At 37.5% G+C, this 69138-nt stretch overlaps 1 protein-coding gene across 1 annotated transcript; it reads left to right on the forward strand.

Moving 5' to 3' along the window:
- The first annotated feature begins 20296 nt into the window (after positions 1-20296).
- On the forward strand, positions 20297-21088 carry LOC140141684 (tripartite motif containing 13-like). The gene has a single exon (XM_072163596.1). The coding sequence runs from the start codon at positions 20297-20299 to the stop codon at positions 21086-21088; it is 792 nt and encodes a 263-aa protein (XP_072019697.1).
- The last annotated feature ends 48050 nt before the right edge of the window (positions 21089-69138 follow it).

Raw genomic sequence — 69138 nt, forward strand, 5'->3', positions numbered from 1 at the left:
GGCAGCATATCCATTTTAACAGAGATCAGATGATAACAGTGCATCGCAGTACGGTCAATGACAATAACCGTTCAAAAATTGGTATGATCCCCCCTATAGGTAAAGCATTGATCCCTTGTTCTCTAATTCAAAGACAATGCATGCGTAACATGAATTTACCAAAAGCCGAATCCGGATTCGGCCGTCTGCCGAATTCATAACGATATATGCAGAAAGGGTGAGAGAAATGGTAGTCTTGTTTGTACTCTTATCATTTATAATTAGGTTTTTTTGTGTGTGTAATGCAGTATTTCAAACAACAGGTATAAACCGTAAATACATGAATGAATACCTACCCACGTTTGCACGTCCTAGTATTTCAAATTGTAGACAAAATTCATTGACCAATTTGTCGTATCTCAACCGAGCGAACTGTGTAATTTTTGGATCGTCTAGTTCAATTGTCACAGTAGCATTTGACGTAGTGTTGCCCATGTAAAAGACCTTTGTGTGTGGAAATACAGGATAATTATTAGTGGTCTAGTCATTTGTAGCTATTCATACATTATTAGGCAGCGAGAGCCAATCAGAGCAAACGTTAGAAAAGTGTCAGGAGTGCATTGACTTTGTATAATGCACGGGCACTATAATGAAATACAGAGATTAAAAAAGACTAGTTCGCGTCTGAAATTCTGAAACCTAAACAGAAAATGACGTACTGCGCAGGTCGGCAACAAATCACGGCGCGCCTTTACCCTGACGTCAGACGCGAGTTGGTCTTTTTATCTCTGTCTTTCATTATAACAACTAGGAGTTATTTATGTGGATCCAAATTAGTTGCCATTTTGATAGAAATTTGACATGGACATGTTTGAGCACCAAATAGGTCTTACATTCCATATTTGGCAATGTTCTGGGATTGAGTATAATTTTAATTTTTACATTTGCAGAAGTGAAAGTCTATGACTGGTAATATGCTAGTTCCGATGTCACACATAATTGAGATTTTAATAAACAATAACAGAGTAAGAACAAAACTGTAACTCTTACGGCCAAATTTTAAAAGAAAGACAGTAGTATCAATGTTCTGCGAACTTGAACCCTAGAACTACGAAGGGGGGGCGTGTTTTTTCCCATAATAAAACATGCGAGTGTTTATACGCTCAAGCGACCTAAGCTAATCGTAGATCCACCCTTTGCGCTCATTTTAGTGATAGCATTTTAGCGCCGCAACTTACTCAGGGGTAGGACCTGCCATCAAAAATGATCAGGGAGGTTGGTGAGGCCCACAATTTTTTCATTTCGCTCTTGTAAAATCATTAATTATCAAAGTTGCCTATACTTTTGTATATAGCCAGAATTTCCCAAATTTGCATGGGTGCCCTCACATTATGACGCCATAGCATCATTATGTTGGGAATGTTTGCACTTATTTTGATATCACTGGATAGAAGATACCCATAGCTATACATTGGTACCACATATAAAGGCATATGACGTTTATAATTGAAAATTAGAGGCCTGTAACAACCCTCTCTTCGTAGTCTGTGTTACAAAATATGGCTCAGTAGTTCTAGGGTTAAGTGGGCCAAGACTTAACACTCAAATTTCCCAACACGCTAGAATAATTTCTTAACACGCTAGAATGTCCCAAATTTGCATGGGCGCCCTCACATTATGACGCCATAGCATCATTATGTTGGGAATGTTTGAACTTTTTTGATATCACTGGATAGAAGATACCCATAGCTATATATTGGTACCACATATAAAGGCATATGATGTTTATAATTGAAAATTAAGGGGATTGTACCAACCCCCTCCCCTTCTTAGTAGTCCGTGTTACAAAATATGGCTCAGTAGTTCTAGAGGTACTGTGCTGAGTGCTAGCCATGCGCTTCAATGGAAAAAGTTCAAGTTTTGAAATTATTTTCTGAAAATATCAAGAGCTATCTTAAGAATTACTGAATCAACACTAGGCTTGTTTGTACTCATTTTAATGCATTTTTCATGCTGATTCCAAATATGGTCATGAATATTCACATTTCTGAAATTTTTGAATTTAAAATTTTTTTTGAAACTTGTTGTCTGCAGTCGACACCCGCGTGAAGAGACTTAATACTCAAATCATGACAATAGCTTACCTTATTATTGTTCCAGGAATATATTATACCACTCTCGGAAAATGCCAGAGTAAATTCCGTCATACTAGCTTCAGTAATGCCTTCTTTATAATGCAATTGTAGCTGTATTCCTGTGATCTCCATTGGAACCAGAAGATCCACTGCGATCCAGCTATATGCAATGATACAAAGAAAACAGGTTCAGTTTAACTGGGCCATATGGAAGAACAGGGGAATACTTAAAATTTTCCCCTGAATATGGACCCAGTATAAAGAAGAAATAAACAAACAAACAAACAAACAAACAAGATATGTGGGATAGGCTTTTACTTTTTCCTGAAGAAATCAGAGCTACTCTAAACTTGGGTGGAGAGAGACATTAAATTGAATGATGGGTAATTAAATTTGCTTGTATTTCATCTCTTACCTACTTTCTTCTGAAAGTGATCAACCATTAAAATGTCGGCGTCTAATTTTGCATTCCTCTCGCACAGTAAGCCTGTCATTATTTCAATTACGTATTATGTGTAAATTTTATGTCAATATTTTTTTGTGGATTTACACTGTTTAGCTACGTCCTGATCGATGTACCAATTACCCAAAATGTGACGACCATAGGGCCCAAATTTGTGGCGCTGTTGTGATTCTGATTATGTTATCCAATCAGAAGTCGTCTCTGTACAGCCATCTCTGTGCGGCCATTTTGTATTATAGTCTCCTACGCCGCCAGTGAGCGGAATCAAACCAGCGGAGGAGACTAGTATGTTTTTGTCCTCCAAGTTTCTATTGGTATGTAAGAGTATCGCATTATATTTATCTCGGCTTACATGAATAACTTGATCGGTGGTTCGCCACTACTCCTGTACTGTAGACTCTTCTAACAAAATATTGCCGGTACCAATTTATATATTTGGGTGGAGAGAGACAAGAGAGGTATGGCTTGTCTCAAGGCTTTAACACTTGGCGTCTAGTCCAGAATTCCAAGTATAACCTGTTAAACGGTTCGCCACTACTCCTCTCGTACAGCGCATCTGTTCACTGTTCGAAACTGGCCTTCAGAATTCCGGTTTCCTTTCTCAATCTCAGGAAGTAAGGGCTAAAAACAAAATTGAACAGTTGTGTTTGGGAATGGCCTTCTCTCCTTTCTCCTTTTCCTTGCTATTTTCTTCCATTTCTTACTTTGTTTATCAAAGCTGTCTGCGCCAGCATGCATCTTATTAGCCTACACTGGCTATCCAGGCTTGTCAGTGTGCATTTATTGTATGAGCTTGGAACGGTCCATGGATTTCCCATGGATTAGCATGTGTCCCTCACGGACCAACCTGGTTAAACAAACAAACAATTGCCGGTACCCATTCATCTATTATCTCAAAAGCAGTAATATTTTAATTACTTACTGATAGGCGGAATTAGAGTTAGCCGCACACCAAGCCTCCGGACCGTTTAAACGTGCCTTCCATGGAGCCTGGCTGGGAGACGAGCTGGAAGTAGCAGATAACTGGCTGTCCGTAATTGATCCATCTGCCATACCAAGTGGGTGGGGTTCTAAGAGTAAATAATATAAATTATAAAACAAATATTGCAGTTGGAATTTGTCAAGCTCTTTTAATTAGAATTCAAACAAGTACATCAATGAAAATTCACCACAGGAAGACACACTGCCTGAATCAGATTTGCCTGAATACATCTCTGAATTCCACCATAAAAACATCAAGATAAGTGACAAATTACACTAATCATCGCTGTGGACGACGTGGATAAGGCCTATTATGGTCATGATGGTTCATTAGTATTCATCGATTAAGTCGGATTGATTTTGCGGATCCTCTAAGATGGTCTAGTTGTTTTACATGTTGTTTTTATATGTTCAACTTTTTTGTACGTAACCAATAAAATGATGTATACCGTGAGAAAGGATTAGATAATGATCCTATCTGGGTCAACCTCCTGACCCCCTCCGGAACCAATGGGGTGCCACAACATCTTCTTGTTTGACGTCATCGGAGTTGTCTCAACGACATCACTAGCAAAAAGACATCTTCAGAGCAATAACATCCGCTGAAGATGCCGGCTGACCCGGTAAAGGCCCCCCGGTGAGTGTACCAAATTTGAGTAGCATAGAAGTTTAATTTTGCTTTCTATTTACCTTTAGGAGTATTAATTATTCAAAATAATATTACCTTCCAGGATGTAGCCGAATATTACAATTCTCATGCAAATCTTGTTCACCCAATCTAGGGTGTGAAATCGGAGGGACTCGGCTTCAAAAACTCGCTCGAACAACACGATATTTTCTTCATTAGCAGACAGTTCGTTGCCGTCAAACACCTTGTGAATATCAAAACATTTACTAATCATCATCATCATCATCATCATCATCTATACATTATTGTCAACAGTAACATCTTTAACATCATCTCATCAACATCAATTATAGCATCTATCATCATTAACACCATCATTATAGTCATCATTATCTTTATCATTGTCATCATCAACTAAGGATAGTAGTGTGATAGGATAGTATGCCGTTTAATTATTACGATCGAATCAATATAGTCGAACGCGTACGCGATGTTCATAACACTGTATGTACATGGTGTACGGGAAGGTCATAGCACATCAATAGGACCAACCTCATTGGCGACAGTGATTTTCTTGGTTTCGTCTCATCTGTTTAAAATCCTATCTGACAGTAAAATTAACATTTTGTGGAAAAGAAATACAATTCTATTTCTTATGGAAATGTTACAATATGGCTCCAGGTTTTACCTTAGTTGTTGTGGTCCCTGGGATGGTATAATATTGCCAATAATCCTCTTCCTCATCAGCTGCATAAGATATAGCGAATTTAGTTACTCTCGATGTACCGTTTGAAATGCCAAGTGTCACTACTGCTACTATGGTAACGCGGCTTGGAAATGTCACCTAGAAATGGCAGAGATGGAAAGCATATTTTAGTAAAACAAGAATGTCTTTAAAAAAGACAAAGTTCGCGGATCACGTGTATAATAACTTATTCATGCACTCTCAGTCGTATAATAGGCGCGCATTTCCATTTTAGGCGGAACAATAGGACACATTGAGCTGAGGCATCTGACAAATAATGGTGGTCGAGCATTAAGTATTGTACTATTCCAGTTGAAAGCGGTGCATCCACTATATGGAAGATATGACTTCAGTCTTCCACACAAGGAGTTTAGTTTTGAAATAAAGTCACCCATTCAGGTCAAGTCTTCCATAGAGGGTGTATGAATTTCACCTGGAATCGCCCATTACCTGAATATATTGATTTGTATTTGTCTTTGTTGAACACCATCCAGTGAAATTCCCAATAACTGGACAATCCCCAACGTCGTGAAATGGTCCTGTTGAAAATTCTTCTGCTGATGCATAACATAAAAATGCTTCTTCTGGCTCATGATCTTCTTCGTATTGCGAAACTTTCAAATTATCCACTGAGATTGGTAAGATTCCAACTGTTTATTAAAAAGAGATGTGGATTTGAATTGATTTTAATATTAGTAAACACGAATTTATGACAACTCTGAACGGATCATGACAAGTAAGCGTACTTCCTATAGTAAATACCTGAGATGCTGAGTATACGACGTACATACATATACAGCAAGGCTTTTATTACCCGCTATTTCATTAAGACCACAGCGGTAGGCCCTTCTCTACGGTTTTGATCCTCGATCTGCAAACGGTTTGCAACTCTTTCATCACCCGGTTTGTTTAGGTGCCGAATGAGATATAAAATTAGGGACACGTCGATATTTCTTACATTGAAACATTTCCTGTACCATCGGTCAGACGACAGGGTATTCACACAAGTTTAAATATTTACGTGTAACACCTGAAAACGTGTATTGGTTGAGTACTGATTGTAAGCTTATGAACACATTTACGTGTAACACCTGTAATGCATATTGAATGAGTAATGACTGTAAGCTTACCTGATTCTGGAGCCATCTTCTGCTCACATTTCACATCGTAACAGAACTGATAATATTCTGCCTGCATTGTTTGATCGACAGACTCGTATGACCACCCGCTTGAAGATCCCAAACTCTGCTTAGATGAGTCTGTATCACTGAAAGAAGAATGGCCTGAGGATTGACCTGTGTCGTGTGATAATGACTGAGGTGATGAAGAGTCATGTGACGAGTCATGTGAAGAGCCCCAATCGTCATCATATCCCAAAACCAATGAGTCTATATCATTAGCAGAAGTTTGATCGGAAGAGTCTGACCACGACGTTGAACCATCTAACGAGTCATATGATGACCCAGAACCGTCATCAGATGCCGAATCTGATGAGTCGATGTCACTTGTAGAAGTTCGATCTGATGAATCTGACCACGATGTTGAACCATGTGACGAGTCATATGATGACCCAGAACCGTCATCAGATACCGAATCTGATGAGTCTGTGTCACTCGTAGAAATGTGATCAAAAGAGTCTGACCACGACGTTGAAGTATGTGACAAGTCATGTGAAGACCCGAAACCATCATCAGTTGCCGAAACTGATGAGTCTATATCACTTGTAGAAGATTGATCTAAAGAGTCTGACCACGACGTTGAACCATGTGACGAGTCATGTGATGACCCAGAACCGTCATCAGATACCGAATCTGATGAGTCTGTGTCACTCGTAGAAATGTGATCAAAAGAGTCTGACCACGACGTTGAAGTATGTGACAAGTCATGTGAAGACCCGAAACCATCATCAGTTGCCGAAACTGATGAGTCTGTGTCACTCGTAGAAGTTTGATCTGTTGAGTCTGACCACGATATCGAACCATGTGAAGCGTCCAGAGAAGACACAGAACCGTCATCAGATGCCGAAACTGTTGAGTCTGTGTCACTCGTAGAAGTTTGATCTGTTGAGTCTGACCATGATATCGAACCATGTGAAGCGTCCAGAGAAGACACAGAACCGTCATCAGATGCCGAAACTGTTGAGTCTGTGTCACTCGTAGAAGTTTGATCTGTTGAGTCTGACCACGATGTCGTACCATGCGTATCGACATGTGAAGACCCAGTACCTGCCGAAACTGATGAGTCTGTGTCACTCGTAGAAGTTTGATCTGTTGAGTCTGACCACGAGGTTGAACCATGTGACGAGTCATATGATGACCCAGAACCATCATCAGTTGCCGAAACTGATGAGTCTGTGTCACTCGTAGAAGTTTGATCTGTTGAGTCTGACCACGAGGTTGAACCATGTGACGAGTCATATGATGACCCAGAACCATCATCAGATGCCAAAACTGATGAGTCTGTGTCACTCGTAGAAGTTTGATCTGCTGAGTCTGACCACGAGGTTGAACCATATGACGAGTCATATGATGACCCAGAACCATCATCAGATGCCGAAACGGATGTGTCTGTGTCACTTGTAGAGGTTTGATCTGCTGAGTCTGACCACGAGGTTGAACCATGTGACGAGTCATATGATGACCCAGAACCATCATCAGATGCCAAAACTGATGAGTCTGTGTCACTCGTAGAAGTTTGATCTGCTGAGTCTGACCACGAGGTTGAACCATGTGACGAGTCATATGATGACCCAGAACCATCATCAGATGCCAAAACTGATGAGTCTGTGTCACTCGTAGAAGTTTGATCTGTTGAGTCTCCCCACGATGTCGAACCATGTGAATCGACATGTGAAGACCCAGAACCATCATCAGATGCCGAAACTGATGAGCCTGTGGCACTCGTAGAAGTTTGATCTGTTGAGTCTGACCATGATATCGACCAATGTGAAGCGTCCAGTGAAGACCCGGAACCGTCATCAGATGCCGAAACTGATGAGTCTATATCACTTGTAGAAGATTGATCTGAAGAGTCTGACCAAGATGTCGAACCATGCGAATCGACATGTGAAGACCCAGAACCATCATCAGATGCCGAAACTGACGAGTCTGCGTCAGTCGTAGAAGTTTGATCTGTTGAGTCTGACCACGATGTCGACCCATGTGAAGCGTCATGTGAAGACCCAGAACCATCATCAGATGCCGAAACTGACGAGTCTGCGTCAGTCGTAGAAGTTTGATCTGTTGAGTCTGACCATGATGTCGACCCATGTGAAGCGTCATGTGAAGACCCAGAACCATCATCAGATGCCGAAACTGATGAGTCTGTATGACTCGTAGAAGTTTGATCTGTTAAGTCTGACCACGATGTCGAACCTTGTGACGCGTCATGTGAAGACCCAGAACCATCATCAGATGCCGAAACTGATGAGTTTGTGTCACTCGTAGAAGTTTGATCTGTTGAGTCTGACCACGATGTCGAACCATGTGAATCGACATGAGAAGACCCAGAACCATCATCAGATGCCGAAACTGATGTGTCTGTGTCACTTGTAAAAGTTTGATCGAATGAGTCTGACCACGACCAGTGTGACGAGTTATAAGATGACCACCACCAAGGCGTATTTTGAGGTGAATAAATTGGCTGTAAAATCGATGCCAAATCCGTGCATAAATGTGCGCTACAGTTTCGCATGTTAGGTACTTGTAAAGCAGGATTTGAACATGCACATTCCGGATGAGATCCAATGGCTGTAAAACACGGTTCGTGATTTGTATCTAATCAGAATAAAGAAATGAAAGCAAATTGTAAGGAAAGAAAAATAATATTTCCCCTAGAACAAATCTTTACAACTCTTTGGGTAGCAGTAATCTTAGTTTCAGTGGGGATAATTTCGCTCGCTTTTAGGGTCGTTATTATCGAACATACATCTATCTACAATGTAAATATTTCCATTTGGCTTGACCAAAACCAATTGAATTTTTTACTCACTACAATATTTCTTCATGAGAAAATCATGAGGACTGGGACGAATCCAAGATCCTTGGGCGGGAACATAACAAAAAGTTTAGAGAAGTGCGGGAAGCTATTGAAATCAGGAGAAGAGGGAACAGTGCAAGAGAAGAGACATATTTCCCAAGTCACGTCTATGATCCTCTTTCTCTTTTAAAGACTGGAAAAGACACTAAGAAGTATCGGAAACCAGTTTTCCGGGAAAGTGGATCAGATGGCCATATGAAGTCCTCCGATGTGAAGGACGAAATATTGTAGTGAGTAAAAAATTCACTTGGATTTGTCAAAAGCAAAATGGAAATATTTATTTTAATCAACAAACCTAATGAATCTATTCATCATACGTCTGTCTGTTCTTGATCCCATTAACTTATTTAAACGTGCCGGGTTCGAATCCTTTCACTCACCTATGTCACATTTTAGGTCAACATCTTCATAATGAGTACAGTCGTGATTAGTAATATACGAACAGTCCTGTAGCCTACTTTCATTCCCAACACAAAACACTTCATCCATATGTATTTCATCGCTCGAACCATAATTCCTTTCATAACTGGCTACTGGTCCAAATCCAAGTTGATGACAAGCAACGTTACCGTCTACCGTATCAAACCTATCATCGCATACCTAGACGTAAATGCAAGATTTAAAAAAGTAGTTACTCTATAGATCTGTTTAAAAGTGATTGGTCGAAAATGAAAACAAAGTGCGTCCAAAAGGATTTAGGATTTCGACAGACAGTCGAATCCGTATTATGGTAAATTCTTGGTACGCATGAATTATTTTTTAATTAGCGAACAATGTATCAACCCGTTACCTATAGAGGGCAGCATATAATTTTTAAAAGTAATCATCGTCGACTGTACTGCGCTGCAACGTTAGCTAACCTATGCCGGCATCTTTTACTTATCACGTTGTTTTCACGCTGGTCACCAAAATTCATATGCTGGCCTGCCCCTATATGTAAAGCGTTGATCCTTTGTTCGCTTATTCAAAAAATATTTCATGGGTAACATGAATTTTATACCAAAAGACGATTTCATAACGTTATGATTAAATTGATTTTAACTCCCTGAGTTCTACCTGCCGATCTAACATTGCCTCTGATTGGTCAATTACATGATATATTCACTTTAATCAATAATCAGAATGGAGCGTTGCAAATAATTCACCCCAATTTTGTTTGCGTGGTGAAATTATTTTAACAATGTTGCTGATTGGTCCAATTGATAATGAAAACTTCTTTTTGACCAATCGGCAGGTAGTTCTCATGGGGTTAACATCACATCCATACCGTGCCCCACGCGTCATCTTGATATACTTCTAATCCACCGTAAGCATAAAGGTCGTCATCCACAAGCCTCACACCCGATGGTTGGTCTATAGAAAGAACAGAGAAGAAGGAGACTACTGCTTGAAACATTGTCATGAAATTGTTGGACGGTCACTTATTGTGTATTAAACTGGTCTGTAACTTGTATTTACTAGTATTAAGTTTCTATCTTTGGTGTATGTAGTGTAAGATAAACATCTCAAAAAAAGTAATTAACCCCGATTGTTCAAAAAGGAGCTATTGTATTACAAATCTGCGAAATGCGTTGGAAGCAGAATTTATTTGATATGATAGCCCATAAAATCAATTTAATGAAGCGAGGTCCAGATTTGTAAGTTGCACTTACATACAATACAAAAACACTCAGATATCATTACACAGATTTCCTTCCATTATACTGAAAACAAAATCAACTTTCAAATCTTGGGTTACATTGATTTAAATGTACACTGTGACGTCAAAATTTAGTCAATTGCTACCTCTACAAATGAGGTGTCAAAATGTGCAGCAATATATTCTGCTTCCATTTTACAGATTTGTAATACAATCGCCCGTTTTTGAATAATGGTCATTATTTAAGGGGTTAGTTACTTTTTTTGAGATGTTTACTTTTTCAGTATTTTTTAATTTTTTATTTGTTATGGTACTTTGAACTTTGCAGGGAAAGGGGAAAGTTGGTTTAATTTTTTAGTGGTAGTGGAGAATGTAAAGTCCCGAAGACATATCTGTCAATCATTTGGCTATGATTGTCTCATGATCGCTCTCGTTAACCAATCAGTCTTTACTACATCTGGTACTTGGCATACAGTATTTGGCTATTCCACAGGGCTATTCCAGTTGAAAGCCATACGCCCCTATTGGAGACATGTCCTTAAACTCCCATATAGGGGTATAGACTTCAAATGGCTCACCAGTTCAGGTAACCCCATTTGCAATTCACACTCCCTGTGTGGAATGTCTTGTCTTGTCTTCCATAGGGGGTGTATGGATTTCAACCGGAATATGTTATTTACATACCTGTTCGTCCCCAAATCTGAACACCGTCTATTTCTACTATGTTACTCCCACTAGAGTCAACATCGAGGCGAATTTGATTCGATTTGAAATCAACATACTACAAAGGGGTTAAGAACAAAATGTGTTAATAATTAAAAAATTAAAAACTTTTCGTAGTCGTACAATAGTAATAAACCTGTACAATGTTATGGAGATAAAGAATGTAAATTATTGGATTATCGAGAACCATAATAGGATCCCTCGCCTGGAGCCATGCAAGGGAAGTACAACAACAGTTCAAAGTTGCATATCGTTGTTCGAAGTGGCCATATATATGTAAGCTTAAACAGTAATAGCTCAGTTACGAATAGTACTAAACATGGTATTGTTTCGGGCGGGTTTCTTCGAAATATTTTGTACAGGGATGTATCACGCGGACCTTTGATTGCTGCTTTTCTCTTACACCAACTTTTTGCTGTTTTTTGCAACACATCAGTATACCAATTTTTCACAAAAAGCACGTTGTGTGCTTTTAGGGCAATTTTGTCCCCTGATCTCCACACAAAACTACCCATCGATACCCAAATCGCTGAAAAGGTATCCCAAACCCGTGGCACATCCCCGTACACCTTCAACCAGTAAAAACATACCCCGGGTTTTGTTAACCACCTGAGCACTACCTGCCGATCTAACATTGCCTCTGATTGGTCAATTACATGATCTTTTCATTTTAATCACCAATCAGAATGGAGTTTTGCAAATAATTCACCCCATTTTTTTGCGTGGTGAAATTATTCTAACAATGTTGCTGATTGGTCCAATTGATAATGAAAACTCCTTTTTGACCAATAGGCAGGTAGTTCTCATGGGGTGCATACCAATCATCTTACCTCTAACGGTGGAGCAAATATTCGTCCACATGAGTCAGGATCCTTTGTATCAGTCTGCCACAGTACAACATTGGTCTGTGTATTTGGGTTGTAAGCCTGAATTCTGACAACGGCTCCAGTTGCACCTACAAATGTCTCGTAGATATGGACTTGCTCAATATACAGTGCTATGTCGAATGATAACTACGGAACATAAGAAATAATAGTTATAACGAAAGACAAAGATAAAAAGATTTTATCGCGTCTGATGTCATCTGTCAATCAAACTCGAGCACGGTTTGTTTACAAGTGTCGTAATGATGACTTGCTGAACGCGGCGTTATAACCGGACGCCTTATTGTTAATTTTGCACCTTCAAACATACAAACCATCTCAAAAGTTAGGTCTTTATAGTAGGAAACTTTCTTTCGCGAAGGCACCATGTCAACAATGCCTAGAAAAGATGCTTTTTCCTTGTAAAAGTACATAATTTTTCGCCATTTTCTGCCATTCCTTTTCTCCGATCAGCACCAGATAAATCGGCCTTCCTTTTAGGCGCTATTAACCAATCAAGGATCGTAATCGACAGTGATGTCAGACGCGATAAATTCTTTTTATCTCTGTCTTTGATAATAGATGAATGGACAGGACAGGAGAAGTGAGGGAGCAGGTAAAGTATTATTTCCATAAGAGCGAAATGTATTTATTGGTATTTACTGATGGTATAAACTTACTTCTACAAAGACGAAACGTGGTGTTTTGGCATTGCCTGGAATATCTTCTGGGAGACAGGGAAAATGTTGAGGTGGTCCAATCATGCGGTTTGTGTTCCAATAGAATTTATGGTTCCTTTAAAATAACGAGAAGGTAAATACTACTCATTAATGGAGCATTGTACATGTCATTCTACGAGTATCATCATCAGGAAGGTTAGAGTTCATGAGGATGAAGCCAAAAAATTCACCTTGGCCCCCGGTTTCTCCCCAGTCAAAATCCCTATTTTGAGCAAAGTATTTTAGGCAAATTTTCCAATTTTCGCCCCTCCCCCCCCCCGTTATCTTCCAAGTACAATTAACTGATACAATTGCCTTCTCCCACACTTTTTAATAACGTCTTACTCAGAAACGAGAGAACGAGGTCTTCATGACCTACCTCTTTCTACCTACTCGTATTTCTTATGGAAATGTTGCAATATGGCTAAAATGTTTCCATTATCGTATCATTGGATGATTTTGACACAAAATGTTTCAGTTATAAAAGTGGCGAAACTTTGGATACGACTTTGAACGAACATGGCGAAACTTGTTAACTCCGTTTTTAAAAGCACGGGTAAATTGCCTCTGAGCTATAAAAAAAATGTAAACATAAAAACAATATATTTGTTAGCTTCCTTTGTCTACTTACATTAGTACAGTTTCTGCCGTACTTGCATTCACTATCCCGGTTGCCCATGCGCAGTGCACTGTAATAAGTTACAAATAACAACTTTGAAGTATTAGAGATGCAATAAGCCCTATCGCAATTCAACTTCCGGTTTTTGAGAGCAGTTTGGGGACACTTTGACCTCTGACATATCGGTGTAATTGCTGTAATTATTATTTACTAATTTATTATTGTCATAATGTTATCATTAGAAATATTTAAATAATTAATTTATCCAATAATAATGTTTTTGGGGTTGATTTCATTCTTGTAAAACATTTTAGATTATATTTTGTACGCACAAAAACCAATTTTTCTTAATTTTCCCAATAGGTCAGAGGGCAAAGTGGCCCAAAACTACAAAAACTGTCCCACAATGCATTGCAAACTTTCAATGCCGATTTGGCTTATTAGGATCCCCAAGAAACAACATTGGTCGCAGTTCTTTCCGAGTCAGCCTATAGTGTGTCTGGTCTCATGCTATACATTTTCAAACAAATATGTATAAAGAGTTTAAGACTTTCAAAGAATTCATAATTATCACTAAAAATGTCTGGAGGTATCACTGCCTGGTACATGGTTACTGTTAATTTTTGGGGATAAAAGTTGCTGCTCAGAAATATGAGGATTTTTTTCCTTCACTAGTTCCCCACCCGTATACACTGCATATAGCAGGTGAATGGTACGTACCCTTCGTGATTCCGTATGCATCTGTTGTTGTGGCCGATGAAGAAGTGCTGTCTTCAGTAGTTTCTTGCCGGACATAATTTGTCGTTTGTGTGCGTTCCTGGCCATCTGTTGTTGTTGCCGATGAAGAAGTGCTGTAATCGGTAGTATCTTGACGAAAATTATTTTTTGTTTGTGTGCGTTCTTGTTCATCTGTTGTTGTGACCGGTGGAGAAGTGCTGTCTTCAGTAGTTTCTTGCCGAACATTATTTGTCGTTTGTGTGTGGTCCTGTTCATCTGTTGTTGTGGCTGATGAAGAAGTGCTGTCTTCAGTAGTTTCTTGTTCATCTGTTGTTGTGGCCGATGAAGAAGTGCTGTCTTCAGTAGTTTCTTGCCGAACATAATTTGTTGTTTGTGTGCGTTCATCTGTTGTTGTGGCCGGTGAAGAAGTGCTGTCTTCGGTAGTTTCTTGCCGGACATTATGTGTTGTTTGCGTGCGTTCTTGTTCATATATTGTTGTGGCCGATAAAGAAGTGCTGTCTTCAGCAGTTTCTTGTTCATCTGATGTTGTGGCCGATGGAGAAGTGCTGTCTTCGGTAGTTTCTTGCCGGACATTGTTTGTTGTTTGTGTGCGTTCCTGTTCATCTGTTGTTGTAGCCGACGAAGAAGAAATGCTATCTTCGGTAGCTTCATTATTAGTCGTTGCATCTGTGTATCCCTGCCCGTGGGCACTCCCTTCAGGAGATGTGAATAAGATGATTGCTGTAGATGTACTCTCTATAACAAATTAGAAAAATAAATGTAATTAACCTCCGAACTCTTATTCTTATTCTTATTGCTTTGATATGCATTTAAAACAAATAATATAGTACGAAGACTTTTAGACTTTCAACATGTTCAAATGCGTTATAATTTTGACAAAAAGGTTTGGAGGTTCAGAGGTACCGTAAATCTTTGTTCGTAAGTGTTAGATTATCATGATGAACTGGTTAGTTCCTCACATGTATCTACTAGTTATTACAAGACGTACCTTTCGTGATTTCCTGTTCATCTGTTGTTGAGGCCGATGAAGTAGTACTGTCCTCTGTAGTTTCTCGCCAATCATTATAAGTTGTTTGTTCTGTGTGTCCATGACCGTGGGTAGTTCCTTCAGGAGATGTTGCTGTGGGCGATGACGAAGTACTGTCTTCAGTAGTTCCTTGCCAGACATTACTTGTCGTTGCTTCTGTGTGTCCCTGCTCGTGTGTACTACCTACTGGTGATGTGAATGAGGCGTTTGCTGTAGTTGAACTCTCTGTAGAAAGTATAATATAATTTTGAAATAAACAATATGCCTAATTCGATAAGAAGAGAGACTAGAGAAGAGTTTCCTTCTTCTCCTCTCTACTTAGGCCAAAAAACATTGGTCTAAACGTTCGTCTAAACATTCGTCAAAATTGATCAAAATCAAACGGCGGCCTTATTATAAACAATACAAGATATTACTGAAGCTTTTCATTTGGTCTTACACCGAGAAATCTCGGTGTCGCATTAAGTATTGCTGTCATCAAGGGGATTATCACGCTTGTTAAATCCACTACACGCAGCAGGAACAAAGCTACAGCCATTCAGAAACTAGATAAGGTACATGCTTAACCACTAATTAAAGTACCAGCACATGAGTGGGCGACACTTACTACCTCATTCCTTGGGCCACACCGTCTGAATCAGCTTGTCAGAATTGATTTTCATCATAAACCATGCAGTGTGTGATTGGCTGAACATGGACCTATACCAAGGAGTGCTGAAACTTGCCTTTCTTTGCAGGTATTTTATTACTTCCCAGCAAACACAAACGTTTTATAAACGTTTTGCATGGGTTATATTTTGGACTTTCGCTTTGGTAAAAACGTTTTTAAACGTTTTATATGAAAACACACTGCTACAACATTTTTAAAATGTTGTCAAAATGTTACTGCAAATTATTTTTGGCAAAGCTTTTTTTCCAAATGTTTCGTCAATGTTCAAATAGTCAGTAAGTTTTCATAAAATGTTTTTGAAGGTTATGAAAACGTTTTACACCATTTATATAACCCGACATTTAAACGTTTTCTGGCAACCTTTTCTAACCTTGCGAATAATGTCGAAAATGTTTTGTGTTTGCTGGGTTAAATGCAAAATCGGTCATTACATAGAATCTTCCTTATAAAGTTTAAAATGCATTTGATGCATGTAGATAGTGTATTTCATTCATCAACACAGGTGCCTCAATTCAAGCCGAGTCAGCAGATAATTTGATTTCATTTCATTTCATGTTTATTTGACAAATCGACTGACATCACAAAATACAAGATAAATCAAGCAAGGAAACAACAAATCGGACACCTGAATGTCGAGATGTCAGGATGACCCATAAAGTTTGGCTAACAATGCAAACTTAATTCCAATGGGGTCCCACAAACAAAACAAACAGGTGCCCGGAACAAGGAAAAGAACAAATCAACAAAAAACAAGAGGGGCCAAATGTTAACAATGTAAGCAGACTCATGGATCACCCTGGCATTTCTAGCAAGGTGCTTCTCCATGGTGGACTTAAAAGTACATTGATCAGAAATAGATTTAATGTTAGATGGCAAATTATTCCAATCCAAGGTAGCCTGGTAAAAAAGAGTATTTGGCATATGAACAAATCATTGGAAATGTGGAAGTTGAAAGAGATCTAGTTGCATACGTGAATGGATATCAGAAATTTTGGTAAAGAATTGGTTAAAATATGATGGAACAAGAGAGTGGAAGATGTTAAACATGTGGTTGAGCCTTACCTGCTTGGACCTGATTTGAATATCCAGGAGAATCCAGGAGTTTGACAGATTTGATCCTAACCAACATAATTACCAAGTTCACCACATAACTGCAATAAATCTTTTATTCAAAGCAACTGACCTAACCTAAATACCTACCGTAGTCTTGGCAAACACCACAGCTTTTCTGACAGTAAATGAGCATATATCCTGGATTAGCGTTGCATTCACCGATTCCAGCCCAGTCGTCACAATAATCATTGTTATTAACGCAAGCTGCAATAATGATAAACACAAACAAATATAATGTTACTTATCGTCACTAGGCGGGAAAAACCTCATATGTACTTTTGGCCCTTGAACATGGATAAAGCCTTGTAGGTGTAAACTTTATATCGAAGAGGATGCTTTATCCATGTTCAAGGGCCGAAAGTACATGCAGGAAACACCTCATATTTACTTTTGGCCCTTGAAAATGGATAAAGCCTTGTAGGTATAGACTTTATTCTGAATGGTTTGCTTCATCCATGTTCAAGGGTCAAAAGTATATACATTATGAGGTTTTTCCCGCCCAGTGACGTTATGTAAATGTAATAATACCGGTAATCAATATTTGATGACAGCTTTAGAACTTTTGTACCGTTTTGTATTTTTAAGAACAAAAATGGTAAGATGCCCAACAATAAAAATCCATCGCCATATTTTCCATTTGGGTGATAAGAATTTCATCACACTTTATATCATTACAAATGTATTTTGTATCTATTAGGTGAATATGTTTATGTAAAATAAGATTCATATCTGCCCTTTTATCAATAGTCCAGTTACAAAGTGTATGGTTTTCATATTTTGTGATTAAGGCTTGAAAGCAGGTTATAACTCTACTAACGACCTTACTCGACTAAATACCTAGAAAACTTTGGTGGCACAAAAGTACCTTGCTCCAAAAATAGTTATGGCCCCTCAAGATCATATATGGGTCAAGTTTGAAATCATGAGATTTTGTTCAAAACCACATCAAAATACACACGATATGGTACGAAGAATTTTAGACTTTCAAATGCGTCATAACTTCGACAATAATGTTTGGTGGTAAGTCTCTGTTCATAAGTGCTAGATGGTGAACAGGTTCCCCACCCGTATGCACTGCTTATTACAGGGCGTACCTTTCGTGATTTCCTTTTCATCTGTTGTTGTGGCCGATGAAGTAGTACTGTCCACGGTAGTTTCTCGCCAATCATTATTCGTCGTTTGTTCTGTGTGTCCATGACCGTGTGTAGTTCCTTCAGGAGATGTTGCTACAGAAATATCATGTTAAGAACACAGAGTTGAAATTAAATTGCTTCGTATATATTAAGGATACAATGATCATAGGAAAGTGATTCGTAAATATTTTTTTATTGCCAATACGTGGTAAATAATTCATTAGATTTAAGGGCTAATTAGTTTTCTTTCGGGCCAGTTGGAAAAATTCCCAGGCCAGCTGAAATTATTGCCTTAATTCGAGCTCTGAACAAAGGGGAATTATAAGTTGCATGTTTTACACCTTAGGCCATTTAGCAGGGGCGTGTTTAAAACAAGGGGGCATGTGAGGCAGGCTATTGTTCATAGGCGTAGATCCCGGGGGATGGGGGATAAGCCCCCCCCCCTCAATATTTTGCCAGGGGGATGGTCCATACAATCATCCCCAATGCTGACGCCTAATATTTACCCATTTTAGCCCCAAAGTTCAAATTTTTGCGCATTTATACCACTTTCGGCACCATATTTCATCAGTTTAGCTTCAAAATAGCAAATATTTTCGCGCACATTTGTACCATAAACTTATTCTGTGGCCAAAAGGAGCTGGATTCACTATACTACAAGAATTTTTTTTTTAATTTTTTTCCCCGCGCCGAAGATGAGGTTTGTCAGCCAAGGCTCTTGGGATGGCTACACCTAGTATTAGTAGATAAAATATCTGCTTGCATAACTATTACATATTTAACATTTCTAAATTTATGTCATGACATTGGGAAAATCAAACAATGTGATCGATCATTCTAGATTACTGTTTGCTTAGAATGATATCGTTGATATATCTCTGGGGTGCTCAAACTTGTCAAAAATGTCAAAGTTCGAACAAGTTGAATAAAATTGTTTGTTTGTTGAACACACTATTTATCCAAAAATCCTGAAAATATACATGAAAAAAGAGATAAATTAAATGGTGAGAAGCAAACTTCAGTATACTCTCCTTTTATTGAATAAATAGTTCCACCAGTCCCACCTCAAATAACATAAATATATTCTTATCATGGTTACTTGACTATGACCATGATGACAATGAACTTCAATCGCACTTGAGCAAAGACAAAACGTGAACATGAATAACAATAACGAAGATAATTTTTTCAAAATTGAAGGAGAACCATAGATACCCGGGCTGGGTACATATTCATAACGTTAAGATACATATTTTGAGAGTGTGATTTTCCCTTTGACATCGTTTCATGGTTTACAACCCCCCCTTGTTTTCAAAAGATGAAGGCGCAATAATCCTTCATAGATCCATACAATAGGGGGCCTACCCATAATGAGTCGCTTTGAGTTCTATATTGAATCAATTTGACCTTGATCTGATTTCTTGCAACAAGACAAACAATTTGAGGCCAGTTCCATCAAAATCGGAACAAATTTCATTTTTGCCCACAGCGGAGGCAAAATTGGATCTATGACGTCACAATGTTACTCGTTTCGAAAATAACTCCATAACCGTACATCATAGGCCAAAGTGTACTTTATCTGAACCTTATTACCAGTGGATCACGATGATTTTGAACAGGTCTGAGTATTTTTTAACCTAACAAAGTTCAATGACCTTTTTCTACTAGAAGGAGGGTACTGTTAAAATGCCTCCATAGCCTAGATTGCCAAATATGACAACTTTAGCATAATTTGCACGATTGTAGTGTACGTAAACTGAAATCAATTGGACTATATCATTGCTTTGCAACAATTTATTAAGTGTGCATGTAGTTATGTAAAGTTATTTTTTCTTCAATTTGTATTTTTTGATTGAATTAAGTCTCGCTTAAATTACTTTCAACGTGAATCAAAATGATAAACATATCATAATAATATATTGTTTTTATCTGAGGCGATAACGTTTTCTACCGTTGAAGTTTGACCCGTGACTTCAACGACGAGTAAGCCTACGCAACAGAGTTAGGATACGGTAGAATTAAATTCCGTGCCCAACACACCAGAATACTTCTTTCTCGCCTCAGATTTCACGCATTAATAGAAATGGCTACCTCATCTGGATTTGCACAAGCTGTGGAACGTGAAGTTACTTGTCCGATATACTTCAACTTCTTCGTGGATCCGCATGTACCGAAAGAATTGGAATGTCCTCATACATACTGTCAGGTGTGTCTTCAGAACATTGTGACTTTAAATCCTGATCACGATATTACTTGCCCTATGCGGTGTGCTAAGAAAACGCGTGTCCCTGTTGGCGGAGTAGAGAAATTGCGGACAAATTTGAAGGTTCGAAACCTAGCCGAAGAACATCCCGGTTATGTGAAAGGAGCAAAACCTGCAGTGCCAAAATGTGCAAAACATGATGAGAAAATCCACCTGTATTGTACTCATTGTAACACCTTAGCATGTCAAAATTGTGTGATAGTTTATCATACCGGAGCAGGACATGTCATTTTAGATGTAGGCGATACCACAAAAGAGCGAAAAGAAGAATTAAAAACCGTGATTTCTGATACCGAAAAAGAAATCAAGTCCAGCCAAGAATCAAAAACGAAGCTGAAAAAGCTTGAAGCAGAAATTTTGAAAACAAGAGAAGTAGAGAAAAGAGAACTCGCAAAAAGTATGGATAAATTCATAGAAGCAGTCAAGAAAGAGGGTGAAAGATTACAAAGTGAAATACAAAAAGCAGGCGACGCCAAGCTGATTGAAATACAAACAGAGCTTACACGACTAGAGAATCAACTCTGCGAGCTACCATTGATGTCGCGAAACGGACGAGTGACTCTTCTGATCACGCCTACATTACACAGCATGCGGACTTGGTTGAAAGGATGAAGGAGATGAGCGTCAAACAACACGATCCGCTACAAGTTGATTTGAATCCACGCAGAGCATGGTTTGTTAAGACTGCAACTAATGTTGAATTCGGTAAAGTTGTGAAACTTCAGCAAGAATTTGGCAACTTTGAATCGGCTTATAATGTTGCCTCTTCGAAAGATGGATTGTTAGCTGTAAGTGATGCAGATGGCAAGCAAGTGACCATCTACAAGAAGGAAAATAGCAAATATGAAAAGAAGCTATCTCTAGAACTCAACACGGCGAACGCAAATAGGCCGCATGATGTAGTATTCTGTCTTGATGGTAAACTCTGGGTAGCTCGGTGGACTGATATTGAGGTATACTCTCCTACAGGCAAATATAAGAAGACAATCAGTACCATAAAGGTGAATGATACTGCTACTGCAGTACGTGTGTGTAGTTTGGCAATCACCGCCGATGGTAGCAGGATACTGGCAGGCGATATTGAGAGAAATGTCATTACTGTGCATGATTCTACAGGAACCATCATACGAACACTGAAGACGAGCATTAGGCCATGTAAGGTAACTGCCATCCAGGATACGCACTGTGCAGTAAGTGACTGGAAACCTGGTAAATTTATTGTAATAAATATTGAAACCGGGCAGGAATCAATCGGTGTTGATATAGATCGGATAAATGCACTCTGCTATGACAGGTACACGGACTGTGTATTCACTGGAAGAAGAAAGGATGGAGCCACTGGTAATGGTGTGGTAGAGCAGTGCTGCTGGAGGACTGGTAGGAAAATAGCATGTATAGCCCGGGGACTGTATTGGCCTTCTGGGATGAGTTTTACGTCAGATGGTTTGCTCGCAATTGCGGATAAGAAAACTATCAAAATCTACAAGATCACATAAAAATTTTAAAACTTCTGAAACAATACAACTTACAGATTATTTTTTTACAAAGCACCGATTTAGATCGGTGTGTATCCAGTAATGCGTTCTCTAGTCTCAAAGTATAATGTGATATGATCAAGCAAATTGGTTATGATCAAGATATGGATTCGATTCTAACAACTTCACAATTCAGAAAACTCAATTCCAACTCTTGTGGGTACTGAACAATTTTAAAATGCCCTTTAAGATGTATATAAAAGTAATGGCTATATAATGTTTGTGTTCAAACAAATGTCTTGCAGATTCATTTGGTTGGGCAAAAATATCGTCAAATTTGTGTTTATGTTAGCAGAACGAAATTATACGAATATAGACAAGATTTCAATAATTCAGATTTCATAAGGCATTTTAAGTAGAAGTACTTGCTGAATCCAATGGCGGTTAGAGAAGGGTGAGAGGAGACCTGTGAAAGTATGAGATTGTCTCGCACATCATGTTAAAGACAGAAGGTAAAAACTACTGTGGCGGAAATGGATATCGACGAGAGAGGGCCTCCTTCAGTCACGTGGTTTCATTGGCTATATAAGCCGAGTGCAAGAGCACTCTTGGCCAGTTCGCCAGGTCGGCCGGGCCAGTCCGCCCGGGCCGGACCGTCTGTTCGAGTCATTCAGACCAAGTGTGGCCAGTTCGTCTGTAGCCGTGAGTGCAGTGGTTGGCGACTAGATAATTAGCCTCTCGCTCCGAACGCATCCAAACCACCGCTCTCCGCTCCTGATTCCACTCCGATCTTGGACCAGCCCGAAGCCCAATAAAGGTGTTGAGCCAATTGTTCTCATATCTGTGTGTGTCTGAGAGTATTTCATTTGCCAGTGTCAGGTACGATATGGTTCGTACACCCACAACATCCTAAGCCTTACTTTGCCAATCGCTACCATAGATACCGAAGGCCGGTTCCGCTACATTTGGTGGCAGCGGTGGGATTTTTGTGACATTGGACTCGTCGTCGTCGTCGTCGATCTACTCATATCTGAGTATTCGTGACCTTTCTGATGAAGTTTCTCCACTCATGTCGATCTTGTGCTTTGGTGTAACAGCTGTAAATTGACATTTTGGTTAACGAAACAATTCCATCTGTCCACCTGAGTCTCTGTCTTCCTCTGCTTCTCTTCCCCTCAACTTTTCCGAACATTGTCACTTGCTCTTGATTGACTCCTTCTCGCCTGGCAACATGTCCAATATACTGTAACTTCTGTTTCCTCACTGAGTTGATGAGTGAGACTTTCTCTCCTATTTCATGCCGAACACTCTCATTTGTCCTTTTGGCGGTCCATGGGATGCATAGAAGTTTTCTCCAGCACCACATCTCAAACGCTTCAATCCTTCTTTGATCTGCCGCATTGATCACCCACGTTTCACACGCATATGTTGCGATCGGGAAAATCAAAGAGGAGACAAGTCTAATCTTTGTTGACTTGCTGATGCTTCTGTCCTTCCATAACTTGTGCATGGTGCACATTGATGTTTTTGCCATTGCTATGCGACGTCTGATCTCAGTAGAGCATCCGCCTTGGTTTGAAATCATGGATCCAAGGAAGTTGAACTGTTTGATAACCTCAATTGCTTGGTTTCCTGCATGCATAGTGGTGTTCTCTTCTTGTTGGTTGATGACCATCACCTTGGTTTTGCTTACATTTAGAAAAAGCCCAAAGTTTTCACTCTCCATTCTCACTCTTTCAATCAGGTCCTCAAGTTCACAAGCACTGTCTGCTAGTAGGGTAGTGTCGTCTGCATACCGTAAGTTGTTGATGGTTCTGCCTCCGACAGATATTCCAATGCTGCAACTCTCAAGGGCCATTCGCATAATATACTCTGCATATGCATTAAACAGATGAGGAGACAAAATGCATCCTTGTCTCACCCCTTGCTCGATTTTGAACCAGGTACTGTCACCACATGTTGTTCTAACAATTGATTCCTGATCGTCATAGAGTGTCCTAAGCAGTTCTACCACATGTTTTGGGAAGCCCATTGATACTAAGGTGTCCCACAGTTTTTGATGTTGAACAGTATCAAATGCTTTTGAATAGTCGATGAAGCACATGTAGATTGGACGGTTGAATTCAATAGCTTTCTCTGTAATATTTCTGATGTTTGCTATTTGGTCTCTTGTGCCTCTGCCTTCCACAAAACCGGCCTGCTCTGGGGGAATCTCACGACGCATGTGTTGTTTGATCCTCTCAACCGTAATGTACAGCATGATCTTACTTGCATGGGAGATTAGAGAGATGGTCCTGTTGTTTTTGCATTCTCTTGTGTCACCCTTTTGGGGAGTGGTAGGAATATTGATCTGGTCCAGTCTATCGGCCAGCTCTTGTCTTTCCATAGAAGATTGCATAATTTGTGCATCACATCCACTCCTTCGTCTCCGGTTTCTTTGATCAATTCAGCTGGGATATCATCATATCCTGGTGCTTTACCTGTCCTCATTTTCTTCATTGCCATCACCACTTCTGATCTCAGTATGTCAGGTTCATCTTCATCAACCTCAATTGGTTCTGTTTCACCTCCTAAACCATCTTTACTTGCATACAGCCCTTGACAGTACTGTTGCCACCTCTGTTTGATTTGATCACTCTCAGTTAGAATTTCACCATCTTCATCTTTGATTACATCCAGCTTTGGTGTTTTCTTCCCTGTGATTTCTTTCACTGCTCTAAAGAGATCCCTGGAGTGGTTGGTAGAAGAATGTGATTCAACCTCTTTGCATTTCCTTTCAAGAAAATCCTGTTTATCTTGTCTGGTTCTGCGTTGAATTCTCCTGCTTAGGTCTTTATACTGCCTTTTGTCCTTCTCCGTTAGTATGCCTCTTGCTTTCACCTGTCGTCTTTCGTCTGCCATTATACACACTTCCTCTGATATCCATGGCGATCGGGTTTTCTTTGGTTTTTGGTTTCGGCAAGTTGTTCTGTGCTGCTGTAGAGATTGCCTTCTTGGTTTGTTCCCATAATTCATTAGTTGTCCACTCTTCTTCCTGTTCGAGGAGTATCTGAAAAGAGTTCCTGACTTCCACTCGGTACTGATCATTAATACGATTAACATCATATCTACGTGGAGGAGTGTCCCGTTGGACTACTATCAACATATCAGGGATTGTAGGACAATTGGTTAGCAGAGAGAACTATGGAGTGCGAAGTTGATAGACTCAGAACCTACGAAGCTCCGGAAATCCGGCGCACCGTGTCTCCGAGACATAGTTGCTCCGGATTCGATCGAACTCGTTAAAGTGATTGAAATGATTAGAGCAATAATTGTGAAATCTGGAAAAATTATCGGAATAATTAATTGGAACTGTAGCAAAATGAACTTTGTCGCCGGATTTGTGCATGCTGATAGCGAGCTGAAGAATAAAACTAGTCCTCCTTCACAAGTAGTCGTTGCTCAGTTAATTAACTTGAAATAAAGAGACTCCGGGGAAATTGAGTTGCTGTGGTTGGAGCAGTGATGCAGCAGACTCCCATGAGGAAATTGAGTTGCCGTGGTCGGAGCAGTGATGCAGCAGACTCCCACGAGGAAATTGAAATGCCGTGGTCGGGGTCAGTGATGTAGACTCCTACGAGGAAATTGAGATGCCGTGGTCGGAGCAGAGTCCGAAATGGAATGGGACCAGAGAGAATTAATTTTGTAGTGTTAGTTTTCGGCAGTGTGAAGCGCAAGGACAGGGATCTGAATCTAACGAAGCAGAAATCCAAATCCAACGGAGCAGCATTGTGAATTCGATGCAACAGCTTACCGAATCTTGCAGAGAAGACTTTGGAGGTGACAGCGTGTAGACGAATCCCGTGATTATAATGCAGACTTGGAGGTGACAAGGTGCATGCCGGAGTAGGCTTCGGTATTCTTAAGTAGATGAGTACATGATACGATGTACATGTAGCTCTGCACTTTGAGGGTGAGCCGACAACTGCTTTTAATCTGATAATTCTGCACACTGGAGGTGAGCCTCCAACGCATGCGAATATGTGTAGTGTGGAAACAACAAGAATGTTATTCAGTTGCTCCGGCGGCAATGATCATTACATCGTACATCCGGAGAAGTTGCTCCGGCGAAAAGAAAACGGGTCTCCGGAGAAGTTGCTCCGGCGGGAATGGTTAATGTGCATCCGGAGAAGTTGCTCCGACGGAATGATTCCTCTAAATTCGGCGAAGTTGAAACAATCAAGAACTCCGAGAAGAATTGTGAACTGTGATCATGGTAACGTGTTACTGGGAATGTACACGAGAAAATGATGTGATTTAAGTAGTAAAATGTTCTGAATTTCTTATGATTGTCCATTTTCATTTATATAATAATTCTTGATTCTTAAAACATTTTAATTTAACAATGAAAAATGATCCAGCAAAAATTTTGCTCTTTTAATACTCCGGAATTTCGGAGCAAGTTTATATAAATGTGAGGCGTAGCTTTTCTTTGACGCTGTTAAACACACTAGTTTATTTTACTTCAACATTAGCTTTGAAGTATGGATTTAGAAATGATTCCCACAAAAGCTCCGGATTGTGCTCCGGATTGTGGATCCGTCGGATCGGAGAAGGAGTCTGCCAGTGAGGGTATGCGCACGAGGATCGTTTGCCTGTCATAGATGTTCGACCTATGATTGCTCCTCCTGTGTTCTTGCTCATCACTGGCAAGCTCTTTCTTTGATGCGATGGCTCCGTGAAGGAGTGAATGGTTACTCCTACAGTAGTACGCACACATGTAATTGCGATGTAATGCTTTGATGGTGCATGGTGGTGAAACATTTATTCCGGATTCCGGGAATTGTTGGATCATCGGTTGTGATCCCTGGTGTCATGTATGGGCATTGGTTGAGGATTTGTCGGAGTCTTCCCATGTCGTTGCATTTCGCTGTATGGGCCCTTCCGCTGCTCCGGTGATTCCTAAAAGCATCTGGGAATGGATGGGATGCTACCGTAAGTGAGATGTTGATGTTACACAATAATTCATATTGGTGGATCACTCATTCCGAAATTTTGAATAATCAGTCAAATTACTATGTAAAATCTGGATAAAGACGTTAAAGACAACATTATATTGTGTAGATTCTGATGAAGAGCAGTTGCAACATGTACAGATTTTTTTATGTTGTATTATTTTGTAAATTACTTTAGGAGCATGACCATGCATTTTGCTTGAACAACTAATCAGGTTGATTTTGCAGGATATGATTGCTATTAAATGATAATAGGAGGCATTGTTTGCTCCGGATGGGGATTCTTTGGATCGGAGGGGGAGTCTACTGGTGAGTGGTATGTGCACTAGCGAGGATCGTTAGCCTGTCATAGATGTTCGATCTATGATGGCTCCTCCTGTGTTCTTGCTCATCACTGGCCGGCTCTTTATTTGATGTGATGGCTCCGTGAAAGAGTAAATGGTTGCTCCTATTATTTGCGTGTGAACTAAATATACATGTAATCGTGGCAGTAAAACAATTTTTATGATCATTGGTATTAATAACCAGCGATAATGCTTTGTACCGGAGCAATGATACAGTTATTTTAAAGCGACTCCGGATTTCTAACTACATGTATAATGTCATTAAGGTTACCAGCATATAATATACATGCTGTGAAGTTATTTAAAACTGCTTTGTTTTTACGATCACAAAGCATGACAAGTAATTTTAAAGTTGATGATAATATGTTTTGGATATGCCAAATTACTTGTTGGAGATATTTTGGGAAATTCAGTTAATTCTCCCACATATTTTGTATATGTTATAAAATGTTGAAGAGTGTCTTTTAATATAAAGATGATAGTTTTTAAGGAAACATCATTTACTCCGGATTTTGGACCCGGTGGAGCACCGATTGAATCTGAAAGCAATGTGTATGAGCACCGGTGAGGGTAATGCACGATCATGGGTGATCTCGTTCCATGTTCGTATCCTCCCGCATGCTCTTGCATGTCGTTGTCTGGCTCTTTTGGTGATCCCCGCTCCGAGTAGGCGTAAGTGATCGATCCTTCCTGAGTCGGAACGATTCAGTTGCGTGTGATTTGATCAGGTCTGAAATACAATCACCGCCCATTTTCCGCCCTGGCCCGACTATGTACGATCCGGGACGTATCGGTTTGGGGAGGGGAGTGTGTGGCGGAAATGGATATCGACGAGAGAGGGCCTCCTTCAGTCACGTGGTTTCATTGGCTATATAAGCCGAGTGCAAGAGCACTCTTGGCCAGTTCGCCAGGTCGGCCGGGCCAGTGCGCCCGGGCCGGACCGTCTGTTCGAGTCATTCAGACCAAGTGTGGCCAGTTCGTCTGTAGCCGTGAGTGCAGTGGTTGGCGACTAGATAATTAGCCTCTCTCGCTCCGAACGCATCCAAACCACCGCTCTCCGCTCCTGATTCCACTCCGATCTTGGACCAGCCCGAAGCCCAATAAAGGTGTTGAGCCAATTGTTCTCATATCTGTGTGTGTCTGAGAGTATTTCATTTGCCAGTGTCATTTACGATATCGTTCGTACACCCACAACATCCTAAGCCTTACTTTGCCAATCGCTACCATAGATACCGAAGGCCGGTTCCGCTACACTACAATCAAGCACAAGTAGTTGCATCATGAAGGCAAACTCATACAATCAACTTCAGACCCCACGTAATTCTTAATACAGTCATTTTCAGGTTATCCACTGGGCTTACAATGATATTGGGGCCAGGTGCGTTTAGGTGATGTAGTCCATGATATCCAGTGTTTTTATTGTACTGAAAGATATGCGTGCATCCCATCACCCCTCCGAACCGCTTCATCAGCACCAATGGATTATCGCCCTGGAGCAGGGTTACAAGATCCTCTCTCCTGCTCAGACGACAGATATATTGGGTCCGGGGGGGCACTCAACTTTAGAAGTGACGGGTATGTGCCTACCGGGGTCGCGAAGTAGGGGCCTATCGGGTACAAAGCGTTATTTTAAAAGAGGGGTCATTGGGTACAAACAAAACAAAAAAGGGGGTCATTGGGTATAATATTTTGAAAAAAGGGGGTCATTGAGTATAAGATTTCAAAAAAGGGTCATCGGGTAGAAAATCTAAAGGTTCGAAACCTAGCCGAAGAACATCCCAGTTATGTGAAAGGAGCAAAGCCTGCAGTGCCAAAATGTGCAAAACATGATGAGAAACAGGGCCGGATTTACCTTTTTAGGGGCCCTGGGCCAGGCCAAAATTTGGAGGCCCCAAACGCACCATAAGGAAGGCATGTGCATTCAAGTGGCCAAGTTTTGAGATTTTACTTGGACATTTGCGCGCGAAGCGCGTAAAAAATCAATTTTAGACTATTTTACCCCAAATTGAAGCTGAATTGTGACATACAAGTCAGTGCGCGCGAAGCGCGCAAAATTTTGCACTTTTTGTACCCTATTTTGGCTCAAAACATGGTGTTAAACTTTGGTATCAGTAGGGATTTGACTATAGTTATTCTTCCAAAAACTGTCAAGTTTCTTTTAGACCAATGATGCATTACCTTTGTCACCGACTCCATATCCTTATCATAGTTCAAATTAACCATTTCAACCAAATTGGTTGAAAATTGTACTCCCAATGCAGAGAATTTTCCGTCTTCAACCCACTTTAGATTTTTATTTGTAATGCCAGGGTTTGGTTTTCTGCCTCTAAGTGACCCAATATACACAACATTTGTTTTATCCTCGTTTATTTTCAACCCTGACAAACGCTCAAACAAATCCAGTGTTTTTCGTTTGTAGTAAACTTTCATTACTTCCATTTAAGATCACAGTCGAGTCATCAGCGTATTGGGTGATTTTACAATTAATATTTTCAACTGTAATACCACATATATCAGTATTTTTTCGGATGATACAGCCCAACATTTCAGCACAAATTAGAAAGATATAAGGGGACAAAGGGTCCCCCTGTCTGCAACCTCTACCTAAATCGAATTGTTTTGAGGAATTTCCATTTACCAAAAGTGAGGATTGACTTTTATTATAAAAAAGTTTGATCCATTTTGTAAAAGATGGACCGATATTTAGAAAATCTAATGTTTTAAAAATGAATTTATGAGAAACAGAATCAAACGCTTTTTTCAAAATCTATAAGCAATAGCATACCTGGTTGGTCATGTAATTTTGTGTATAAAATTAAATCATAAAGTAATCTTATATTTTCTCCAATATACCTTCCTTTCATAAAACCTTTTTGATCATCATTTATTAGGCTTGGTAAAATATGTTTCATTCTTTCAGCAATACACGATGAAGCTAGTTTATAGGTTATATTTAACAAAGTAATAGGACGACAATTCTTTAGGAATTGTTTTGGTTTGTTTCCTTTAGGAAGGAGGGTAATAATCCCTAATCTCTGCGTAACTGATAATTCCCCTGATTCATATGAGTAGTTCAGAGAACGTAAGAGAAAACCTCCCAAGTCTTGAAAAAAAACTTTCCAAAATTCAGTGGTAAACCCATCAGACCCAGGACTTTTATTGTTTGACATTTTCTTCAAGGCAGTTAAAAGTTCGTTGTAAGTCAAATGCCCTTCGAGCTTTTCTAATTGATCTTGAGTTAATTGAGGTAAATCTGATCTTGAAAGATTTTGGTCGAATTCCTCCAAATATAAATTGTTGTCTTTACATTCATACAGTTTCGAGTAAAACTTAAAAGTTTCTTCCATTATTTGGTATTAATATTTTACATCATCCCCGTTTACATTTTGTAAATGAACGATTGCTTTATTTACACAGTTTCTTTTTTCCAAGTTCACAAAATATTTAGATGGTTTTTCTCCGTGTTCTATCCATCTTGCTTTGGATCGTAACATTACGCCTTCCATTTTTTCCTTCCTCATCTCCTCTAATTCATACTTTTTAATTTCAACATTTTCTAAAACTTCTGTATTGTTTGAGTCATCTAGCTCTTTTTCTAAAGTTTCTATATCTCTTTCAAGTATTTTTTCTTTATTTTATTTGTTTTTGTTTTTTCTGATGCATATTTGATCATTTCCCCTTATCTCCATGAGCAATACTTCAAGAAACAGTTGTTCATTTATCGTAAACTCGAGCTCACTTGCAGGGATTTGATTTATATTATTTAAGTTATATGTAGATACTGCATATTGTTTCTTAACATCACTAATTTTTTTCTTAATCCTATCTATATAATCAATATCTTTTAATAGCGTATTATTGAATTTCCAAAAACCTTTCCCACGTTTAATAGGAGACACGTCGAGCGAAAGACTAATAAGAGAGTGGTCTGTTCGATATCCAGGGTCTATTTTCGATTTCACTAAATATGTTGTAAGCTCTTCCGATATCAGAAAAAAATCTAATCTGGACTGTTTTAAAGGAGTTGGTTGACGCCAGGTATATCTAAAACAGTTTTTCTCGCTTTTGGATTATTTATGCGAATATAATTCGAGGTATCTAATTTTGGATCTTGAACCAAATTCCAGTCACCACATAACACACAATGGACATTATCAAATGTTTCTATTACCCTTTTAATGTCGAGATAAAAGTTTGGCTTGTCATCATTTGGACCATATATTGATATAAGTGTTGTTAATAGATACATCTAAAGCTACCCAATTTCCTTCTTCATCATTTTGTGTTGTATGGACTTTAAAATCTAAAAAAAAAAAAAAAAAAATGGCAACTCCTCTTGAATTTGAGGCAAAAGAGCTAAAAAAAGCTTCACCTCCCCATTCAGCTTTTACCATTATTTCCATATTCTTATCAAAATGAACATCTTGCAAACATAATATTGAAACACTTTTGTTACGCAAATAATGTAAAACATCTCTTCTTTTTTGTTTAGCATTTAAACCCCGGCAATTCATTGATAGAATTTTAACATCATTAGCCATACTTAATCATTTTCAATGTCTATAATGGTATCACGGAACACGTTTCATGAGGTAATTGTACATAGAAAACTCTAGACATACATATAAATTATACTTTGATCAATATAGCCACTCACCCGCACACACAAACAGAACCATGCAAAAAAGAACATGTAAAAAAAACAAAGAAAATTGGAACAAATCTTGGTAGATACCCAAAAACAAACATAAAGAAACTAAAAAGTATCTACACACCGCACTCATCTCCGAGCCGACATGGAAACAGCATTTAAGAAAGGCAAACTTTTTTTGCCTGATTTTTTCAGAATAGTAATTTGTAGCATGTTTTGTTTTTATCAATCAAGCTCCAAATATTACTCATTTTGTTCAAATTATTGTTTTTGTTCAAAATCATACATAATTTAAAGTTGCATTTTTGGAAATTTGTAAACAGTAGTATGTACATAGGTTTCCTATTTAAACAAAATTTACCAGCAAATGTTACCTTTATGCAGTATCCATGTAAACTATAAATGCATTTAAACCACTAACGTGGTATGAAGCTATAGTATGAAACGGCCAATACATATCATAAAGTGGATAACATTGGAAACTAATTATATTACATAAGTATTTTCCTTTCACCAAAGGCAAGAATGGCCTATGATTTCACATTTTATTTTGTTTACATAATAATCATAGATTGTTATAACATAAACAATACATAATTATCACAAATTGGATAACATTGGAAACTATGTAACATAAGTATTTTCCTTTCACCATAGGCTTTCGAACACAAAAAGGCCTATGATTTCACATTTTGTTTTGTTTACATATATATTTTTTTATAACACAAACAATCCATATCATAAAGTGTGTGATGAGTATTTGCCTTTCACCATAGGTATTCAATCAAACACAAAAAAGGCCTATGATTTCACATTTTATTTTGTTTAAAATTTATATATAGATTGTTATAACATAAACAATCCATATCATAAAGTGTGTGATGAGTATTTGCCTTTCACCATAGATATTCAATCAAACACAAAAAGGCCTAGGCTTTCACATTTTATTTTATTTACATATTTAAATATAGATTGTTGTAAAATAAACAATCCATATCATAAAGTGTGTGATGAGTATTTGCCTTTCACCATAGGTATTCAATCAAACACAAAAAGGCCTATGATTTCACATTTTATTTTGTTTATATATTTATATATAGATTGTTGTAACATAAACAATCCATATCATAAAGTATGTGATGAGTATTTTCCTTTCACCATAGGTATTCAATCAAACACAAAAAGGCCTATGATTTTACATTTTATTTTGTTTTGTTTATATATTTATATATAGATTGTTGTAACATAAACAATCCATATCATAAAGTGTGTTATGAGTATTTGCTTTTCACCATAGGCATCCAAACACAAAATGGCATACGATTTCACATTTTATTTTGTTTACATATTTATATATAGATTGTTATAACCTAAACAATACATAGAGTTGATAACAATTGGAAAGTATTTTCCTTTCACCATAGGCTTTCAAAACACAAAAAAGCCCATGATTTCACGGGAAAGAAAAAAGCAAGGTACACCAACTTGATGTGGGGAAACAAGTAAAATGCAGACTAGACAGTATGCAGGGGACAAAAACAGCAAATGTAGGCAGAAGAAGTAGGCAAAGTTCGATAGCCAAATTTTACCAGTTCCAAGGCCCACAGAAGTAAGTGCTGAACCTGCAAAAACAACAAGGATCAATGGTAATACAAAACTGCACTAGAACAAGTGATGAAAATCACTGTGCATTTAAACAGACACGCTTAACCAAACATCCAGAGTAGGCACAAAACAGGCAAAGTTCGATGGCCAAAAATTGCCAATTCCAGAGCCCACAAAAGTGTCAGGAAAACAGTACACTGGAAGTGATGAAAATCACTGTGTACATAGCAGTCAAACACAGAACAGACAAAAAACAACCGACGTTTCGAGCAGATAAACTGCTCTTCTTCAGGGACAGACAACAAAATATAAAGCAAACAACAAAAACTACATGCTGTAGTTTAAAAACAAATTCAAGTCAAAAATTGAAGGCAAGTTCAAATTGAAATAAGTAGCAAAAAAGACAGCAAACTCAGAGCAAAATAAGTTGTGTCTTCTCTCATTGAGAGCAAATTCACTACAAAGTTAGCCAGTGTTGCCAAAACTTTTCAGCGTCAAGGCGCGGCGCATTGACTCGCCAGGCCGCGGTAAGGGATTCTCAAGTAGCACAATTTTTTAAGCTTCCAAAAAGCGCCCAATACCGGATATTTGGGCGGATTTACCCGAATTTAGACCGCAAAACACCCAATTGGGCGGAAAAGCACTTGACTTTGAAACTTCCGGTACTTACTGACCGATCAATAACTGGTCACAAAACCCATTGTAATTTCAATTTGGAGCTTCAAAGACTCAAAACCTTTATAAATCGGCTAAATTGAAAGGAAAATACATCAAATTAGTGCCGCGGCCTGAGACTGGCAAAAGTAGCCCAATTTCTGACAAGTAGCGGCATGCTTTTTTGAGTAGCGGCAAGTGATCACCAAGTAGCCCAATTGTGCGCCTAAGGCGCGGCGTTGGCATCACTGAGTTAGACTGGGAAACACTATATGTAAATAAGCACCACCACAGGACAATAGGGTATCCTAATTGACAGGAAGTGAATGTCAAGTGGGGTCGCAATCAATAGAGGTTGTAGAGAATGAATAGATAGGATAAGTGGACTAATGTCACTCAAACTGCAATATTATGAGAAAAGTAATGCATATTAAATAAAGAACAAATAATGTTTATAGACCTACACAATACATGTATAGTGAAAAATAAGCCAAAAATTGCTGGATAAAACACAAGTCAATGAAGGTCTCAAATACTAAAGTGTAATATGCATACTGAAAAGAAGGGGAGGTAGAAAAACAGAGAAAGTAAGAAAGCATGTGGTCCATGCATGATAAAATTTAATTTCAGTGCATGTACAGATATAGGCCTGCGGATGAAAGTGATAAATCCAAAATCACTAAAACCAAAGCACAGTGAAATACTGTTGCAAATTGACATGAAATATGCCAAAATAGGTAGTGATACAGGGACTGCTAAAAGCTGGAAAAATATTAGCAAGCAACGAGGCCTACAATAAGAAAGCCAAATGTGAATTGACACATCAAACATATAGGCCTACATGTAGGTCCAGTAATAAATGCTAACAAGATCCATAGGCCTAAAGATACACTGGCATGTTAATCTTTAACATTTAAGCCAAGTGGTTGGGTTGTCTGAAGTTTAGAGATCCAGTCTTTCTCAAGTTTCTTTCGCATGAAAGTGTCAGTCTTTGGGGTTTGTCAATACACATGACAGTAATGTGATTTGCAGAATGTCCTGGGAGGTTGAAATGTTTAGCTACTGGTGTATTTCTGTTAAGACGAGCATCGGCACAATGCTCAGTCAGTCTGGTTTCCAGGCTACGACCAGTCTCTCCCACATACTGCACTTGACAATTAGCACATGTGATAAGGTAGACCACATTCTCACTCTGACAACTGAGGTGTTTGTGGATGACATGACTTTCACCTGTGGAAGAACTAGTGAAAGACGACCCTTTCTTGGTGTGTGCGACTGGTGAGCCACCACCCCATTTAGGTTTAGAGTGGATCTCATGATTACATAAAGTACATGAGCCACATGCAGTCGAGCCTCTGGGAGGAGGTTGGGCTGGAGGTAGGGATGAACGTACAATCATGTCCTTGATGTTAGCACTTCTTCGATAAGCTACCATGGGTAGGTTGGGAATAGCCTTCTTACATCTATCTGAAGAATGCAAGATACGCAAGTGTTTGTGAAGTATCTGAGAAAGTTTGGGAAGCGAAGGATGGTAAGTGATGACCAGTGGAATGCGTTCTGGATTATCAGAGTCTGGCGTCTTAGGCTCGAGAGCATCAGATCTAGGAATCTCTAGAGCTTTGTTGATTTGTCTGTTGATAACAGAACCAGGATAGCCTCTGGCCTTTAGAAAGCATTCAAGTTCAACTTTTCTCTTCTGAAGTGTCTCAGGGGAGGAGCAGATGCGGTTCAACCGGAAAGCCAAGCTGTACGGGAGACTTGACTTGGTATGCTTGGGATGACAGGAAGTCCAGTGAAGAAACTGATGTGAATCAGTGGGTTTAGAGTACAGGTCCGTGTGGAGAGTATCATCTCTGATGGATACCAGTACATCTAGGAAGGGTATTTCCTTGGTTGAGGATTCAGAGGTAAACTTGATAGTTGGATGGAATGAATTGCAGAAGTTGACAAAGTGCTGAAGTTCATCAGGTCCATGTGTCCACAGAAAGAAAATATCATCGATATATCTCATCCACATGAGGGGTTTCTTGGAGATTGAAGAGAGCAGACGTTCTTCAAGACAGCCCATGAAAAGAAATGATTTCACGTTTTATTTTGTTTATATATAGATTGTTATAACATGAACAAATATTTTACAATGTATATCATAAAGTGGATAACATTGAAAACAAGTATTTTCCTTTCACCATAGGCATAAACATCATAAATGGTTTTGTTTGTTTTGGGTTTTTTTTTATATCGTCGTACACATTTTCTGACTTTTCTGGCTTTTAATTTTAAAGTTTATATTTTACAATTTTATGATACGATCCGAACACAGAAAGTGATTTTTTTTCAACACACAATGTCATTTTTTCACTAATGTCATTACCTGTACTACCATAACTTTTGAGACTTTCTTTTCCAAACCCAAAGTTGTACATAAAATTTATATGGTGTGCACATTTTATTTGAAACCAATTAAGGACTGGTTCATAATCAGCAAATTTTTTTTTTTTTTACTTTCCAGCAAAATGAATATTGTTCGATATAAAGGATGCCGTTGATAATCTATCAATAGCTTGTTTAGCAGTGTCAAAAAAAAAGACTTGCTATAGCATAGCTTGTTCAATTATTTGGTGTACATCTTCCAGGCACTGCCTTTTGCTTCCTTGGCACGATATTCTAAGTACACTTTCACCCCATTTACTCTGATCCGTGTTGAATTTCCTTCATTCCGTAGTCTTCTTGCTTGAGTAGCCAACTCACCCCTCGTACGTTTCATCTCTGCAGGGAGATCCGTGTAGCACATGACTGGCTTCCTGTCCTTGACATAACCGCGAATTTGGCTTGCTTCTAAAACACAATCTCTGTCTGACATGCAACCAAAACGCACAATGATGGGATCCGGTCGTTCCTCTCCTTCCTGTTGCTCGCGCCCCTGTAAGTCTCTCTTTCGACGTGGTAGTCGATGCGCGTTCACTATGATCACTGAATCAGCGTGTTCTCTCCTAAACATGAAATCCGTAATAAGGAACTCTCGCACTACATCGTAAATATCCTCATCTTTGGTCTGTAGAATCAGTTTTAATATCATAATCTGACCTCCATAGACCTCCATAGAAAAGCAAATTTTGTTTCCTATCATGAATTTCAGCTAGGATTTGATTTGTTCTCATTTCATTCTTCGCCTGGAAAATTTTGGCGTTAATTTCCGGGATCTGCTCCTTTAGGATTTGATTGACAAATTTATCATTGTGGTCCACTGACTTGACCAAGTCCTTGATTTTGTTTTCATTTTCCGTTACTCTGTTCACTGTACCTTTCAACTGTGTCTCTATTGCATCCATTCGAGCGTTTAATCTTTTATCCATATTCAGCAACAAGTCCTTCAGTTCAGCGTTAGTCACATCGCTCGTTGCATTGTTCGTATTTTCCGCCATTTTCTCACTGTTGTTGTTTTGTTGTCTGGTGAACATTATCTTCCAGTGTAGTTTGCTCTTTTGCTGGCTGTTTTTTTTTTCCTTCTTTTCGGGCATAGTATGTTCAGCACTGCTCCTCAAATTATATGAAACCAATGACATTCTCCAAAATAAATTAATCCATGCCAAAAAACTGAAAAACTGGCTCGGAAACGAGAGCGATTTATTCGACACATCCACCCATGATGGTGTCAGGGTTGCCAGTCATGCACCTTTATTGTACTCATTGTAACACCTTAGCCTGTCAGAATTGTGTGATAGTTTATCATACCGGAGCAGGACATGTCATTTTAGATGTAAGCGATACCACAAAAGAGCGGAAAAAAGAACTAGAAACCGTGATTTTTGATATCGAAAAAGAAATCAAGTCCAGTCAAGAATCCAAAACGGAGCTGAAAAAGCTTGAAGCAGATATTTTGGAAGCAAGAGAAGTAGAGAAAAGAGAAATCGCCAAAAGTATGAATGGGTTCATAGAAGCAGTCAAGAAAGAGGGTGAAAGATTACAAAGTGAAATACAAAAAGCGGGTGACGCCAAGCTGGTTGAAATACGGACAGAGCTTACACGACTAGAGAATCGGACATCAACTCTGCGAGCTGCCATTGATGTCGCAAAACGGACGGGTGACTCTTCTGGTCACGCCTACATTACACAGCATGCGGACTTGGTTGATAAGATGAAGAAGATGAGTGTCAAACAACACGATCCGCCACAAGTTGATTTGAATTCACGCAGAGCATGGTTTGCTAAGACTGCGACTAGTGTTGAATTTGGTCACGTTGTGAAACTTTCTAGTAAAGTTTTGAAACTTCAACAAGAATTTGTCAACTTTGACTCGGCTAATCATATTACCTCTTCGAAAGATGGATTGCTAGCTGTAAGTGATTTTAATGGCAGGCAAGTGACCATCTACAAAACGGAAAATAGCAAATATGAAAAGAAGCTATCGCTAGAACTCAACACAACGAACGCATTTAAGCCGGAAGGTGTAGTATTCTGTCTTGATGGTAAACTCTGGGTAGCTCGGTGGACTGATATTGAGGTATGCTCTCCTACAGGCAAATATGAGAAGACAATTAGCACCAAAAAGGTGAATGATACTGGTACTGCAGTAGGTGTGTGTAGTTTGGCAATCACCGCCGATGGTAGCAGGATACTGGCAGGCGATATTAGGAGAAATGTCATTACTGTGCATGATCCTACTGGAACTATCATACGAACTCTGAAGACGAGCATTAGGCCACGTAAGGTAGCTGCCATCCAGGATACGCACTGTGCAGTAAGTGACTGGAACCGTGGTAAATTTATTGTAATAAATATTGAAACCGGGCAGGAATCAATCGGTGTTGATATAGAGAAGGTAAATGCGCCCTGCTATGACAGGTACACGGACTGTGTATTCACTGGAAGAAGGCAATATAATTATTGTGTGATAGAGCAGTACTGCTGGAGGACTGGTAGGAAAATAGCATGTATAGCACAGGGACTGTATCAGCCTACTGGGATGAGTTTTACGTCAGATGGTTTGCTCGCAATTGCGGATACCAAAACTATCAAAATCTACAAGATCACATAATTAATCTAAAACTTGTGAAACAATACAACTTCAGATTATTTTATGAAGCACCGGTTTAAATCGATGTGTGTCCAATAATGAGTTCTCTAGTCTCAAGAATATAATGCGATATGATCAAGCAAATTGGTTCAAGTTATGGCCAGAATAGTATTGTATTTTAACAACTTCAAAATTCAGAAAGTTCAATTCCAACTCTTGTGTGTACTGAACAATCTTATGCCCTTTAAGAGGTGTGTTGTTAAATCGGAAATAAAGACGACATTTTGCCTCCAAATCCAAATCATTTTGCTTGATCACGTGTTTTTGATATAATTGGGATGTACACCACACCACAAGACAATCCATTCTATTCAGATTGCGAACGAAGGATTATTATGAGATTTTTATTTGTCATTCTGAAACAACTATATATTTCAATTTATACATAAAAATGTATATGGTGTGCGATTTATATGATGCCAATTTATTTTGCCTCTAAACAAATCTAGCATACTTCATCATGGTCATGAAACTCTTGGTTCTAGTGTTTTACATACAGGATAACTAGTGTTCTAGGGCTTCTATGCAATGACACGAACCCCAGAATAGTTATTTCTGTTCGCGTATAGCGGTCCTTGCATTACACCAATGAGGTCCCGGGTTTGAGGCTCGGCCGTTACTGACAACTTTATGTGCATTTGATTTGCAGTCTATACTCTCTGCCGCAGGTTTTCTCCGGGTCCTCTGGTTTACTCTAAAACTGAACTGTTTTCCATGATTGTAAAGTTTCGGACCACGGTTTTCATATTGAATACGATCGAAGGTATAATGTACTGATATAGAACAAATAGCCCGAGTAGCTGAAAGCGCAACAAAAAAACAAATAAGCAATGGGTTTTTTTTTGTGTTTTGTGTTTTTTTTGGGGGGGTGTGTGTTAGCATAACATTTATATATTTAAAATGATTGTTTGTACAACTCGGTAAGGTTATAAATGTATCGTTATGAATTCGGCAGACGGCTGAATCCGGATTCGGCTTTTAGTAAGGGCCCTCTATAGGTAACCCTCTATACACTTTTGCGTAACCCTCTATAGGTAAAACTTTGATCCCTTGTTCTCTAATTCAATGGTTAACATGAATTTACCAAAAGCCGATCCGGATTTCGGATTTTGAGAGAATGATACAATGTTTATAGAAAGCTGATTCATAAATCGTCATTTGCCAATACATGGCAAATAATTCATTGTATTTTTGGGCTAATTAATTTCCTTTCGGGCCAGTTGGAAATATTCCCAGGCCAGCTGAAATTTCTGCTTTAATTCAAGCTCTGCAAAAAGAGGAGTTATAAGTTGCAGGTTTTACACCGTGGGCCATTTAGCAGGGGCATGTGTAGACCAAAATGCGATCTTTGATCCTTTTTATGAATCGTTATGATCAGAGCAATACTTTGGCGCTGTTTAAAACAAGATCTGATTAATTTTTCAATTTACCTTAACTTTTCTAAGCAAAGTGCATTTTTGCCACCCAAGATTTTTATATTCTTTGAGGTCAGATTATGATATTAAAACTGATTCTGGACCTCAATCACCCAAATTGCACGGAATTTTGCATACCTCTTTACTAATGTCGGTGCGGTGTGTACGTGTAGTTTTGTTTTAAAACTGAAACACAATAATCACCTTTGACCTGCAGTTGATAGACACAGAGTCAACATTCAGTGTGTCAATATTTCTATTTGCTTTTGATAATATCGAAAGTGTAAAGGTTGCAAACAAACTCATATTGACCATAAATAAAAATTCCTTTAAAAAGGAACATGGCGAGCAAATGAGGAAGTGTCAAGATAAAGGTGTAGTAATTTTATTGTTTGAACTGTTTTTATAATTCGCATCGATCATAATGATCTTGCAATAAGACTGTACAGTGACAGTGTAGCCTATTTGTCTAATCATTTTGACTATTTAATTCTGACCATTGTGATTTAAACAGGCTTTCAGATTGGTGAGCTATTGTGTACCAAGTGATAAAAATACACATAACATCTGTTATACATATACATCTACTTGCTAATACACTGAAAGTCTAATAGAAATGAAGGATAATGAACAATTACAGAACATTTATTGTTGATTAAAGTAGCTATGGGTATACAATGTTTACAAAATAAGAGCGTTAATGTTTTGTACATGAAGTTAACGTCTTTGCTACATATAGCTATAGTTGTTAATACTTCGAAAATGTGACTAGAGATTTACAATTTGATGACCTTCAAAATAATTTAGTATTGAAGGATTTCAACAAATTACAGAACTTTCATTTGTTGACATACTAGCAATATTGTTAACAATGTTGAAAATCATGTTCATAAGCGTAACATTCTCTATACAAATATTTATTAATGTTCATAAACGTATAACAATTTGATACATATATGTCTTAATGCTCATAAACGATAACATCCTCGATACATCTACTTATTAATGTTCATAAACGTCCTTGATAGATCTAATTCTATTTCAATGCTATTTTATCTCCGTGTTCTGACAATAAATTTGACCCGAATAACATTAATTTGTAAGAGGTAGAAACCTATCAGGCGGCAAGTGGCATGATAGAGCCGGCAACTTGTGACACCGCCCGGTCGTATGGCATTTTCCAATATACTCGGTTAGTTTTGTGGGGTTCATTATCGAACCCCAACGGTTTTAGCTTGTATTATTTGTTTGTGATATTTCAAGCGTTTTAAAATTTCAAAATAATCCCATTCAATTACACGGTTGACGATGGAAATTGGGTTGGTACAATTTGTGACCCTACTTCTCATACCCGACTTTTCATACCACACTTGACCCGACTTTTTATCGTTATGATACATCTGTTTAAATATTTCAATGAATACTAAATAAAGTGTACATGAAGTCTACCGAATTGACATGGCCAAATCAGTGTGATAGTGAAAAATCATATTTTCAAAAATATTGTTGATAAACCTGAAAACCTCACTCTTCCTCGTTCGCTGCCATAATCTCCAAACCAGTCGTTTATAAGCTGTCGCATGAAGGTGGTATTTGAGGCATTTTGGAAGTGCTCTATGCATGACTAAATGAGTAGGGCAAAGAACACTGATCAATACGCCTTACGTTTTAAGCTAATCAGACATACGGTTTTTATAATACACACAATTATTTCTTTGCATTGTATTATTTTTATCAATAATCAATGAACCAATATGACTGACTCAAAAGTAATAATTGCACCTAGGCCTAGATAAAAATTGCACCTAGGCCTAGATAAAAACATTTCTTCTTTATCGATGAATGAAGAAATGAAAAAAATTATCGAAGAAATGAAAAAAAAACCAAAACAAAACAATATTATTAGAGATGTGACGGCCATACTATGAATTCCAAAGTTCAAAACATTACATGATGTTCCGAAAGTCATAACAGAAGAAGATCAAAAGAAGGTTGATTAATACGGTTGTGGTTATGCCAATAATGGCCCAGAACGGTTCCGAATGTCATCACAAAAGATGCTCCCATCCCATTCCAAAAGAAGGTGCTAAAAGTCATCACAAAAGAAGGCTGATGTTTCCAGTTTTTTCATCTGTTTTACATGCCAATATCGCTCCGGTTCGTTACCAAAAAGTCACAAACGGTTTTGCCTCAGCCATTTATTAATTTCTAGAATATGCCTCAAATACCACCTTAAGATCTACGCATGACGATATCATAAACTTTTTTATTGTCATTGCATGCAGTAGTAGGCCTATTTAACTATTCTACTGCTAGCAACATTGGGCATTTATTGAACATTGACTTCAACGTGTACAGCTGTATACCACCACCTGCTAGATACGTTGACACGTCGGTTGGCATCAATGACGTAGAAAAACATAGATCGCTGAGCTCGAGCTGGTACGTTGCCGTTTCATTGACAATCACACACTGAATAAGCCATTATGAAATGAAGGGACCTAACAAAATCAGCATCAAATACAACTAAAATGGAAACTGAATTTACTCTAGCATGTATGGATTAATAAAATTAAATAAATTACTTGTTTTAGCATATTCAACTTTACTGTGTACCATTTGTTTATCAAAAAATTGCTGAATAATAAAGGCAAGCACGCTCCTAAATCTAGTTCATTCGCCCGTTGCCATGCAGCGCTACAGGAACGGCGACTGAAGGCGAAATTTCGTAAAGTGGTAGAGTTGTTTAGCGTGGCAACACTGATGAAATACCAGATTCAGGCGTGTTTGTCTTTATAATTCAGCAAATTTTGTTAAAGACAATGGTATACTGGGAAATTTAATGCGTTTTAATACATGATTTGTTCAACTTTGTGATCTATACAGCACCCAAACCGGGACCCAAACCTGCTTCACAGATTCGGCGAGCAGGGCACTCTATCCTTTCTACCTCATTGGTTGGCATATGCCGTACATAGCAACCGCTATTATTTGCCGCGAAATACTCCATTTTTTGTAATTTTTGACCGTTTTCAGCCAAATAAAGTTCCTTGCCCTTTCCGTATATTCCTCGATCTCCCGTATGAATTTGGCGACATTTGGATCTAAACTGACGGAGCCTTTCATGGACATAAAAACCCACCTACAAACACCCATACAACTTGTCTCTATTTATATGATTATATTGTGTACGCATAAACGTGCTAAGAGTTGACAGGAAAAGTAAAGTTAACGTAAAATACAAGTTATGCAATCATACACATCTGATAAAAGTACAGTTCCATCAGTGCAATAACTATTATCCTTTCGAAATTAAAGAACAAAGTCCATTTGGTCAAACCTTTTTCGTCACGTCGAATTTTAAAGACGCAGTCAAATACAGGGTGTCCCAAAACAGAGGCCCCTCATTTCGCCCTCTTTTTCTCCTATTTCTGAAATGTTGATCAAATATATTTTGGTATGTAAGGAAACCTTGAGTCGTTAGCTTTAATAAACCAAAACAATCGGCTATATCAATCGGCTCACAACTTTTGAAGATATGCTCTTTTAAAGAAATGTACCCGTTTTTCACTCTGTCTACTTCAAAGATTGAAAAGCGAGGAGTACACATACCATGCATGACTATCAAACTTTACCTATGGAATGGGCTTTATGGCAATGGATTTTGTTAATAGTGTCATTAATTTGTGGGTAAAATGGATGCAGAACATTGCCGAATGGGCAATTACTTTTTTTCTTCTTTTTTCTTTACAACATAAGTCATTTCTCTTTTTAATATAAAAGATAGCCCTAAAAGGCTGTGTGGTTTGTCTTTGGTTCTTCTAAAGTGAGTTTACTGTGCTGCTCTGCCCTCTACCTGGTTGCCTCCTTGGTGAATACAGGTTTCAGCCCTGGTTCTCATTGCATCAATTACGTTGCGTACCATCCCTGTGCGCCGGATACTTGCGAATGCATTCAGTAATACGTTTGCGAAGATCTTGGATTTTGCCACAAAGGAAAAAAAATCATGTGGCGTGAGGTCTGGTGATCGTGTAGGCCACTCCACATCATGAGCCATCCCAACCACTATGTTTGCTATCCGTGGACAGAGTGAAAAACGGGTACTTTTATTCAAAAGGGCATATCTTCAAAAGTTGTGAGCCGATTGAAATAATTGTTTTGGTTTATTAAAGCTAATGATTCAAGGTTTCTTTACATACCAAAATATATTTAATCAACTTTTCAGAAATAGGAGAAAAAGAGGGCGCAATGAGGGGCCTCTTTTTTGGGACACCCTGTATAACAATTGGTAAGTTTTAGCGGGTTCGCCGTCGGACAAGTTTAGAAGAAGCTTTCGTCAGGAGTAGCTCTGACTTCTTCAGGACAAAGTACCTAAAAATGAGACATGTAGGCCACCCCTTGCCTACTTTGGGCTCTGAAAAGAGCCGTTCAATTCAGAGCAATTTTAATAAAAAAATAAATATAAAATATTACCAAAAAGTAACTAGCCACAAATAAAGAAGTATTATTGAGATTTTTCGATTTAAAAAATCAGGATTATCGATTAGAAAAGCAAAGTTTTACAAGAAACTTGTTTATTCGCCGATAAACCTGGTTTATCACTCAAAAGTTTTCCTCTTTTATTGTGAAATATATCTAGGCGTCGAGATGTTCATGAGATAGAAATATCATGTTAAGAACACAGAGTTGAAATTAATTTGCTTCATGTATATTAAGAATACAATGATTATAGAAAAGGGATTCGTAAATCGCCATTTGCCAACACATGGCAAATAATTCATTAGATGTCTGGGCCAATTAATTTCCTTTCGGGCCAGTTGAAAATATTCCCAGGCCAGCTGAAATGGCTGCCTTAAGGCAGCACACCACTAAATCCTTCCGCATTTGGTGTAACCCTTGATAGTCCCGGTTACCATAGGTCGGTAGTGCAAACAAGTGGGTGTCCCTTGGGAGCAAGATGAGTAGCCATGATTGTTTATTATAATTAAATTAAAAGATATGCAATTGGTAAATGTTCAGAATATCACAAAATGGTGCATCTTGATAAAGTAAAAAAGTTTGGCTCCCAAAACTAATCCGCGTACGGACATGGTAAGGAGGCATTCGTGCAAGCTGAAAATAAGGGTGGCGCTGTTCAGGTCCCCGTAGCTTAAAAGTTAGTCTCAACTTGTGTCAAAAAACCCATTTTAAATTAAATTTTAATCTTTATTGAAGACATTGGTGCTACCAAAATAAGAAAAATGGTTTTACATGGGGTAGAAAAACAAACTTACTTTCATGTATATTTACACGTATTTTAATGGGAGTTTATTTAGTGGTGTGCGCCCTTTTAATCCGAGCTCTGCAAAAAGGGGAGTTATAAGTTGCTGGTTTTATACCGTAGGCCATTTAGCAGGGGCATGTATAGACCAAAATGCGACCTTTGGTCCTTTTTATGAATCGTTGTGATCAGAGCAATACTTTGGCGCTGTTTAAAACAAGATCTGATCGATTTTGGAATTTAATTCGTGTATGACCAGGAGCAAAGTGCATTTTTGCTACCCAAGTTGTTTCTATTCTTTGATATTAAAACTGATTCTGGACCTTAATGACCCAAATTGCTACTCAAATTGTACTTTTGTTTTAAAACTGAAACCAATTATCACCTTGCAGCTGTAGACCGGGTTAAAACTGAGCTAAGTACCACTTGGAGAACCAGAAATTCTCATATGGTTTATCTGGACCAATTTTGCATGGGGAACAAGAATTTGTTGGGTAAAAAGCACGTAACCTGAGAACTTTTCCGTGAGGGCGCTTTTTTCAAAATGGCCGCCAAAATCCAATATATATGGTTAAATTAGTCACTTTAGGGCATATTTAACCAGATTGTGGCTTTTTATTGATAGCAATAATGTACTATTAAGTCTGGTTATTAATATGAAGGTGACAGGAGGTCACAGCTGAGGGCGCTTTTTTCAAAATGGCCGCCAAAATCAATGAAAAACATATATATGGTTAAATTAGCCACTTTAGGGGCATATTTAACTAGATTTTGGCTTTTTATTAATAGCAATAATGTACTACTAAGTCAGGTTATTAATATGAAGGTAACAGGAGGTCACAGCTAAGGGCGAATTTTTCAAAATGGCCGCCAAAATCAATGAAAAACATATATATGGTTAAATTAGTCACTTTAGGGGCATATTAACCAGATTTTGGATTTTTATTGATAGCAATAATGTACTACTAAGTCGGGTTATTAATATGAATGTAACAGGAGGTCACAGCTGTGGGCGCTTTATTCAAAATGGCCGCCAAAATCAATGAAAAGCATATTTTTAAATTAGTCACTTAAGTGGTATACTTCATCAGATTTTGGATGTTGTTATGTTATTGATAGCGGTAAAGCATTACTAGGCCATTACTAGATTATTAATACGGAGGTAATATGATGTCACAGGCAAGGGTGCATTTTTCAAAATGGCCGACAAAATTGAAGGAAAATATGATATCAACGAAAAAGCGTCAGGAAATGTTACTTAAGTTGGAAAAAGTAATAGCTGTCTGTGACTTTTTGCGTGATGGATATGAAGCGCCAGCGCCTGCTTACATGGCGGTAGTAAGAATATATCTGCAATCTTTTTATCTTTTGAAAACGTTCGATCAAAGATATCGTATCTTGCTTCCTTGACATCTTTGCCCTGTACTCCGTATAGGAGTGAAACGTTCTCCTTTAGCTCTTTGCATAAACTTTCTATCGGAAAATCTAATACTCCAATGTTGCAGAATGTGTCCACAAAATTTGGCTTTGACTCCAGAAGCTTCCAGCACTAACGTTTCCCCTTGCGAAAAAAGCCGAGTTGTAATCATTGCCAGTGCATGAATGCATGAAATCCAATCAGGGATGACTTCTGAGCTGCTGTGAAGTCAATATCGCTCAATTTAAAGGCCTTCGTGTCACAAAACAAGATGCTATTTTGATTCCCGATCTTAGCAGTAATCAGGAAGAAGATTACACAAAGGCCATCTTGCATGCAAAGCATTCAGTGAGGAATAACAACGAGGGTATAACAATCATCCGTTCACATACGGGAGACATAGACATTGCAGTCATTGCTTTATCCCATTTCATTCATGATAGAGACAGAGTAATTCTGGACACAAACACTGGCAAATACAGGAAGGCATTGGAGTATTCGATTTTCCGTCAGAAAGTTTATGCAAAGAGCTAGAACGTTTCACATCTATACGGAATGAAGGACAAAGATGTCAATGAAGCAAGATATGATATCTTTGATCGAAAGTTTTCAAAAGATAAAAATATTGCAGATATATCTTTACAACCACCATGTAAGCAGGCGCTGGCGCTGCATATCCTTTGCGCACATTTCATTGCAAGAGAGTGGAGAGCAGCAGATGTCACTGTATACGATGGTGGAAACACAATGGGTGGAACGAAAATATGGAACCTAAGTGGGTTGAAACGGTAATGCCTGAGGACGTCCAAGAACTATTGGTAGAGAATGACTATGAAGGTTTTTCAGATAATAGCGATTTGAGTGATCATGAGGATTAAAACAAAGATAAATGCATCATGCAAAAACCGACAATTTATAACACTGTAAGCAACACTTTTGCGGCATTCTAGTGTACAAGTTGCCTTTTTGGGGTCTTATTTAATACATAAAGGCAAATCTGGTAGTCATCATTGCAGCCATTTTAAATCAGAATCTACATAATACCACCCTGAAGTACTTCATTATAACTTCAAAAGGCAAAGACAACTGTTACTTTTTTCAACTTTAGTAACATTTTATGACGCTTTTTGTTGATATCATACTTTCCAGTTCAATTTTGTCGGCCATTTTGAAAAAAACAACACCCTCGCCTGTGACATCCTATTACCTCCGTATTAATAATCTGACCTAGTAAGGCTTTACCGCTATCAATAACAACATCCAAAATCTGATGAAGTATACCACTTAAGTGACTAATTTAACAATATATATGCTTTTCATTGATTTTGGCGGCCATTTTGAAAACAAAAAGCGCCCACAGCTGTGACCTCCCGTTGCCTTCATATTAATAACCTGACTTAGTAGTACATTATTGCCATCAATAAAAGTCCAAAATCTGGTTCAATATGCCCCTAAAGTGACTAATTTAACCATATATATGTTTTTCATTCATTTTGGCGGCCATTTTGAAAAAAAAAGGGCCCTCAGCTGTGAACTCATGTTACCTTCATATTAATAACCTGACTTATTGTACATTATTGCTATCAATAAAAGCCAAAATCTGGTTAAATATGCCCCTAATGTGGCTAATTTAACCATATATATGTTTTTCATTGATTTTGGCGGCCATTTTGAAAAAAAAGCGCCCTCAGCTGTGACTCCTGTCACCTTCATATTAATAACCTGACTTAGTAGTACATTATTGCTATCAATAAAAATTCAAAATCTGGTTAAATATGCCCTAAAGTGACTAATTTAACCATATATATTGGATTTTGGCGGCCATTTTGAAAAAAAGCGCCCTCACGGAAAAGTTCTCAGGTTACGGGCTTTTTACCCAACAAATTCTTGTTCCCCATGCAAAACTGGTCCAGATAAACCATATGAGAATTTCTGGTTCTCCAAGTGGTACTTAGCTCAGTTTTAACCTGGTCTACTGGTAGACACAGTGTCAACATTCAATGTGTCAATATTTCTATTTGCTATTGATAATATGGAAAGTGTAAAGGTTGCAAACAAACTCATATTGACCATAAAAACAGCTGGCTCTCAACACACAATATTTTCTAGTGCAATGACGTAATGGTTGTTTGTGCTCAAATGTCGTCAGCCTTCATCATATTACTGGGACGTCATTGCACCAGACAATTTCAGTGCCCGGGAATAGGGAATATCGCCTGTTAAGGGCTGGGGTATGAACGTTTGGACAGTATTTATTTTGGGAGATTAGAGCACATCAGACATATCGAATTGCATTCTGAATACGAAGAATGTCATTCTGATATCAAATAATTTTGATTTTTGAAATTCGCAATTTAATGCACATTTTATGACAAATCATTAAAAATTGATATTTTTGATATTTAACAGTACTTGAAGTAAACTTTATAAATCTGATGATTTATACTTAAAGTGTATGTAAGAAGGATGAAAAGCCGACGATCAATTCAAAATTTTGACCTTTCGTATTGAAGATATGGATTTTTTTTCCCAAAACACCAAAAAAAATTAGGTCTTTTTAGGAAAAAAATCCATATCTTCAATATGAAAGGTCAAAATTTTCAATTGACCGTCGGCTTTTCCTCCCTGCTACATACACTTTAAGAATATATCATTAGATATATATAATTCACTTCGAGGACTGTTATATATCAACAATTTGAAAAATATCAAATTTTAATAATTTGTCATAAAATGTGTATCGTGAATTTCAAAAAATGAAAATTATTTGATATCAGAAAGACATGCTTCATATTCAGAATGCAATTCGATAGGTCTGAGGTGCTCTCATGTCCCACAAAAAATACTGTCGAAACGCAATAAACGCTCATTTTAGATCCCTTAAGAGACGGCTGTTATTATTCATTTTTATGGCCAATATGAGTTTGGTAAATTAAAATCACGTGATTCGTGCTTGATAATTATTTTCTAACATATAAGGCAAAATGTTGTGATTGCCGGAGACTTCCTTTAAGCTTACGGACCAGACTTGGAAATTGCAAAATTCTACAAGCCCATTTGCTACATATTGCTTCTAGTAATGAATTATTTGGTTTATATATCATAACTTTTTCTCCTTATTATCCGTACTTAAGAGATTATATTTGTAAAAAATAATATATTTTAATTTGCAGGACTATTTCTTTATTCACAAAGTTTGAATGTTACCAGCGATGACGTACCCGTGTAAATTTCCAAAGTGATCAAAATGGCAAATTCGTCACACTAACGCGCTCCAGAAATCAAATCCGCGCGAAGCGTGCGATCTTGTTTGTTAATTTAATATTGATTTTATATGTTTATGCAATATTTCGTTGACATAATTTTAATTTTACAACAGAGTGTGCAATATTTGTTTGTCTTTTAACATGTCTTGAATGATAAAGAGAACAGTATTTACAATGATAAAATCATTGACATGTAGGGCCTACGTTTATTTAATTTTACAGGAGAATGTGAAATATTTATTTCTCTTTTAATACCTGTATCATGATAAAACAATAAAAACAATTTTGTGTTGTTGTGTAATCGATGCATTTTTTTCATTTCAAGATGGAACTCTTGATAAACTTGATGATATCATTGATTTACATGTACAGCCCCTTCCAGAGTAAAAGTGGGACAATTGTGATTTACCCTTCCGGTATTATCCGAAGATAAAAAGTTTGCCTGCCTGGGCTCTGAGACTGGCTACACCCTTAGTATTACTATTAGTAGATAAAATATCTGCTTGTATAACTATTACCTAAAGTTTTCTAAATTTATGTCATGACATTGGGAAAATCAAACAATGTGATCGATCATTCTAGATTACTGTTTGCTTAAAATGATATTACTGGGGTGCTCAAACTTTTAAAAAATGTCAAAGTTCGAACAAGTTGAATAAAAGTGTTTGTTTGTTGAACACACTATTTTATGCAAACATCATGAAAATATACATGAAAAAAGAGATAAATTAAATGGTGAAAAGCAAACTTCAGTATACTCTCCCTTTATGATAGCAGTCAAGTTAGCTCAATCGATAAGGCGTTCGACTATGGTGCGAGAGGTTGCGGGTTCGAATCCTGGCGGTGCCTAGTACGCTCTCGTGGAAAAATTGAGTTAGCTTGAAATTCCCTGGACAAGGAACTTACTGCTAATTGTCTCGTTGTAACCCGTACGAAACTCGGGGAGCTGATCCTGGTTGCGATGGTTATTTGTGGAATGCCTAGGGTGTGCGCTCTTGAAGCAGCAAAGTCCCTGATTTGTTGTTTAATGGTTTATGGAATGATGTAGGCCGTAGTGGTCAGCGACAACCTGTAAAGTGTGCTGAGGCTTGTGGATCAACGTTTAGGCATTGTGCCTGTGCGTAGCGCACTATAAATCACTGCGCTTTTCTTTTCTTTTGTTTTTTTTTTGATATAAATATTGAATAAATAGTTCCGCCAAGTCCCACCTCAAACAACATAAATATAATCTTAGCATGGTTACTTTACTATGACAATGAACTTCAATCGCACTTGAGCAAAGACAAAACGGGAAAATGAATAACAATAACGAAAGATAATTTCTTTAAAATTGAAAGAGAACCATAAATACCCGGGCTGGGTAATATTCATAACGTTAAGATACATATTTTGAGAGTGCGATTTTCCCTTTGAAATCGTTTGATGGTTCACAACCCCTCCCCACTGCAATATAAGAAATGTGAACTTTTTTTGTTTTGTTTTGTTTGTTTGTGGGTTTTTTTTGTGTTTTTTTTGTTTTTGTTTTTTGGGTTGAATTTAGTCTCGCATAAATTAGTTTCAACGTGAATCATATTGATAAAAATATCATAATAATAAATTGTCTTTATCTGAGGCGATCACCTTTGCACTACGAACTTACACACTATACTGCTGTATCTAAATACTCGACAGCTTTGTAAGGTCAAACTTTTCACTGTGAGGTTACCACGCTTGCGCGGAAGCTGTTTTGTGTGACCTTTATGCTAATTCAGTGACCCGTGTTCACTCATGCTACCCTGCACCATAGATGAACTCCTGGATGGGGCAGCTTTAATTAGCATGAGGCCGCATTGATATGTAAATAGCGTATTGTTATTTAAATTTGCGCCCAGACGTATAGAGGGCGACAGTCATGTTATCCAGACGGAGAATGGCTGCATATGCCGGGCATGTCAATTTGCCGAGTAAAGGCTGATAATCACCTTTCTGTATAGGTAATAAGCTAGTATATTTCGTGTACCAGTTGGTTATAACAAAAAAAAATTAGTATCATATTAAATATATTAAATGTATAAACTTTGAAATTTACATGAATTTGAAGAGCAGAGCTTCGAAATGTAGCTAAGTCAGGTGATGTGAAATTCTGCTGCGTGACCCCCTCTGCGTGGTAGACTTATATTCATAAAACATTGAATTTAACAGATATCATGGGTAGCCAACCACGATTTATCAGCATTTAAAATATATGTTAATTAACAAAGATAAATAATAAAGAGTACAAATGGCAATTAACTAGTAAACAAGCCTGAAATCTTAAAATGTTGCCACGTGATTTCCCGAACACATGATATGTTAACATGTGACCACTATTCAGATTTACCGTAAATATTTGGAGTATGCTTGCACATCATGCACATACACTGTGCATTTCTTTACTTCCGTATAAAATCAATAATTCATGCTGGGAGCCAAGTAACATTGTCTGCTCAGAGCAGATTGGTATTTTATTTTACTTGAGAGCATAATAGAAATACATAAAACGAATAAGGCGCCATGATGGAAGGTCAGGTCGGGTATCAAAGGTTATTATAACTTAAATACTACTTGTATTTCCCACCTTGCCTCTGTCACATGTTTCCTTCATATTATTGACAGCAAGTCCTAATTTTGACTTTGCTATTGCAAAATGTCATTTCATATCAAATTAGTAGACTTTCTTTGAAAAAACATATCACTGGTGCCTGATGGGAATACCCGTCCGCCATTTCATTAAACTGGATCGTTTTCGCCTGTTTTGTGCCCAGATGTATTGGGGGCGCGCTATACTCTATATATATTCTATATATTGAACAGGCAAAGTTCGCAAAACTAACAACGTTGTTATTTGCCAAACTCAATTAACATGATCCAAGGGGTCGAACATGAATTATTCATAACGAGCTATAACGGATCGATAACTGGCCTCACTTTCTAGCTAGTAAACCAGCTGAATTTTTCATAGATTTTGCGTTGCTTATAGAACAACCGTGAATTTAGTGTCACCCCCTTGCCTGCACTTCCCGCCGTGAGTCAAATCATCCTCCAGACACGCTCCATAAGATATGCTCATGCATGGAGTACAAAGAATTACTTTGATCAATACCAGTTAAACAGGTGATTGGTATTGTAATCCATGTATTTGCATATTATCTGGAGCGTGTCTGGAGGATGATTTGGCCGAGTAAAAATGAAAACATGTTTCTCGTCCGGGTTTAAAAAAGGAGGAAGAGGGGCTTGAGGCCCTTTTTTATTTTATTGTTCTGGTAGGTACGCCCCGCTAGTGATCACAGAACCATCCAGAATTGTTTCTTGCATATTAGCAAGGCTATAGAAAACATCTCAACTTCCAAGACATCTTTCTTCAAAAGTTTTGACTGAATTTTAAAAACTGAAAATAAATTTGAAGCGGCCTCAAAAAAGGAAGCGGAAGGGGACGAGAAACATGTTTTATTTTTATTCGGCCTTATGATCTTCCGTGCAGTAGAAATGGGAAAATCCGAAATATTACTCAAATTTGGTCCAACTTTGGCCTAAATGTAACACAAAAATTGAAAATGTAACACGTTAAAACTAGCACAGTGTTATACTGTGTAGTTTTCCGATGATGCAAAAAATCAAAGTATTCCTCGAAAAAATCCAAGAAATTGTGAATCTTGCGATGAAATTTATACATCAAAATGTTTCAGAATTGTCAACTTGCCTAAAAATTCCGTTGATCAACAACATGTGCCCTGAAAAATGTCATTATTTTCCTTATCTCTTCACCGATTTTCAAGGTTTAAAAAACTTCGTGTAAATTGCCATTTTGTCTAAATGGGAGTAGAAAGTTGTCAGATTCAAAACATTATTCAACCCTCAAAGACCTTTCTAAAATCCCCGTGCCGAACACACGAAGATTAAAAGTTCGGCTGGTCATTCGGCAAACATCGGCAGAAACTCGCTGAGTCGACTGTGATTGGTCAAGCGGCTGGAGCATGCGCGAGTAATTTAACAAGCATTTGGATACAGTAATATTTGTAGTGCTTTGAAGTTTGACCCGTGGATTAAGCAACTCTAACAATTAATGTTGTATGCAACAGAGCATAGATGAACAGAGTTAGGATACGGCAGAATTAAATCCTCGCCCAACACGCCAAACTGCTTCTTCCTCACCTCAGAAATCACGCATTTATAGAAATGGCTACCTCTTCTGGATTTGCAGAAACTGTGGAACATGAAGTTACTTGTCCGATATGCTACAACTTTTTCGTGGATCCGCACGTACCGAAAGATTTGGAATGTCCTCATACATGCTGTCAGGTGTGTCTTCAGAACATGTTAACTCTGAATCCTGATCAGCCTATTACTTGCCCTATGAGATGTGCTAAGAAAACGCGTGTCCCTGTTGATGGAGTAGGGAACTTACGGACAAATTTGAAGGTTCGAAACCTAGCCGAAGAACATCCCAGTTATGTGAAAGGTGCAAAGCCTACAGTGCCAAAATGTGCAAAACATGATGAGAAAATACACCTGTATTGTACTCATTGTAACACCTTAGCATGTCAGAATTGCGTGATAGTTTATCATACCGGAGCAGGACATGTCATTTTAGATGTAGGCGATACCACACGAGCGAAAAGAAGAACTAAAAACCGTGATTTCTGATACCGAAAAAGAAATCAAGACCAGCCAAGAATCAAAAACGGAGCTGAAAAACCTTGAAGCAGACATTTTGGAAGCAAGAGAAGTAGAGAAAAGAGAAATCGCCAAAAGTATAGATGAGTTCATAGAAGCAGTCAAGAAAGAGGGTGAAAGATTGCAAAGTGAAATACAAAAAGCAAGTGACGCCAAGCTGATTGAAATACGGACAGAGGTTACACGACTAGAGAATCGGACATCAACTCTGCGAGCTGCCATTGATGTCGCAAAACGGACGGTTGACTCTTCTGATCACGCCTACATTACACAGCATGTGGACTTGGTTGAAAGGATGAAGAAGATGAATGTCAAACACCACGATCCTCCACAAGTTGATTTGAATCCACACAGAGCATGGTTTGTTAAGACTACAACTAGTGTTGAATTCGGTAAAGTTGTGAAACTTTCTAGTAAAGTTTTGAAACTTCAGCAAGAATTTGGCAACTTTGAATCGGCTAATCATATTATTGCCTCTTCGAAAGATGGATTTCTAGCTGTAGATTAGATTAGATTTTATTAGTGGAGGCGCACTCCAAACACAATCTTACATGGCAGTGTAACCAAGCACAACATGACCGAAAAAATGTATGAACCATATCACTTCGCAGCAAAACTGCAGCCACAAAAAGGGCGCAAACTGACAAGGTTACACAACCTTGAAGTGATATAGAAAATACATTAGTACAATTGAGCAGAATTACACTGAATTGCATAAAATTGGTGACAAAAACACAAACAAGCAATACAAAAGGATAAAAACTGAAAGTTATGAACCACCACAAGGGTGGCAATTGTCTCGATGACAAGGCCAATGTTCAGATTGATGACGAGTTGAACAGTACTTTACAGTTTTACATCTAGCACAAAAACGGAGACCAAACTTGTTTGAATCTGCCGAGCAAGTAGGCAGAGCACAAAAATGCAATGAGTCATTGGCGTCCGGAATTCCAGGAGTAACCATAGAAACACATGGCAAAGATGGTGTCAAAAGTTCAGAGTTGGTTGTATATGTTGAAATTGATGATGAATCCAATGAAATTGGAGTTGAAATCTCACGACAAACTGGTGGCACAGGAGAATCAAAAGTCAAAAGTTCAGAGTTGATTGTATATGTTGAAATTGATGATGAATCCAATGAAATTGGAGTTGAAATCTCACGAAAAACTGGTGGCAAAGGAGAATCAAAAGCAGAAGCAGCAGAATCAGCAACATCAGTAGAACAGTCAGAAAGACTTATTACACTGGTAGAAGCAACATCAGTCAATTTGTCAGGAGAAACAATTGGACTGGAAGATGAAGGTAAAGCTACATCAACAACAGCATTACTGGAAACATCAATAGAGCTGGAAGTTTATGTAGGTGGTTTAGAAATAACTGGTAAAGACTTCAGATTATTTCTTTTTTTCCACGAAGACCAACGCAATTGATCCCTTTTCTTCTTGGATGGTGATTTGTTCTTCTTCTTCTTTTTGCCAACAACTGATGAAGAAGATTGACAAGAATTTATCGGAGATCCAGATAAATTATCAACAGAAGAAGAAGCCGGTACAGATGACGACGTAACATTAGTAATACAAGGAGAAACAGACCAAGTAATACTTAGTTGAATCTTTCCATGCGATCTACAAAGGTTATAGACCACAGGCATGTTCAAAACAGTAGGCAAGCAAGTAGTGGTAAGCAAGTGACCATCTACAAGAAGAAAAATAGCAAATATGAAAAGAAGCTATCGTTAAGACTCAGTACAACGAACACAAATGGGCCATATGGTGTAGCATTCTGCCATGATGGCAAACTCTGGGTAGCACGGCAAACTGATATTGAAGTATACTCTCCTACAGGCAAATATGAGAAGACAATCAGCACCAAAAAGGTGAATGATACTGATACTGATATTCCAGTATTTGTGTATAGTTTGGCAATGACCACCGATGGTATCAGGGTACTGGCAGGCGATATTACGAGAAATGTCATTACTGTGCATGATCCAACAGGAACTATCATAAGGACACTGAAGACGAGCATTAATCCATCTAGGGTAGCTGCTATCCAGGATACCCACGGTGCAGTAAGTGACTGGCTCAAGGTAAATTAATTGTGATAGATATTGAAACTGGGCAGGAATCAATCGGTGTTCGTATAGATGAGATAAGTGCACTCTGCTATAACAGGTGCACGGACTGTGTGTTCACTGGAAGAAATAAGGATGGCGTCACTGGTAATGGTGTGATAGAACAGTACTGCTGGAGGACTGGTAGGAAAATGGCATGTATTGCACAGGGACTGTATCAGCCTGTTGGGATGAGTTTTACATCAGATGGTTTGCTCGCAATTGCGGATACCAAAACTATCAAAATCTACAAGATCACATAACTAATCTAAAACTTGTGAAACAAGTTCAAGTTTATTTCACCATCATATTATATAACAATAACAAAATATCAAGAAAAGGATGGTAGGACAATCACAAGAGCAAAGCTCGTAAGACATGATTGCCCTCAGTGCAGAAACAAAAGACGCCTACAGACAACAGACAAGGACGGGGTGCAAACGCAGACTGACAGGACAAGTGCGGACAGACAATGACGTTGGCAATGGCAATAGCATATAAACAAAAGTCAACTGAAAACAAAAATGCATTAACTTTAATACAGTACAAAAAAAGAATATTATGATACAGGGCATTTATGAAGCAATAAATTTATGAGTATAAAGAAATCAGATAATCTTTGTAGCTGCGTTTGAATGAATTAGGAGACAAGGCGATTTTGATATCATCGGGGATAGAATTCCAGAGCAATGGACCCTGCCTTCTAATGGTATTTCTGGCCAAATCATAATTGAATATTGCAGGGCGAAACAAATTGGATGAGCGTGTTGAATAACTGTGGATGGCCAAATTTTTAACAAAATAATTGGCAAAATTACAAGGCATGTTGTTAATACTGAAATTATACATAAATAAAGCTTTGATAAGTTTATGAATATCAAAAATATTCAAAGTATTTAGCTGACAAAATAAAGGTAATGTATGGGCCAGCCAGCTAGAATTGGTACATAACCTGATAATTCTCTTTTGTTTCACAAAAATAGAGTTCAAATTACAATTGTTAGGATCTGCCCAAATTATATTACAGTAGTGTAGATGAGGTAGAACCAATGTATTGTACAAGGTAAATAACGTATCACACGAAAGAATGTGCTTTAGACGAAATAAGATTCCACTATATCTTGAAACAATATTGGTAACATAAGAGGTATGATCATACCATGTCAGAGATTCATCAAGAATAACACCCAAAAATTTAGTACGAGTTACTTTAATAAGTTCATTGCCATCTATAAATATATGAGTATTGTGGTATGTGCGATTGCTATGACGGTTTTTAAACATAATATAATTCGGGTTTTTTTTAACATTAAGGGACAACTTATTGGCTTTGAACCATACAGAAATATTAATTAATTAATTATTAACAGAACAAATAAGTTCATCAAGGTTCGGATTGGACATAATAGCATTTGTATCATCTGCATAAATAAAAAAGGACAAATCTTTCGAAGAATAAACAATATCATTAAGGAAAATAATAAAAAGAAGGGGACCCAATACAGAACCTTGGGGAACACCACATTGAACTGTACTTAAAGAAGATTTACAATTATTAAACAGAACAAATTGTTTTCTGTTGGTAAGATAGCTCCTGAACCACTCCAAAGCCTTTCCACGTACTCCATAATGGTGAAGTTTCTCAATGAGAATATCATGATTGATCGTATCGAAAGCCTTGGAGAGGTCCAGGAATATACCCAATGTATGGTGACCTTTATCAAGGTTAGAAACTATCATATTGTATGCCTCTAAAACAGCCATGTAGGATGAATAATTTGTTCTAAAACCAAATTGACTTTGATGAAGTAATGAATAAGATGTAAGAAAATTATAAAGTCTCTTGTGAATAATACGCTCAAATATTTTTGAAAACACAGGAAGGATTGAAATTGGGCGATAATTGTTACATAAATGTGAGTCGCCAGCTTTAAAAATAGGAACAACTTTAGCGTGCTTAAGCTCATCTGGAAAAATTCCATTAGAAATAGACAAATTAAATATGTGAACCAACGGCGAAGCAATTAGATGTTTAACATGTTTTACTATATCAGGTCTAATTTCATCATATCCAGGACTTGCACCAGATCTAAGAGAAGCACATGTTTTGATAACTTCATTCGTGTCCGTTGGTGTAAGAAAAAGTGAATTCTGGGGAGAAGGAATATTATTCAAAAAGTGATCAAAAGAAACATGTGTAGGAGGAATATTTTAGCTAATTTAGGACCAATGTTGGTGAAGAAATCATTAAAACCATTTGCAATCATTTTAGGATTAGTTGTTGGCGTGCCATTTATATCAAAACAATCTGGAAGAGGTTGCTTACGCTTCCTTCCTAAAAGATCATTAAGGATTTTCCAGGTTTGTTTGAGATTGTGCTTTTGTTCACTGAGCAAATTACAATAATACATTTTTTTAGAATTACGAATCAGACTGGTAAGAGTATTTCTATAATTTACTAGTAAACGCTTATTGGCATCTGTTGGAGAAGATTTAAATTTACGGTACAACTTATCCTTACGATTGATGGATGTTAAAATAGCAGTTGTGATCCATGGTTTATGAGGAATACGCTTATAACTTAAATTCACACGTTTAGCCTTAACGGGAAAACAACGATTATATAATACAGACAGTTTATCAATAAATAACTTATACGCTTGGCTAACAGATTCCTCATTAAGAACATGATTCCAATTTGTTAATTGAAGGTGATTTGTAAATGAATGAATGTTCCGTTGAGTAAATGAACGACCATGTGTGGATCCAACAAAGTTATATTTCAATGAAATAGAATCAGTAAATTGGAAAATAGGGTAATGATCCGTGATGTCAGACACACATATACCAGACTTAATTTTCTTATCAAAAACATTAGTGAAAATATTATCAAGAAGTGTGGCAGAATGTGACGTTATCCTGGTGGGGCGATCTATAAGTGGAAACATATTATGATCAAAGAAATTTGTAAGGAAATTCTGAATTTTAAATCATTCTCGTGCTGTAAAAGGTCTAAGTTAAAATCACCTGAAATATAGCAATGCTTGTTTTCATTTGCAATAACATCAAGACAACGGCTTAAATCAGAGTTAAATGAATCAACGTCAGTTCTATGAGCACGATAAACATTACCAATAATTATATTCTTACACTTTGAATTCATAATTTCAACGAAGATAGACTCGAGTGATCAATAACATTAACAAAAGAGTCGTACTGAATTAGATCAAGATCCTTTCTTAATTTAAAAGAAAGCGAATTATGAATGTACAAGCAGCACCACCACTTTTCCTGTTCTTCCGTGGTAACTAATTAAGTTATAATTGGTAATATCGATTAAATTAGATTGATCCTCCTTAAACCAAGTTTCTGACATTACAATTACAGAAAAAGTGTGTTTCAAATTTGATAAAAAATTTCAATGTTGTCACGGTTTTTATTAAAACTACGAGAATTTAAATGTAAAATTGAAAAATTGTCACTGAACGATACATCAGTATCAAGTAAATTATCAAAGTAGTAGTTACAGGAGTTAACACAATTGGGTTTAAACAGATTCTTTGGCATAGCATTATCAACAATATCATCATACAAGAAATGATTCAATTTTAGACTCAGCAGCTTATTATATTCAATGGAGTTATTGAAATAAAAAATATTAAATTTAAATTCATTATCATCAAGAATGTGATTGAATGGAAATAAAGTACCAGTACAACTAAAATACATCCAGTTATCATCATCAATATTGCCATAAACACATTTTTTATGATATAAAATATTACAGTATTTACAAGTTAACATAATACGATCATGTACAATGTTCTTCAAACATTTTTTACAATTTGCCATGAAGATCCAACGTCAAACACACACAACAACAACAAATAAAAATCCCTTTAAAAGGGAGAGCTTGGCCTTCGAATACCCAAACTGAATGAAATATATCAAAAAATAAATACAAAGAACATAGTACTAGGCATGTCCACTAAAAATTGAAGTACTTTTAAATTGATTCAGACCTAACTTATTGGATGGGAATTGATGAAAGAAACATTTTGGCGTTTAAATAATCTTAATCGGACGTTTCATTCCAGAGATATGGCCTTTCGAGTGTCACGGTTTTATATAGGGCTGCTAGAACATGTTAAAAAGTTAAAGTCCAAAAAGGAATACTAACAGAAAGTGCAACTTTAAGGTACTTTTTCTTAATGTATTTATTAACTATATCTGGAACATTATATTTGCTTATAACAACATGAAAATAAGATCATCCTGAAAATTTAATCGATTTTGTTGACATACAACAAAAATATATGACCTCAAAACCCATGATTGGTTTGGTGAAACCTCAAGCATGATCATAGATAGCCGCCATGGAAAATATCTCCATAGAGGAGATGAACAATAAGTGCATTATTTCAAATGAAAAGCGGTAGTCTTAAACATTGTTCAATCTTTTAAGGTCAGCACATTTTATCTTCAAAAATTATTATATTTCATCATGGCATAAGTTTGGTAACATTAATCACTACCAATTTTGAGAAATTTGCTCCAACTCAAAGGTTATCTTTACTACACTGAGCAATACACTGTGTGTGCACGGAAGCCATGATGGTCCCCGGTTTTTATACTCCCTATGAAATGGACATGGTAGTGAGAAGTGCACGGGGAAGTGCATGATTTGAAATGTTCCGCGGTAGGCTTAAACATTCTTAAATTTCTTAACATCCTACACATTTTGTCTTCATAAATAGTTAAATTTTATGAGTATGTAAGTTTGCTTGTCTGATTCACTCCAAATTCGGAGATAATTGCGTTTGAACACCTGATGCACGGAATGGTGTCACTTCAACCTGTTGTAGTTCTCATCTCATTAAATTTTTCATTAAAAAAGTTGATCTCTTCATGCAGGAAGGTCCTCTCTATTTACTGACCAAACAGGAAAAAGTTTGGTTAATGTTTTCTGGTGGAATCAGGAATTTCTTGAAACACCCTGATATAGGCCTACATTTGGATCAAAACAAGTATGTACGCCATTTAACAGGCCTGGGATTTATTGTATCGATCAGTTTCTCCATAGACAATACGTGTGTGAGTGCACGCACACAGTAAATGAAAAATCGTTCTAGTGGAAACTGTATTCGCCACTTGCACAGTTCCGCCATTATGCACTATGTGCGGGAGAGCCTCGAACTGGCAGCATACATGAATGGGAATTGAACCAGTCATATAACATTCTGTGTAAGGTTACGTAATTCTTCCTTTCATGTATGCTGCCAGTTCGAGGCTCTCCCGCATATAGTGCATAATGGCGGAACCGTGCAAGTGGCGAATTGAGAGTGGGCATCCCTAATAATACACTACAAGAACTCATATTCCAGTAGGCCTATACTCGGTTATATGAAACGATCTGATCCAATCAGAGTCAGCACTGGTCCTTTACACACCTGCTCCAACAGCAACTACCACGGTACCTGACCTATGCATTGTTACCTTCCATTACCTATAGGCCATATATACCTACCTATAAACATAGAGACTACCAACCCACAACCTAAATACCCACCTACCTATAAAACAGTAGCTATCCATTCTCCCAAACGTCAAACATGACTGACAAACACTACATTAAATCAAGAATTTCGCAGTAACATAGTCCATGGAAGTAAAACACATGAATAGACTGTGATATTACACTCTCTAATACCAAAGTATACTGTGATGTGAAAGTTCAAAAAATTGTTCTTGGTCAATTGTTCCATGTCCAAGGACAATATAATAATTTGGTTAAATTTATCTTGGAAATCGAAGCAAGTTCCATGTTACACCTGTCAACAGTCATTAAAACTCATCATCCTCCAGGTCAAAAAACAATCACTAGGGAAATAAGGTTATCTGGGAGGTTGCTATTTCATCCCTGTGTTAACATGGTCAAGTCAAAGAGTTCACTGCTGAATATATAGCTAAATGAATTGAGTCATGGGGGAGTGAGGCTACTCTTTAGCCTCCTGCAAACCCACAACTTAAATTTTGAGCATTATCCTACAACATTGTTTTACTGAGGATGAAGCAATGCATGTTAACAAGACTAGTTTCCTACTTCAGGTCAAAGGTCGAGGTCGCAAACGAATGATAATATTGCTTGGCTTGTAGTAGGTATGTCACAGTGGCTGCACAATAATTCTGCTACACTGTGCATGCAAGCATAACAGTGAATTGAAAAGGGCGCGCTTCAAATTTGGCCAATTTTAGAAAACATCCATGTCATTAAATGAATTTCTTCATATGCTTCATTTATCCAAATTGTTTAAATTTTTAATATATGGTGTGTGAAGTCTTTCCGAGGCTAACATCGGGTCCTCCAAAATAAAAATTGTTTTGTTTAAGAGCTACTGACTGTTTTTATGGATTTTTGAAGATCGTTCATAAATCAGTAAATATAGGCCTATTGAAGTAAAGGAACTACCACCATTTAGCTGAAATACTAATCTTTCTTAGCATGTAAATTAATTCCGTCGACAACGAATGAAACACTTCCCTAAAACTAGTTGAAGCAAAACATTAATCAATGATATTTTAGGGAGTAATTTTCCAAACCACAATAGCACTAAGCCATTGTGTGTGTCCAAGGTCATACTATTTTTGTATACGCGGTACAGTAAAATGGCTATTGCTTTTACCGATTCTCCTCCCATGTTAATCCAGATGACAAAATGTTAATTTAAAGTCTCATTGCAACTGAATTTTAATTTTTAATTTTCGGACTTGGCGTTGAGTAATGGTGACACATACCATGTTTACAGTAAAAATTAAAATTATATTCCAGACACCGTCAAAATGTCAAACTTTTTATTTTTTTCTATTGTTTTTAAATAATTAACTGCAGTTCATTTATTCAACCTCATAACAGGATCATACTTAAAGATTTATGATGAATGAACAGACGTTCATTAAATATTGAAAAAAAAACCTAAAATTACTCATGTCTAATTTGCATAATAAAATCATAAATACATAATTAGCTGTAATTACCTAATTTGCATAATTAATTTACTTTTTGTGTATTTTTTTGTTATCAATTGAAAGAACTTTGCATACATATGTGTGCAAAAAAACCCGCACCTTTATATCATGTACGGTTTTCTATTGGCATCAATTTTGCATATTAATTAGCTGAACTTAGTCATTTTTTGAGATTTAATTTGTCTGCAGATTGGCCGAAATTGCTAAAATAGTATATTTGGTTAATTTATTATAATTATTCAATGATAGATTTTTTAATTTTGTTTTCTGTAACGAAGTCAGGAAAGATAGGCATTTAACATGTGATATTTATATTAACGCTGCTTTTTCAAGCAAGCGTCCAAATATACCTTCAAAATCTCGAAATGTGCCAATTTTGTCATTACAGGCATTTGTGGCAGGATTTCATTCCATCTACGAGCATCTTTAAATTGACACTATGTCACAATGCATTGACCGATTTCAATTCTGTTTTTTGATTTTTGATGCTTTAATAAAGCTCAATAATGTAGGAACATTAAATAACGTGTTTCTGCTGCGATTATTTTTGAGGTGATATGCCTACTTGTAGCCAAGCAAAAAACACACAAAAAAACCCACAAGGTTACACTAAACACTGAAGTTTAAAGTAGGTGATGAAAACAAATTAGGGGCCAAAAAGCATATAGGACAGAATCATACGAGCACGGAAAACCACCAGGTAACTGATAAATATACCATAAAGAAATGCCAATGCATAAACAAAATATAAATTAATAATAGTTACAGAAATAATAATATAAGGGATTTTTTTTTAATCACAACGATTAGAAACCTAGTACTAAATATGACTTGAAAATACACAAAACAAAAAGGGGAAAATTGATCACGACATTCGAGCAATCAAGGTGAAAGATAGCAGGCAAGTAAGCAAATGACGAATATTAAGGAAAGATAAACATGTTCAATCACCCGCCAATGAACACAATGATTCAGAAAATGTCATGGACAGCTAAATTTAAAACAAGTTAAAGTAAATGACAAGAAATAAATCAAGTAAATAAGTAATTAAACAATTAAAGAAAATGCATATGAATAAATATATTTTAAAAAAACGAGGAAAAAAAATCAAAGGAAAGACAACATTATGGAAAACATAGTAAAAGATGAACCCTCAATCAAGTAGCTCTGATAAGACAGGTGCAAGGATGACATCAATGGCTATAATCAGAAATACAAAGAGAACCCGTCTGAGCACAGAGACCAGGAACAAGAAAAAAAAAAGCAGCCATCATTCAAACCCAGAGGATGATTTAAGCACTTCCCAGCAAGTCTTGCGGTTAGCACAGCTGTGTGAGTGAACATGACACCACTGCCCGCCCACTGCATACACACGTGCATGGTTAAATTTGAATTTGGACAGATATATTTACAATAAAAACACCTTCAAAAAGTTGGTCGATTTCACATTTTATGTTATGTACAGAAGGTGTGAATTATCCTTCATGCATACATCACTTTAGATCTGAAATCGACCAAGTAATGACGACACACGGGAAATTCTAAAACAACATCTTTTGCACAGAGTTCAATGGGATTTGAAAAGTAAAGTGGCAGTTGAAACTCTAGTGATAACACTTTTACAGTGCATGATGGGGCTTCCTTAAATCATCCTCTGATTCAAACTAAAGCATCCGTGAAAATTGGGTCATCTGATACAGACAGTTCACACTACAAACAATAACAAACATACTGCAGTTACTGTCCGTTTCCTATACACAATACACACTGTGTATTACACAGTGCTCTTTCCCATTGACGCGTGACCTCTACAAATAGCCCTACGTTAAAAGTATGGGGATATGACTAGTTAACGTCGCTGTGTGAAAAATAACCGGCCAATATTAAAAGTACTCTTCTAAAGTTCTAGAAAATATAGTTTTTAACATGTCCTAAATTTTAGCTAATTTAGATGTTTGGAAATATTCGTACTTTGGTGTTTTAGTTAATGTTATAGGTAATAGTACATTGCCTAGTTAACGTCGCTGTGTGAAAAATAACCGACCAATATTAAAAGTACTCTTCTAAAATTCTAGACAATATAGTTTTGTAACATGTCCTAAATTTTTAGCTAATTTAGGTGTTTGGAGAGGGTCGTACTTTTGTGTTTTAGGAAGGACATGTAAACGACAGATAACACCAAAAATATGAAGAAATTATTTCCAAACCGTGTTAAGTCAACAATCATTATGTTGCTCATTTTCAAGAATGCTGGTTTACAAAAAGCACGCCATTGTCTGATTTCGTGAACAAAGCCACACATACCATTGTTTCCTTTCGTTTCCTTTATAATCGGTTACCCAACTGAAGCTATGAATAACAGCTTTATTGCGATATCGCACATGAAAACAGACACTTGTGCACAACCAGAGAAGATCCAATTTAATCAGTTGAGCTGTTTCAATGAGTGTTATCTTGGTTTAATAGGTTTTAATGGGGTTAAGTCCTGCAAAGGTCGAGATGAATTCTACTGTAGACATGACTGCATCATGACAAATATAGAGTGCATGCACGGAAGGTCACCAGCCCAAAACATCCCCCACACACGCCCCAGAAGACACACAAATGCATGTAGTACAAAAAGAATTCATTTGATCATAACGGGATAAACAGGTGATTGGGAATACATGTACACTCCCTGCATCAGCATGTCCACCGGAGCGCGCCCGGAGGACGACCCGAACCAAAGACCCTCCGTGCAAGCGCCCAATAGTACAAACCATATAACTAACAACATTTATAAACAAATTACTTAGAACATTATTTATTACTTGAAAATATTATTAATAAAACTAGATGAACGCAACATATCAGAAAGAGATATTATAAAAGTCCAAATCATGATACATACAGATTTTCAATTTCAATTTCATAGCGCAAAAGTTCACACACTTCAAAACGCGATATATTTCCATGATCCAACTAAGTATAAAGTTCAACCGATCCAGACATGGAGCAAAGCAAAATATCATTGTAAATTCACAGCGTAATCGCGAAAAAGTTCAGTTTGAAAAGCGAGTGGTTTAAATCCGGCAGCATGTTTTTGTAAACACAAAGTATATAACGAGAAATGTTTATACAACTTCAGATTATTTTATAAAGCACCGGTTTAAATCGGTGTGTGTCCAATAATGCGTTCTCTAGTCTCAAAACTATGTCATTCGAAATTTGTTTTAAGTTATGGCCAGATTAGTATTGTTTTTTAACAAATTCAGAATTCCGAAAACTCAATTCCAACTCTTGTGGGTACTGAACAATTTTAAATGCCCTTTAAGATGTATGTTGTTAAGGCCATACCACATTAATGTTTTGGTTCTCGTCCCGCGGATTTTCGGCAATTGATGAGGGAGGGAGATTTTTCCAATGTAAAATTAGCATTGTTAGTAGTTTACGGTCTTTGCCAACAGTGCTTGTAATAATGATTAGCCTATAACCCAAGATATTCCAATCAATAAAAAATTGAATTAAGAAAAACAATTATCATCTACATGTATTATAATGTTGGGTATCTCTTGTCAATGAAATATTACAGCTTTGAACTTGGATGTTAATAGTTCAGTTCGGCTATCAATCCAAATCGCTTCTTTAATGTGTCTTCTATTTCTGTTTTGCTCTCTGTCCTTTATGCTCGCGTCATCCCAATTGATCACATGATTATCCTCCGCTACATGGTCAGTAATAGCGGATTTGTTGACCTCACTGGTGACCGAGGTCTTCCTCTGAGCAATGGTATAAGCCTTAGCTGAGGCTTTTTCTGCTTCGGTTTTGTGTTCTTTAAGCCGCGTACCTAGAACTCCTACTGTCTGTTCAATTAGCTTAGATTCTTGAATTTTTAAGATATTTGAAAAAATAAAAAATTGTGGTCAAAGTCATCAAAGAAAAGTGTTAGCACACCCTTAGACCTAACGTGATTTATACTTTTCAAATTCTAAAGTTCAATTTAAAACCCCATTTCTTTTCAATTTTGGTCTTTTCCCGCGATATTTTTATAAAAGCCGTAGAACGTCGGGTACCATAAACTTTTTGGAATCAATCCATTTAGAGCAATGGGGACGAATGTCACAATGCGCAGAGATGGTATTTATTCGACCATCCGCATCAGGAAGTATTGTCCAGCAAAATATTTGCAAGTATGCTTCATTTGTGTTGAAACCCTACTGTCGATAACATTACGTTATTATTTATGGGAACTAAGTTTTTCTAAAATAGGCCCAGCTTATTTTAATACATTCCTTGTGTATTTATATAAATTTATTTATTTATTGTGCGAATGGGTCTGAGAATGGGTCTGATAAGGTGTAGGCCTATTATAAAACTACACATTTATTTTCAATTTGTTATTTCGTTTTGTTTGTTGAATACAAGCTGAAAAAACTGTGAAACAAAATAACTTTTATACAAGAAAATATTATTTAAAACAATCAGGTTACAGAAAACATTTCTTGTAAAGTTACTGTATCTGAAAATGTCAAGCGAATGCAGATATTCTTGGGAAGGAATGGTGGTATTAAACAAAACTCAATTTACATTGTAGGCCTAAACCAGTTGAAATGAGAACGAAATTCATAATTTTAATGTCCTTGTTTAGGAAAAAATAATGCTCAGAATAATGTTATGCATAAAACGTACTCGCGCCA

This window comes from Amphiura filiformis, chromosome 19 (assembly GCF_039555335.1).
Source record: "Amphiura filiformis chromosome 19, Afil_fr2py, whole genome shotgun sequence".
Taxonomy (NCBI): Eukaryota; Metazoa; Echinodermata; class Ophiuroidea; order Amphilepidida; family Amphiuridae; genus Amphiura; species Amphiura filiformis.

Coding starts and splice junctions, on each gene's coding strand:
- LOC140141684 (XM_072163596.1), top strand. CDS start 20,297: ATGGCTACCTCATCTGGATTTGCACAAGCTGTGGAACGTGAAGTTACT.